This window comes from Pinus tabuliformis, chromosome 7, assembly GCF_031772625.1.
Source record: "Pinus tabuliformis cultivar Carrire ecotype Pingquan chromosome 7, CPIR1, whole genome shotgun sequence".
Lineage (NCBI taxonomy): Eukaryota > Viridiplantae > Streptophyta > Pinopsida > Pinales > Pinaceae > Pinus > Pinus tabuliformis.
In genome coordinates this window covers 1,671,280,343-1,671,352,431 of record NC_142293.1, presented here as the reverse complement: position 1 = coordinate 1,671,352,431, position 72,089 = coordinate 1,671,280,343, and positions in this window count along the sequence as shown.

Sequence of the window (72,089 nt, the reverse complement as noted above, 5' to 3'; positions counted from 1 at the left end):
AATATGATATAAAACCACTCGGTCAAAATCCCTTTACAATAGCATGAAAGTTACATAAATATTGGTTCGTCTTAACAACCAGATCGTAATACAAAGGCTGAAATTTATTAATCCTATATGTTCTGCGAGGAATTCTCCTTGAGAATCTCCACTACACTAACTAATCCTATCTATTTTGTGAGGTATTCTCCTCGATAATCTACACTACAATGAACTAATTAACACTTATTACATCATGATCTAACCCCATATTCTAGCTCTATGCTTAACTAGAAAAGCATGGAAATTGATGGCTAAAGGATCCCACTCCTTTGCTTGTAGATTTTTTTGTATTTTTGGAATAAGTTTGAAGTCTTCTTCCTCCAATTCTCATGCTCCTGCATCAGACTCCTGAGGACAAAATTCTTCATGGGCTCCTGTCCATGAGCTCTTCTACAGAACTGCCCAACTTCTATAGCATGTTTTCTGTTACCCAAGTAGCTTTAGCAATTGGTTGATCCTTCCATTTGACCAAATACTGAAGGTACTTCTGTCCTCTAGTTTTCTTCAACAGTTTCTTGTCCAAAATCCTTTCTGGTTGCAATTCCTTTGCTGTGGGTAACTGCTTTACCCATTCAATTTCTTGTGTCTCTTGGTATTCTTTTGTATCTTTGGCAATTTCATCTTCATACTTGTACAGATCAGCAACATTGAAAATTGGAGATATTCCAACATCAAGGGGTAATTCAATTTCATATGCTTTTGTAGAAAATTTCCTTAATACTCTGCATGGTCCAATTTTCTTTAACTTCAAGTTGTTATACTCCCTCTTTGGAAATATTTCCTTCCTTAGGTGTGCTAAAACCAAATCTCCAACTTCAAAGTTCACCTCTCTTCTTTTCATTTCTGCTCTGGATTTGTACTTGATGTTACTATCCTATAGTTGTTGTTTCACTTGTTCATGTATTGCTTGCGTTTGTGAAGAAAAATATTCTCCCTTTGCACTTCTCATCTCATATTTTCCCAAGTTTCTTAACTCAGATACTCCTCTTGGGTGCATTCCATAAACTATATGGAATGGACTCTGCCCTGTACTCCTGTTAGGTGAGTCATTATATGCATATTCAGCCTGTGCCAATACTTGATCCCATTGCTTTGGATTTTCTGCAGTAAGACTCCTTAAAAGATTACCCAAACTCCTGTTCACAACTTCAGTCTGTCCATCAGTGTGTGGATGATAGGCAGGACTGAAACTCAGTTTAGTTCCCAACTTTTTCCATAATGTCCTCTGAAAATGTCCAACAAATTTGGAATCCCTATCTGAAACAATACTCTTAGGTAACCCGTGCAATATTACAATCTCCTTGAAAAACAAATTAGCAATGTGAGTAGCATCACTGATTTTATAACATGGAATAAAATGTGCCATTTTTTAAAATCTTTCCACTACAACAAAAATTGAATCATTTCTTGTTTGAGCCTTTGGTAAGCCCAAAACAAAATCCATATTTACCATATCCCAAGACCTATCTGGAATTGGTAATGGAACATAGAAACCTGTGTTTTGGCTTTTTCCCTTTTCATATTGACATACTTTTCAAGTTTTCACATACTTTTCCACTTTAGATCTCATTTTCGGCCAGAAATAAAATCTGTTCAACTCTTCATAAGTCTTATCTATACCAAAATGTCCTACAAGTCCACCACTATGTTTCTCTTTGACTAAGTTCTCCCTCATAGAACAATTTGGTATGCACAACTGATTTCTCTTAAACAACAATCCATATTGTAAGAAATAATCCAACCATTTATTCCGATCCACCAAAACAACATTCTTACAAGCTTCAAATGCTTCTTTGAAATATAAATCTGTCTCATACAATTCTTTAAGAAAATCAAAACCCAACACTTGAATTTGACTCTCTAGAAGTAATGTATTTCTCCTACTTAAAGCATCTGCGACTTTTTTTGATTGGCCATTTATATGCTTCAAGACAAAATGAAAGCCTTGAAGATACTCTACCCATTTGGCATGTTTCTGGTTAAGCTTTAGCTGCTGCATAATATACTGCAATGCATGGTTATCTGAATAAAGTATGAACTCTTTTGACAATAGATAATGTCTCCACTTCTTTAATGACTGCACAACTGCATAAAACTCTTTATCATAAGAAGAATACTTCTTCTTTGGATCATTCAACTTAAATAAGCTATAGGTTTGTCTTCCTAACTTAAAACACCTCAAATAGCTTCTCCACTAGCATCATATTTCACTTGAAAAGGTTTACTAAAATCAGGTAGGACCAAAATAGGTTTTTCAGTGATCTTCTTCTTCAACAGCTAAAAATTATTTTCTGCTTCAACAGGCCATCTAAATGGTTGTTTATTCTTCTTTATGGTCTCAATAATAGGAGCATTGATCTTACTAAAATTCCTTATGAATTTCCTATAAAAACTAGCAAGACCATGAAAACTTCTTACCTCAAAGACGCTTTTAGGTGAAGGCCATTCCATGATTGCCTTGATCTTCTCTAGATCCATATTCAATCCTTTAGCAGAAACAACAAAACCCAAATACACTAATTCCTCTTTCATGAATGAACATTTCTTCAAATTCAACAATAATTTCTCTTATTGTAACCTTTGTAAGACATAATTCAGATGTCTGATGTGCTCCTCCTTAGACCTACTGTAAATTAATATATCGTCTAGATATATTATTACAAATTTACCAATAAACTATTTAAGAACATCATTCATGAGTCTCATAAACATACTTAGTGCATTTGACAACCAAAAGGCACTACTCTCCACTCATACAATCCTTAATTTGTCTTAAAAGCAGTTTTCCACTCATCCCCTTCTCTTATCCTTATTTGATGATACCCACTCTTAAGATCTAGTTTTGTAAAATACTTTGCTCCACTCAAACAATCCATCAAATCTTTAATTCTAGGTAAAGGAAAGATGTACCTAATTGTGATTTTAATGATGGCTCTTGAATCAGTACACATTCTCCAGCCTCCATCTTTCTTTGGACTCAACACTGTTGGTACTGCACAAGGACTCAAACTTTCTCTGATTAGTCTTTTGTCAACCAGTTCCTGAACCTGATTTTTAACCTCTTCATTTTCTGTGGGAGTCATTTTGTAAGCTAATTTGTTTGGTAGATTTTCTATAGGAATCAAATCTATATGATGGCTAATTCTTCTAATGGGTGGTAACTCATTAGGCAAATCATCAACAACGATATCACAATAGTTGTCCAACATTTCTTGAATTTCAATGGGTAAATCAGAAACTTTAGTAGAAGTCATTATTACCTTGGGCTTGCAAATTACAACAAAATTTACCTCATTCTCTTCAATCTATTGTAAGTATTCCTTTCCTCCTAGCAATAGAGTTTTTGGATCAATCTTCTTTCCTGATGCATCCTCTTCTCCCATAAGCAGCAATGTATGATTGATACCATCCTTACCAAACTTGTAGGTGTTTCTTTTCCCATCATGCATAGCTCCTTTGTCATATTGCCAAGGTCTTCCAAGCAATATGTGACACACATCCATGGGCATCACATCACATACAATTTTATCCTTATATTTTCCCAACTGCAACTCCACTTCACACTGTTCATTCACTAACAACTGATGTCCCTTTTGTAACCATGACACCTTGTAAGGTGTTGGATGTCTCATTGTCTTCAGCTTCAATTTCTCCACCACTTATGTAGAGACAAAATTATCAGTGTTGCCACTATCAATGATCATCTGACAACATTTCCCTTGAACCTTACACTCTGTTCTTAACAAAATCTTTCTTTGTGATAGTTCAACTATCTCCTTTGTTGGCTTGAGAAAAACTTTATTTACTACCAAAGATTCTCCTCTCTCTGGTACATTTTCTTCTTCTGTTACTATTGTTGCTTCTTCCACAGCTTGAGCAAAAATTGTATTCCTTTGACTTGTTCCTGCATTCTCTGGGCATTCAAAATCTCTGTGTCCCAGTTTGTTACACCTATAACATCTTAATTCTCTTCCTCTGCCTCTGCCTCCTCCTCCTCTAGAAAAACTCCCTCTACCACTTGTATCACCTCCTGTGGGTGCATGCTATTTTGAGTTGTTGCTAGCTCCATCTTTAGGTGTTGTAGATCTTCCTCTACCACCTTAGCTTCCTTTTCCTCGGAAAGTACCTCTTCCTCTAGCAAACTACTTCCTCATGAGTTTTTCTTCAGCTTTTAGTACAATCTGATAAGCTTATTCTATTGTTTTAGGAGACAGTATGCTTATCTCGTCTTGAATGTCCATCCTAAGACCATTCACATATCTAGCCACCTTCTCATTGATATCCTGAGTTTGTCCAACTCTTATACTTACCTTATAGAATTCCTCTGTATATTCCCTCACTGTCATAGACCTCTGTCTAAGATTCTGCATCTGTCTGAACAAGGTTTGTTGATAATTACTTGGTATAAACTTACCTCTTAGCTTTGCTACCATCCTATTCCAATTTCTGATTGGTTTCTTGTTAAGACTATTTCTTTCTACCTGCACTCCATCCCACCAAAGTGATGCATGCCCTTTTAGCTTCGTGATAGCAAACTTTACTTTCTTCTCATCATCTGTTTCTTCATAATTAAAGAATTTCTCCATGCCATTAATCCAGTCTATCAATTTGTCTGGATTCAATCCTTCTTCATATATTGAAACCCTAGTCTTTGGCCTAGCTGTGGATCTCAACTTTGATTGGAAGAACCTCATCTCAGGAGTAACTGCTATAGTTTCCTCCTCTCCTTCAGTTTCAACCTCAGGCTCACTAACATCTCCATCATCTATATTTCTCCCTGTTGCTAATTCTTCTAATCTAGCCTACATCTGTTGCATAGCTTCCATCACCTCAGCATTTGCAACTGGTCGACCTCTTCCACCACGTCCTTGTCCTCTTCTAACTTTGAAAGCCATATTAGGTTTCCTTCTCTTGCTTCTAAGATTCAATTCATTGTCAACAGGTTGCTCTGATACTACTAATGGTGGCTTGGGTGTAGGCTATATTGAAAAATGCTCTAATCTTGATACAATTTCCTTTAATTCTGGCCTAATCCCTTCATCTTCCTCAACTGGAGTATCAGCCATCTATTTCTAGACTGACTGTTTTATAAATTTTTCTTTTTTGGCCACTATCACTAATCCTTTTCCATTAATGAGCTCAACCCTTGTTATTGGGAACAATTTCATAACAGAGGCCCTTTTTAGCACTATCAGCGTTGTAATTCCATAGGAATTATGATATACACTATCGGCATTGTTGAAAATAGCAATAATGCAATTATACATAAAATACACTATTGGTGGGTTAAAATGCCCATAATGCAATTATACATGAAAATACACTATTGGCACTTCGCCATCAGCCTTTCCACGATGCCATAATACTATAGCATTATTGGCGATCGCAATCGACAGGTTCAACGCTCCCTTTACACATAACAATCCGATGCGATAACGCTTCGCAGACCCGATAGAATATAAGTTCTCCACTATAATATTTCGAATCTGGTTGTATCGCAATATCAGATTTCAGCGATTCAATAAGCTCGGTTCCTCTCCACTGAAGCGATGTGATGCAATAGTGCTTACGGACCCGATATGGATATAATCCGCGCTTTATAAGATTTCAAGTTCGGATTTCAAATTCGGACTATGTTTTTCGTTGTTTCTTAGTGTAAACAGGAATTTAGCTTGCGGGACTAAAACGATGCATAAATTGGAAACAAAGCACGCCAATATGAAGGAAAAACACTCAAACCGACTCTTATCAAAGTATTAACTGGAAAACTAGGCCGAATCACTGTTATAAAGACTTACAAGTAAGTGATGCGAAAAAACCAATGATATGCATAAATACCATATTTAATAGACAAACAAGTGTTCAGATGCATAGAAAGGGTTTCGGAGGTCACAATGCCTCTGGGACTAACCAATACACAGAGATATCCTCTTCTTCCTTAAGAAATATGAGATAAAACCACTCGGTCAAAATCCCTTTACAATAGCGTGAAAGTTACATAAATACTGGTTCGTCTTAACAACCAAATCCTAATACAGAGACTGAAATTTATTAATCCTAACTACGCTAACTAATCCTATTTGTTATGCGAGGTATTCTCCTTGATAATCTCCACTATGCTAACTAATCCTATCTTTTTTGCGAGGTATTCTCCTCAAGAATCTCCACTACAGTGAACTAATTAACACTTATTACATCATGATCTAACCCTATATTCTAGCTCTATGCTTAACTAGAAAAACGTGGAAATTGATGGCTAAAGAATCCCATTCCTTTGCTTGTAGATTTTTTGTATTTTTGGAATAAGTTTGAAGTCTTTTTCCTCCAACTCTCATGCTCCTGCATCACTAAGAGTGGAAACTACTTGTGGGGGACAAAAATTACTCTATGGGCCACCCATGCTCTATTGGCTTTTACACGATTCTTGTGACAACATGCCACCATTAGAAAGATTATTATTTCATACAAAATTCTTCTTCAACCCAACCAAGAATCATATTACTTTGAAGATACCCATACACATACACACACATTTGGAAGACATATGGTGCATGTGTGTGCGTGCATGCACACACACACACATATGGGAAAAGGAAAACCAAAAAGAGTTTGACAATAGCTTTACATATAGATTGATTAAAGGATAAGGTCCAACACATATGTATACTTACCTTATACTCAATTAACCATTATGATACTAAGAGTTACCATAACTTTGTGACTTTCCTAATTGACATGAACGACATGTTATGCGTAGAATTATATGCATTGGCAAACTAGTTTACAAGAAGATATTTTATAATCATAGAATTTAATTGAAGATGCCAAATATGGCATATGTGATTGTTTTTTTTTCATAAAGTATTGCACTCAACATATGTGGGCCTAGAAAGAAAACATAATCATGTTACAACAAGTATATGACATTTTATACAAAAGTAATAAAATAAGAAATGGCACGTTTAAAAAAACCCTAGAAGGTCCCTCCTTAAGAAAAAGACCATAAAGTAAAACTACCCAAAATCATACAAAATAACATTTGAATATTACACACCATACATAAATCCCAATATTTGGAAAAAAAAACTTTTTCCTTGAGATATATTTATGCATGGGGTCCCCAGAGTCATATATTTTGACTCATGATGCCTACAAACATTCTTGTTCATGAAATACGATTAGGGGTGAAAGATTGAATGGTAGGGATGCATCCAATATTTATATTTTCTTTAATCCACCATCCAATAATTTTGTTTTTAGATGATATATTTGTAATTCGTAAATAAGAGACATCTGCATGGTTATCCATACTCGTAAGTGTTCACCCTCGGTTATGGATGTCGATATGCTAGTTAATTTTTTATCAAAGAGGCAAAATATTGTAAGTTATGCATTTCATATAATAATTTATATTTATAAAATAGAACATAATACTAGATATCCCCTTGTGGCTCATATTTCACTATGCTTACAAAGAAAGAAAATAAATGAAAACATTGTATAGTATACAAATGCACTTAATAAATTATTTGTATGATCTATCTAATAATAATTAACTAAAAAACCATCTTAATAAATCCAAATAATTCACTTAGATATTTTCTTAGCCTTTAATTATCATGAAATTTGTGTATATCACTAAACTATTTGGAAGAAAACATTTAGATGAATTATCCACAAATGGTTTGTCATGGCATTTGGTCTCAATGGTGTATTTGTGATTTTCATATGGATATAAATATATTTGCTACACCACATCTTGGTATCTTTTGCATGGTATAACTAAATGAAATTTACCTAATTTGGAATAGGAAATCACATGATGACATGAGGTATGCATTATTAGTATTATATTTGTTTTCAAGAACAAAAACTCTGAACAAAGCTAAAGATGACATTTTTCTTGGTCATGAGATACCTTGGATTCCAATTGTCTATGATTTGATATAATCCATCCTATAAATATACTCATCAATAATAATTTTCTATCTTGCTTCATATTATCACTGATCTCTAAACTTTTGGACCCAACTCAAACTTAGAGTTATGCATCACTCTCAATTGTTTGACAAAATTCCTATAATTCCTTATAGCATTCCTTCTTGTTTTGTAATGAAATAGTGTATGTAATTATATGTACTAAAGAGTTAGGTATATTCAATATTAAATGCATAACCTATAAAAATAAAATAAAATATCCATGATATAATTACACGTGGTTCTTTTATTAAATAGAAAAAACTATTTTCAAAAGAAGACCTATAGTAACATTAACAACAACAACAAAAATAATTGGTCCAAATTGGCTAACCTTCTAGTCATTGCTTTAACATGGGAATAAATTTGTACAATGCATGTGTTATAACCATAGCCTATTCCTTTCGACGTCCTTATATTTTTAGGACCATCTTGTCTTATTTAAATAGAGATTAATGATTTAATCTCCTTCCTATTTTATTTATTATTAGTATGATCAAAGTATCAACTTGGTGTTATCTTTTATATGTCAAACATATTTTCCAAAGGAAATGAATAGTATGTTGTAAGGCTTTTCAAAATTTTGAAATGAAGGGTTGCTCAAAAATAAATAGTATTTATGCGCTAGTACAATCATTCATATTAACAAACATTTATATCATATTGCACCATGCCAATGTGAAGATAGTTTCATAATGTTGCAATGACTATTTAACATGTATATTCTTCTTCACATTAAAACTACTAGTTTGATGGTAATGTTTCATGTTGAATGTTTATAGACATAAATTTTTGATTCTCTTCTTCTCTCAATTCATTTGGGTATGAAAAATATTGTGGTACTAGGTGGAGGTAATAAGTTATATCTTTTACCAATGACCGAAGAACTAGTTGTGATTGTTATAGGATTTTAATGGTGTTTATGGTTCACATGGTTCTTATCTTGGAATGTTAAAAATTAGAGGCACACAAATGGTATTTGAATTGAATTAAACACTCCTTATTTTTAAAAGTGACATGAATGGAAACGATTCCATCGATTATTCAAGCACCAGTGTGTGGTCTTATTTAGCAAACTGTGTTTTTTTTTGTTTTACAAACATAAATTTTCCACAGGGCACCATGTCATATTCAACACCGGTGCTTGTATGGATAGTAAAGCACTGGTGAATTTGTAAATCCACTAAAACATCCACCCCCCACCTCCTCTAGTGACCTCCACTACAAACAAAATTCTAACCTATTTTTATGGGGGATTCCGCAAAAACCTGCACTAGAAGGTCTTTTCTTTGTAGTGAAATGCTGCCAAATCCATATCAATATCGCCAATATGTTCAATAGAAATTCCACCCTCCATAGACATATGCTACAATATCCTTAAGCCTTGCTTCATGTTTGCCTCTCCTAAACTAGCTTTTTATCATCACATTTTTTCTCAAATCTTGATACTTGTTTCGTGTCATTGATGGGGGATACATCAAGGCCATCCTGAGGCGGGTCGGTTCCTGTCAACATCAGAACATTATTTAGTAATTTGACTTAGAAAATCCCTTTATTTCCTTGGAGCTCTCATACCTCAATGGCAAGTTTCCTCGATTTTGGCAATAGGTTCTCATCATTGACGTTATACCAGAAGATTTTGTGTGGTGTTCAACTTCAACTCATTTATTGGCACGACATATATTATACTATAGTACCTTAATAACCATTATCATTATAGGTGGTTCATCTTGCATTTGTTAATGGCTTACATCATTTTTTGGTAATCAGATAGTGTCTACCATTTTCAACTCCAACACATTTATTCACATGGTTAGACTTGTACTATCAAGTGACAAGGCAGAAGACCTTGGATCTAGTTTCATCCATCCTACCTATGATTTAAGGATTCATACAAGATTACAAAGTATGATGACTATGATCATTCAAAAAACTATCCAAGAATGGGTCCACCATATGTCATATATGGAAATAATTTTTATTAATATACATGTACATGTAATTTGGATTCTATGTTAACTATGGGTATGCCTACCTTAAGAATGATATCATTATGATAACGTATTGTAACATATGATGATCTCATTCAATTTATTCTTGATCCAGACTTGTCACAAGGTAAAGCACTTTTGTCCTCAACCACCACTTCTAACTTTGTACTTAGGGGGTAATATATTATAGGTAATTTTATCACATCGAATCAAATGGCTTTGAAAATGGATCAATCATCATCCTTTAACACTTTACTTCCATCCTCTCCAAAGCCTAGAACATCCTCTCTCCAAAAATTCCAAGAATTCTGGGTTAAACAACTCAAAACCTTAATTTTTTCAGCCCATCACACTTTCCCTTTGAGCAATAGTGCAGTTGTTGTGTGTACAACTGCATTATTGTAGGTTCTACACACAACAACTGCACTGACTGACACATGTTTCCTTTGTTGCAAGTGCGATGGCCTCTAGGATTCGGTAAAAAATAAAAATAATTTGAATCTTCTTCTTTCCATAACCTTCTTGAGTAGTTTTAACTATTTACTGTTAGATCAAGATCTCAAAATCCTATACTTGAGGTCTTATCTCTTGTCCCTAGAGATTATCCTCCCTCGTATCTAGATCTAGGTCCTAGATTGGTAAATCCCAAACCACCTCATTTACCCTATAAATTTACTACCTCCCATGAAGTTTGGGTTAGTTTTTGGAGACTCTAAGTTATGCCCTCATGCTAGTGCTTTGTGCCTAAGGATCCATTATACATCCATGCACTTGAGTTTTGATTGAAGGCTTTCTTTGTGACAAGCGTAGGAAAATATAGTTGGGAGACATCTACCAGGTCAAGATATGTAATGGGTTGTATTTTCTCCTACATTCATTAATACACAAGTGTTTTTTTCCTTATACTTATGTCTCATTTATGCATATGCATTACAATTCCTTCTTGAATAATTGTTTAGAGATGTTAGTACATGTTATTTGTATGTTGTAGTGCTCTTGCTTGTTTTAGTTGTTTTGCAGGTTCAATTTATAGCATTTAGATTTGGAGCTGAAATACACAAGCAAGGAGAAGAGGAGAACTTGCATTGGATTCTAGGTATGTCTTTCCTCCATGTTATAATTTCTCTAAGGAAAGCATAAGTTCTTTTGTCTCTGTTGTTTCTATATCAAGACACTAGATCTAGGGAGTTTTTTTTTGTCCACTAAAAGGAATTATCTGTCAAACACTGGTAAAACATTAGTTACCCCACTCTAATGGTACTCACTCAAAAGGAGACATAAAAATATTTCACTCACACTCTTAGGCATAAATAAAATATTTTGATGTGCATGTGAAATAATGTTGACCATAATAAAATATTACAATGCCTGATGTGAAGAAATAATTGAAAGTATCAAAATTCAATTATTTCCTAATAAGAGTAATCAGAGGAAGATGTATAATTCTTTCAATTCTTCATATGAAATTAATATATAGCATTTAAAAATATATTGATAATAATAAAACTTATTAATATAGACAATATAATTCATTAAAAATACATTTCAGTGTCCATGTTAAATAAAATATTTCAATGTTAACTATGTACATATTATATATGGTTTAGAAAAATTATGCATATATGTGTGTGTGTGTGTGTGTTAGGTAATGTGAATCTTGAGATGACTAGCATGCCTAACTTTTGGCTTGAGTAGTCGCAATTCGAGGGCATGTAAGCCATCAAAATCACCCCAAGATTGCTCTCAACCTAGGCCACACAAGGTATTAGCATGGCTGGATTTTTTCCCACGAAGCTTTGAACCAATGACCTTTACACTACAAAGTTCCTTAACAAAATACATTTTCACCATCTACTCTATGCCTCGTGGAAAAATTATGTATATATTATATAAATCAATTGAAATAAATAAATTATTATGATTAAAATATTTGAAATAGTCTCACTATTCTACATCTTTTCCCTTTTCCAAGTATATATTTTTTTCAATTTTATTTGAAATCAGGGGTGGAAGGAGGGGGAGTGGTCCTTTATGGAATCAAATTTTTAGAGTATTCATGGGGCTTGGTGAATATGACAAATAATCAAAAAAAGTCTTATGGTTTACTTCAAGGCATTATTCATCAAAGAAATTCAATTCTCCTCTCTCATTATGTTGGGTGACTCCCTTTTAATAACTCAATATTTGGTCAAAGGATCTTCCCCTAGAGAAAAATTTCTATATAACTTCATAAATCAGATTAAGAAGGTATCAAAAGATATCTCAAAGATGAGTTTTAAGCACATTCTAAGGGATAATAACTAGGAAGCAGATCAATGTGCCAACCAACGTGTTTAAATTTTGGAGAGTTGATGGTTAATGATCAATTTAGACCATCCTCCATACCTTAGTCGATTAAGATTTTTTTTTTTGGTAAGTTAAGTAGTATTTCCTGAAATAATAACATTACATAGTTGGTTCTTTTGAAATCCTTATATGTCCCACTCTGCCATAATGGAAACCATAAGTTGAGACCTATAGAAAATAATGTCCATGAAACTACCAAGAATAAAACTAACCTCATCTAAATAGGAAAAATAATAATCAAGACATCCTACAAAAAACCACTACATAACATCTGGTTCAAGGGTTTGAAGATTTCACTATGGCAGGGTCATCACCGTCCACACTAGTAGGCTCTTGAAGCTTGAAATCACACTAGATATGTTTTTCCATATGAGCAAGATGGGCATCCAACATGTTCAAAATATATTGTATCTTCCATTGATTCATATGAATTTCGTTCAAGAAGGAGACGGTGTAATTTCTCTTTTCATGTTTTTCTTGAAGATCATAATGCAACAATATGTTAAGCTACTAGTGAAGAGTGACTAGCTATAGATATTGGTTCCTTCATCCCATGACATGACCAGGGCTAGGAATTTAGTGGGATACCTCATCAAACATGTTAACATCAAAATTAACGATATGTTCCTTAGTGACATGGGCTTCCCACTTTTTAATACCCTTATGTGTGATAGGGGGAGGCACTACGTGGAAGACTGTAATAACTCCTTAATTTGTGCCTCTGCACATGGCTTATAGGCTCACTCAGATCCCCTTAACCTAAGGGCCCTCTAGCTCAAAGGTGGGACATGCATCCACTTGACCAGAGAAATCCACAACAAAATCAAAAGAACACACACCCATGACCCCATGGGAAGCTAATAAATAAGACCTCATCCTCCTTAATAAAAACAATTTAGACAAACATAAATATTCCAAAATCGCTTTCCCTAGTCAACACTAGCCCTATCCAACTCACCACATTATCTAACAACCAAAAATAAATCTTCCACAAGTGAATAGTCCGTCCAATAGACAAGTTAAAAACTCAGTTCCTTGCCAAGTCCAAGTCCTCAAATATGCAATGAAAACAATCCCACTAGAGAGGAAAAATTTAATAAGGCTAGAATAGAACTCAATATAGGGACATGCAACAAACAAATTCATAAAGAGGTAGTTACTCGATATATGAAAATCAGCACTATAGAAGACCACAATATCAAGACCACTTGCTTGTTCCCTCCACCACTGAGCCCTGTCGAATTCTCAGAAGACATTCAATGAAGCTCACACCAGGCTTCCAATAACCAAATTCGACAATGTCTTCGATAAGAGCCTAGACGAAACCTAATACACCTAGAGCAAAAGAAACACAAAGAATTTTCAGGGAATAAGGAGGGAAATGATTTTGACTCCTTGTTGACAGTATACCCATGCTATCCCAAACAAAATATTTCCATGCCATCCACAAGAAATAGACACAGTTGATTTGCACGATATAACCACTTTCCCTCTCATTCCTCAACTTGATAAAATATCAAAGCCTTAAATAAACTCTTGTCACCTTAAATATCTCGAGTAGGGGAGTGTTAAGACTCAAAATCGCAAGTGTGGGAGGGAGTCGGTCATGTATGCAATAGTCATAGGTAGGGCATGCCACACCAACCTCCACCATTAATACCTACATATCAAAACAAGATGGAGGACCCTAATCCCGATGCCTCATTTTGATGAATAGATCACCCTCATCGAGGACTAATGGATTAAGAATGAATCCTATTTTCAAATGTACAAATTTGGGGGGATGGGATTTGTTAGTCAACGTGGATTCAAGGAAATATATTGCAATTGGGGATTATATTTTGTAGGCTATATGTATTGCAAGTTTTATTCAATTTTAGGTTTCTATTGGAAGGTACTTATCTCCAAAGATGTATATTCTTAGTATTGGTTTTATTCCTTTTCAAAGGATAATTTTGGTTCAGGAGTTTGTAGATGATCCTGAAGGTGGGAGAAAAAAATATTGTAACTCCCGATGTACCACTGTGATATTGGCACAAATTTGAAATTAATACAAATATTCTCATTACCATTAAAAAAATATATCGAAATCTAACAATGATTTGTTGGAATTTCAAGTTTAAATTGTATAGTCTACACAATCTAGGTGGCCAAGGGAAGGTGTTGAATCCATTTATACATTCAAAAATTCTATTTATACGTTGTAATCTTAACCACGGATCTATCAAGCATCAATAAAAATCAATTCTCTCAAAGTGAAAACGATTTTTGAAGTGTTTCCCTCTAAAAAAGAGGTTTACAACTCATGAGATTTTATCCCTAAGTGGCCAAGAGGATTTTAAGGTGTTGAATCCATTCATACATTCAAAAATGAAATCTATATAATGAAAACTTGCACATGGTTTATGTATGTAACCAATATAGATCCATCTTAACAACATATCTATCAAGCATCAAGAAAAATAAATTTCTCGAAGTGAAAACAAATTTTCAAGCTTTTCCCTCTAAAAAAGAGGTTTTCACCTCATGAGATTTGATCCCTAAGTGACCAAGGGGATTTTAAGGTGTTGAATCCATTTATACATTCACAAATGAAATTTATAAAATGAAAAATTATACATGGTTTATATATGTAACCAATATATATCCATGTTAACCACCAAGCTATCAAGCATAAAGAAAAATCTAATGTCTTGAAGTGGAAACAAGTTCAATTTTTTCCCTCTAAAAAAGAGGTTTTCACCTCATAATATTTGATCCCTCTTAGCGATTGCTACATCCATAATTAAGATGGATCTATACTAGTTGTGTTGAAAGGCACATTTACAACTTGGTATGAGGGACATATGTAATTCCTTTTGTACTCAACCTCAAGTTGACACATGTCAATTTAAAATAAATATCAATTTTTCTTTAAGTAGAAAAACAATGTCAGCAATAATAAAAAAGACAAAAATGAATATGATGTTTGGTTATTTTTAATTAAAATAATTATAAAACATCAATAATCCCACTCTCATTTTACTTGCTTAGTTCATTGTTGATTATGAAGGAGATGTATCAATAATCCTACTCTCACTATACTTGCTCAATTTGTTGTTGAGCATGAAGGAGATGTAAAAATATTCACTCCCAATATCAACCATAAATAAAATATTTTGATATCCATGTGAAGTAACATAATTTTATATAAACTTTAGAGCGAGATAAGGCAATTAAAAATAAAAGAAAATGTATTTTCACTTTCGAGAATATCAAGAAGATGTATACTTCTTATAATTTTTTAAAATATTTCAATATATGACTTACATAAATTATTTGAATATCCATGTTAACTAATTTATTTCAATATCAACTAATACATATATGTATATATAGAAAGAAATCAAACATCAAAAAACACAAAAATAATGTAACCATAAGAAAATATTTCAATGCCTAATGAGAAGAAATAATTGTAAAAAAATTCAATTATTTCATAATAAGAGTAATAAGTTGATGATGAATGATTCATTCATTTCTTAATATTAAATTAATATGTAACATTTAAAAAATATTATTAATATAATAAAATTCAATGTGTCATAAATAAAATATTTCAATATGTAGAGTTAAGTGATATTGACATGTATTTAAAAATATGTTAATAATAAAATAAACATTTTAATATAGATAATGTTATTCATAAATATATTATTTCAAACTCCTTCCTCTCACGGGATGTCGACGTCCATTACCTGCGCACATCCATTGGACAACGAATCCTTAATCCTTGGAAACCCTATCATTCAATCCACTTCACTTCCATCACTTGAGTCTATTTCTTTAAAGCTCAATTATTTTGTTTCTTCCTCTCCCCCTAATAATTATAAAATTAAATATTTTAATTCCATTCCTCCTTATAATAATGTTTCTTCTAATAATTATAATGTTAGTATTTATGATTATTTAGCCCACAGGCTCAAATTAAGCAAGCTATTGACAAATGTGGAAGAACGGCTAAGAAGAGCGATGAAAAACTAGGGTTAGGGTTTGGGAATAGGCATCCCCATGCGGACCTGCTCCTGGCCAAGTGCCGGGGACCCCGTACCCACCTGCAGAACCACACAACAAAACATTGACAAATAAAATAAGGGCATAAGTCACAGAGATCAGGCCAGGCTGTGCGGAAATGACTGAAGCAAGCGGGGGGGAGTGATCCCCTCCTACAAGGAGATCACAACAGGGGAATCAAGTCAAATCGGTGCAAATGGCGGACCTGGAAATCATGGCAAGGATGCGCCGGTGATGGGAGTAGTATGGCAGGTGCAAACAGGGAACAAATGTCTACCGAGGGTAAACAGAAAACCCAGGTTCGTAATGACGAACAAGAAATTAGAAGAGTACAGAGGATATATGAAAGACCACGCACTTATCTGCAAGTTTGTAGGAACATGGCCGTCTGAGAAAGATTTGATGAAATGGATACAATAGAAGTGGAAACCCAAAGGGCATATAGATCTTAAATTAGGGGCAAAGGGTTTTTTCACAGTAATATTCACAAATTTGGAGGATAAGGAGAGGATATTTGAAGAGGGACCATATTTCTTCAACAATGCAGGACTATTCATGAGGCAATGGGAAGAGTGTTACAACCCAGAAAAAGAAAGGATGTTAGCGGCACTAGTTTGGGTTCGACTATTTGGACTCCCGATAAAGTTTTGGGACCCAGAGATTTTAGAAGGAATTGGGAACTCAATAGGGACTTTTGTGAAGGTAGCAGAAACCACCAAGAGAGGCAGATATACATCATACGCCAGGATCTGTGTCCACATGAATATCACAGAACCACTACCGAACCACATTGAAATAGAATATCACGATGAAGTCTGGCAACAGCTAGTTGATTATTAACACATCCCATTCAGGTGCAGACGGTGCCATGAGTATGGCCATTTGTTTAAACATTGTCCAATGAATGAAAGTAACACTCAAATAAATCAGGGGGATGAAAAAAGAAGTACAAATCAGGAGAGGAAGATGAACGAAGGGAACAAAAGAGGGTTTACGGAAGTACATAGAAGAAAGAGACCCCAAAAAGGAAAGACCAAACTAAACCCTTCTTACCTAGAAGGCAATCAGAAAAGCCAGAACCAGTTCGAGGTCCTACGAGATCTAGAAATGGAAGCGGAAGGAGAAGAAGAGGAAGAAGAAATAAGAGAAGTCCAGAAAGAAAACAGGAAGGAAAACAAGGAAACAAATAACATAGAACTGGAAAAAGAGGGAGAGAAGGGAGATCGGGAACAAGAACAGATTCAAATGGAAATAGATCCGCAGCAGGAACAAGAAGGAGAGGAAGAATAGATCATGAGGAAACTTCTACAGGAATGGAAGCATTTGGATGAACGGTTTATACCAGATGACCAGAAACAACTCTATAAAGACATGTTCCAAAGATACAAGGAAAAACGAGGAAGATGGACAGCAAAGCAACCAGAGCAACTTGGATCACAAGGAGATCAGAACACAGAAACAGGAACCACAGGGAAAGGTGGAAGGAAAAGAGGAAGGAGACCTATGAGTGAGACCATTCAAATGGTAGGAGATATGCTGGTGAATTCAGGGAAAGTTGTACCATTGTCGGAGGTCTTCCAACAACCCCCAAAACTATTGAAATGATTATTACAACCTGGAATATCATAGGGCTGAATAGTAAGGGAAAACAAAGATATTTGAAAGAGAGACTCAAAAGGGATAAGCCAAATATAATGTTAATCCAAGAAAAAAAATTACGGGAAAGCAAACTAAGAGAAGCGTTGAAAAATTTCAAGCCGCATTATGAGATCATTGGTCAAGATGCAACAGGTAGTGCAGGAGGAGTAGCAATCCTTTGGAACCCAGAGGTAGTCCAATTTGAAGATTGGACCAGCATACCACACATCCTCTTAGGGAGATTTAGAATTTTAGGCTCTCAAGAATGGATTCTCTTATCAAATGTATACGGGCCCCATATACAGAGTGAACATAGGGTTTTCCTTCAGAACCTGGCAGTCATGCAATCCCTTTATCCAGCTTCACCTTGGATAGTGGGAGGAGACTTCAATATGATAAAATATTTAAACGAAAAAAAGAATGGGCTCAGAAGAATAGAGATAGACACAGAAGCCTTTGGAGATTGGATAGCAACTCAAAGGCTTATAGACATACATAAAACAAACGGAATATATACATGGAATAACAGGAGGGGAGGCAGCCACCAGATTGCCTCCAGACTAGATAGATTCCTACTGTCAGAACAGATCATAAATTGGGACATTTTCATTGAAGCTCTGATTCTTCCTAGAATGGGATCGGATCATTGGCCGATTAAAGCTGAACTGGACATAAAATCCAACCCTAAGAGAAAGCCCTTCAGATTCGAAGCCTTTTGGCTCAGGGATAAAATTTTTATGAAGAAAGTAGAAGAATGGTGGAAACAAAGCAGTCAGAGAGGAAGAAACAAAATGCAAAAATTTCAGATGAAACTAAAAGAACTGAAAGGAAACATGAAGAAATGGAATAAGGAAGAATTCAGACATATACTCAAAGATCGGCAGCTACTAGAGCAGAAGATGAAGCAAATCCAACAAGAAATAATAAATACAGGTAGAAGTGATGACCTGGCTAAAGAGGAAGGGATCCTGATAGGGAAACTAGAAGAGAGGCAAAACAAGAAGAAATCTTATGGAGGCAAAAATCTAAGGTAAACTGGTTAAGAGAAGGGGAACATAATACAAAGTTCTTCCACCAAGCAATGATCCAAAGAGGGCAAAGAAATAGAATTTTCTCTATTAAAAATGAAGCAGGGACAAGAGTTACACATCATAAGGAAATAGAACAAACCTTGGTGAAGTATTTCAAGGATCTCCTCATGGAACCCAATGTCGACTGATGAGGAGCTATTGAAAGAATCTGTAATGAGATTCCGAGCAGGATCACTAGAGAACAAAACCTAGCCTTGATGAGGGCAGCCACTCTGGAAGAAGTAGAAGAGATAGTGAAAGGAATGAAAAAGAATAAAGCCCCAGGCCCCGATGGATTCACGGCGGAATTCTATCAAGCAGGATGGGACTTCTTGGGCCAAGACATACTGGACGTAGTGGAAGAATCAAGAAGGAACCAAAAGGTAAGTACAAGCCTAAACTCAACCCTCTTATCTCTAATTCCTAAAGATACTAAGTCAGAAGTCCCTCAGGGCTTTAGACCTATTGCCCTCTGTAATGTGATATATAAGATTATAGCTACCTTAATGGCTAAAAGACTCAAGCCTCTCTTATCTAGCATTATCTCCCCGGAGCAAACAGGCTTTGTTGAAGGTAGGCAAATCTTGGATGGGCTGGTGGTCTCCCAAGAAGTGGTGCACTCTCTAAAAGTTAAAAAGGAAGTAGGTATGATGATCAAACTTGACCTCTCAAAAGCTTATGACCGTTTGAATTGGAAGTACCTGAAAGAAGTTTTAAGAGCTTTTGGCTTCTGTAATAGATGGATTGAATGGATCTCAGCCATGATCTCGTCAACCAATTTCTCTATCCTGGTGAATGGAACCCCCTCCTAGCCTTTTAAAGCGTCCAGAGGTCTCCGACAGGGGGATCCTTTGTCTCCTTTCCTGTTCATCATAGTTGTAGAAGGCCTAGGAAGATACATCAAAAAATAAGTTAGAGAAAAGAATCTCAAAGGAATCCAAATTTGGGGTAATAACCTTCCTATTACCCATCAGCAATTTGTTGACGACATCATGTTGTTTTGTAATGTGTCCCTCAGAGAAGCTCATCGAATCAAAGCAATTTTAGACCTTTTTATGACAGCTTCTGGTACCCAAATTAACAATGACAAATCCTGCACGTATTTTTTCAACACTGCTGGAAATATCAGAAATTTCTTGACTAGAACTTTGGGATTCCGCTCAGGGGAACTCCCAACCAGATATCTTGGAACACCGCTAGCCCTAAACCCCTTGAGGATGTCAAACTAGCAATAAACCCTTGAGAAAATTTCTAGAAAACCAGCAAATTGGTCTTTCAGAACTGTGAATTTCACGGGTAGAGCAGTCTTAGTTAAAGCAGTACTCCAATCAATACCAATATATCAACTATCGGCAATGGTGACCCCAAAAGGAGCATGCACAAAGATGACAGAGATATTCAAAAAATTTATATGGGGAGGTAAGAAAGATCAAAGGAAATGGTCCTTGGTATCTTGGAAGGATTTAGTGAAAAGCAAGATGGAAGGAGGATTAGGCCTTAGAGATCCCTATGTTTTGAACCAGGCAATGGGTGCTAAGTTGTGGTGGCATTGGTTGAATGGAGGAAACGACCTATGGAAAAGAATATGGACAAAAAAATATAATATGCCTACAAAACCAGAGGAAATATTAAGAATAAGGGATATACCGAAAGGGTCGACAATATGGAATCTAGCCAGTCTCGATAAAGAAATGATAACTAGACATGCTTTTTAGGAAATCAGGGATGGCAGCTCAGCAAGATTTTGGGAGGAGGCCTGGAAGCAAAGAGAAAGAATGAATGGACTGCAAGCCCTAATGGACATAGGCCAAAAAGCAGCTGAGAAATGAATGAATTTAGTCAGATACTTCTGGAAGATGGAGAGCCAAGATGAAGTATGGAGAATCTGGAAGAGTCCAAAAGAATGGATGGATCAAATAGTTGGAGAGCAAAAAGAGTTATATCAAAAGGAAATGCAGACAAGGAGAATACCCATAAGATCTGGACTGGACATTCTGAGATGGGGACACACAATAAAAGGAAATTTTTCAATTAAATAAGCTTATCATATTTTAAACACCAGAGAACTAGAGGATATGACAAGTACCTGGAAACAAATATGGAATAGCAATTGGTGGCCGAAAGTGGCCCATTTCATATGGCTGGTTATTAAAGGTTGTATTCTGACCTGGGACCAACTCCAGAGGCATACATAGCCCCCCCAGATGTTCTCTCTGTAAACAAGAACAGGAAACACAAGAACACCTCCTTAACTCATGCACAGAAGCTCAGCAACAGTGGGAAGAGATTAGAAGGCTTTTCGGAAAAACACATGGAGATCAACAGAGCATTGAAAACACTATTAAAATTTTGGGAGGTGGACAATTTACGAGTCCGGTGGTGAGACGAGCTTGGAGCCTGGTGGTAGGGATGAATATGTGGATGATCTGGAAAGAAAGAAACAGAAGAATCTTCCAAAACAAAGAAATGACAAAAGACCAAATCTGGGAAAAAACCTTGAGCCATATTCGTGAAACTATACTAGCGGATACTTGGAATGGAGAAGATTGGGAAGTGACGCAGGAAGAAGAGAAGATTCTAAAGAAACTAAACATGCATCAAGGGATGGTGGCCCCTCAGTTGTGGAAAAAGACCAGGACGAGATATAACGGCACCCTGCATTTCTCCCATCCATCGGCAGGATTCATAAAGATAAACTTCGACGGAGCCTCGAAAGGAAACCTAGGCCTAGTAGGGATAGGAGGTCTATTCAGGGACAATCAAGGAAGAATGAAATGGATCTACATAGACAATGGAGGCATTATGAGTAACAATGAGGTGGAACTGATGGCAGTACGTCAAGGTTTAAAGATAGAAATCAGAAACGAATATAATAACCTGGAAGTGGAAGGTGATTCCCTAATGGTTATACAAGTACTCAAAAAACTTAACAATGGGACCTCATGGGACAAAGTTATGCAGAACTGGAGAACAGCCAACCTAATCCAAGAATTGGAAATTATTCTAAGAATATTTTAATATATGATCATCAAGCATGTTAGAAGAGAGGCTAACAGAGCAGTAAATTTCCTTGCGAACTGGGGATGCCAGGAACAAGGGAGGAAAATGGATAGTATATGGACGATGCATTCAAAAGACTTAGGATTTGAACAGCTAAGCATGATTCTCAATCAAGATAATCATGAAGACACGATTCAAAGGTAGTAGAGACAGATGGCTCCTGATCGGGATGAGGAATAAGGTAGGTGAGGGTGGCAGGAGTGATCATTATAAGGGAAGAACAACTAGACGTGACCACAGGAATGAGACCGCCCCTCCAGCCAAAACAATGAGCAATCGGCCAGCACAAGTTTCAAGAAATCGGAGTGGGGAAGGTGGAAGGCAAATGATTAGCAATAGTGGCGGTGGTAATGGCAGAACGAGAAGGGTGGTGAAGAGATAGTATATGAAGGTGGCGGAGGGTAAAGGAAAGGGTATTCCAGGCGGGACGAAGGAGGAGCTGAATGCGGCGCAGCCAGGAGGAGCCATCAGGGAGGTTTGCGTTCTCGGGTATGTGCAACTTGCAACCTCTGTTTCCTTATTATCTATCACAGTAAGTAGAATGGATATGTTCAATTAATGTGAAGTCCCTGATGAAGAAAAGGGCCTGAGTGAGCTCGGCCGCCCCTCTGCAATACATTGTGAGGGTCAACTGGGACCATCTCAGGTGGGGAATCCTGATGAAAAGGGAAATTGTAGCCGGGAGCACAGTCTGGGGAATAATTTGGAAAACCATGACAAGAATTAAATTGTAAGAGCAGAGGGGAGGTCTAATAGTGGGGACTCGAAGATTATGCCCTTAGTCCACTATCTGATCCGCATGACAGAGGGCCTTATACATCTCTTGTACCTGAAGAATGGAGATCAGTGCCAGATTCAAAAAAACGAAGGTGATTGTAGTAGAAGCAGAGGCACAACCAAAGGGAAATTGGTAAGGGAAGACGATGATAAGAAACTCAAAAAACTGACACCTGTGATTGATGAATGTCTATAGGAGAGGGTAGAAAAAAGGATGGCGCACCCAGGTCGTGGAAGAGGACGCGGAGATAGAGGCCGTCCAAGGCAAGGTAACCCGGGAGGTAGGCCAATATAAGCCTTAGGTAATCAGCGTAGAGGAATAAGGTCCACCCTGACAGCGGTTCAGGAAGTGGAAAGAGCTTACCAGGAAGGCACGGATGAGGACATCTGTCATATCATCCAAAATATGGAATCCAGTGTGTTGGAGGGACAGTCAAAATCAAAGACAAAAGAATGGGCAGAAATGGTTAGAGATCCAGGAAATACGAGGGGAAGACTGACCCTGTACAGGCAGTCTCTGCATATTTAATGGGTACTAAAACGCCTCCTGGCAAAGGCATTGGAACAAGTAGTGAAGGAAATGGCAGAAATCACCAACGGTATGCCAAATTTGCAGAAGGAAATGAAGAACTTCCAGGGCATCATGATTAGACAGGACAACAAACTAGAGGAGATGTCTCAGTTGTTGTCTCGAATGGTTACCTCTCACCCTAGCCAGGAGGAACAAATGGATATCCCCATGGATATGGACCAGAATACAGGAACCAGAAAGGAATGATTTTCTTGAGGCTCTGATGTGTTTTTTGAACTTCTCCTTTTTTACAGTTTTATGCAAATTAGTAGCTTAATAGGTAGTTTCAGTTGTATAGTGCATATAGCCAGTATGGAAAGACTTGTCAAATTTTGTTTTTGGAATGCTTATAGCAAACTAAGGTGGCCAACAAACCTGGTTTCCTTGCGGGGCAAGTTGAGGCCACCAAAACATTGTATCTGGTCTCCTTATTTATCATAAATAGAAAAGAATGGTACTACCTCCACTTACAAAAAAAAAAATGTTAGTATTTATAATACATCTAATCCATCTAATTCTTCAATATCCCCTACGCTAAATAAAGGTTTTGTTCATTTGAATATAAATAATCAAATTAATAGTGATCAAATCAATAATCCTCCCCTTAAATCCATTTGTCCATCAAATACTTTGGCTAACCCTAACACTTGTCCCAGTCCCCTGATACATTTTCCTTTCCAAACCCTCTTTTCTTGTTAATGTATCATCATATGATCATTATTTTTCTTCTCATCATCTCCTGGAGAAAGGGTTTATCGTTGTATCCTAATGCTCTACTGAATTAGTTTTCCAAAGCCTTCCCACTCATGCTGCTAAATAAATTCAGCAAGAAGTTGGCATAACTCTTCATTGTTGTAAACCGTCTAACCCTAATTTATCCATATGAAGTCCAATATGTTAAGCATATTAATAATAACCTCGACATTCTTATCCTAGAGGCCAATAAAGGAAATTCTAAAATCATTATGAACACCACCAACCATGAATCTAAATTGTTTGATCTTCTTTCTTCTTCTTCCTACAAAATCCTTCCCAAAAAACCCATTAATTCCATAACTCAATTTGTCACAAAAGTTATAAAATCCTCCTCTATAGACGATTCCATTAAAAAATGTCTTATTATACATACCCCCCAAACTCGTAAAATCTATGGACAACAAAAAATACACAATCCTGTCATCCCCCTTGGACCTATTGTTAGTACCATCAAAGCTCCTACCCATGCTCTTGGGCTATGTGTAATACCACTGGTCAAAAATCCATGTAAAAGTTAATAAAGGAAAAATAATAACCATGGTTGATGGGACACTTATTCCAAGTTGAATGTTGGGAAAAAACATAGTGATGGGGATCATTGGTGATTGATTAAGGGCTAAGGAAATTGGAAAAGGCAATGGTAAAGGATTTGGAAAGGCAAAGTGGAATTTATTGGCATTTATTTATGAAAATAATGGAGATTAGGAGAAAAGGGAAGTGAAATATCACAATTTTCATGTGAGGAGGTAAATGAAGGAAAATAATGGAAAATGAAGAAAATAGAGGCCTCATTAATAAAAAGGCTTTTGAGGATCAGTTCATAGACTTTTGTCAGTTCAGTTTTGGAGCTATGTCTCTATTCTCTCTCTCTCTCATACTCTTTGACACTTAGAGTTTTCTTGGAGCACTCTTGGAGAAGTGTGGCATACTTGGAGTTTTGAAGCAAGAAGGCAAAGGAAGAGTAGGAAAGCACAAGAGCACATCAGTATCAGCAACTACATCGGGTTTTTCTTGCAGGTACCAAGTTGCATGTATGTTTTCCTCCCTAGTTTTGGCATGCATGGCATATGCATGTGGTTTATTGGTCATGATTTGTCATCAACGTGGAGAATTTCCTGGATTGATAGCGGATTTTCCTAGCCTTTCCATTTCCTGGATAGCCATGGTGTTGTGGATTGATTTATTGGTTTTTCTAGTTGGTTCTCATGTTTCATTTAGCTTGGGTTGAGTTACTAGTTCTTGGAAGCCTAGGTTGGACAAACGCTCTAGAAACCCAGTAACAGCTTGTGTTGAGTTACTAGTCCTAGAAGCCTTGGTTGGAAAAACACTCAGGAAGCCCTTGGTGGGTTGAGTTACTAGTCCTGGAAGCCTTGGTCAGAAAAACACTCTGGAATCCCAGTGACAGTTGTGGGTTGAGTTACTAGTCTTGGAAGCCTCAATTGGAACAAACGCTCTAGATCCCTGGAAGGCTTGGGTAGAGACCAATCTAGTGATGGTTGTGATGTCCGACCGTGAGGTGGAATCACTGTTTGATGGGTTAAGGTGGTTTGGCCTCTAGAATCCTTGGATGGTTTTGATTGATTTGTTTTATGAGATCCCACATTCGTGCTTGGGATATGGCACAAGGATGACTAGTTGAAGGGAGATTTGTCTCAACCATGTCTATGGTCAGGTGGTTCGTGGTAGTCTCTAACTTGGTTTTGCTTTGCATTATTAATATGAGGTTATTTATCCTCATTGATTCATGAGTATTATATTGGTTTATATGTGGTTGATATGGTTGTTCTTTCCTTGGTATTTCTATTGCTATTATGTTGGTTATGAGCATGTATTATGGCAGTGACTATGTATGGCTCTCATCATGTTTTTACTTGTAAATGAATAAACAATGTATCTATGGCCTAATGGATGAAACTGCAGCTAATGTGTTGAGGCATCAATTCTTCTTAGTGATTCTCAGATGAGTATGAGACCCCTATGCTTATATCTATTGTTTAAACTTGTAGATTACATAATTGTGACATGTTTGACAAAATTCTTGTCATGGCTAGTAGGGGTCCAGTCAAGTCCTTGTTCAAGTACTTGCATCTGTATCATCATTTTGTTGTTATATTTAAGTTATTAAAGTGTCATTCAATTATGGGGCAGCGACTTGGGCTCTCGGCCTGAAAAAGTGGCACAAATATCGGAGTCGCGGGCACAGGTTTGAGGAGAAAAGTATCCAGATGCATGCATTCCCATGTTATGGGAGCATCTGGAGCCTCCTAAACGCATGGTTGTCCATATCAAGGGAGAGTTCAGGAATTTAATGGTATAAATTCTCAGTGTGACCCAGGGGTTGGTTACCTAAGTGGTTGGGATGGCTCCTGGGGGTTTTTTGCTGATGTGGAAAGTTTGTATGATGTGTTCTATCAGTTCCACTTCCTTAACTGACACATAGGGATTTGAATCATATCATAGTAACTTCTTATCACATGTATATCCTGGTTGGTCAGTTGCTTGGGTAGATGTGGGAGGAGGGGGTTACAGAGTGGTATCAGAGCATGGTTCACCCCTCAGACTGGATGGGTTGTGTGTTGGTCATGCATTCATGTCAGGTGCATATGTGTTTCGCTTGTTGTAAGACCATTTGTTTGTTGCATTTGTATGGTATGGGTTATGGTTGCAGTGAGGTCGCCATGGGAAGTTGATGTTGTTGTTGTGGAGTGTGTCGTCATGAGTGTATGGTTGAATATGCATTATTTATGCACATTAGTATTCAATGTGGTCAAGTGTATAGTAATGTGGTGGTTTTTGTCATGCATGAGGTCATGGTATGTGTAGTTGATCTGGTAATGCATTGATGACTAGACTCTAGCTAGAATGATGGTTATATGCTTATATGCTTATGTTTATATTTCTATATGTTTTCATGATTATGTTATACATGTATTACGTTGATTTTTGATCCTGCAAAAGAGGTATCCTCCCTGAATTATGCTAAGGTGCATTGGTTTATTGTAATTTGGTTTCGCTGACATGATATACCTTGCAGGAATAATATCAAAGATTACTAGCAAGATGGTAGAATAAAGTTCCCGAGAATCTCCCTATGGATCATAAGAGCAGTGTGGTGTTGGGCACTCTTCTGATTTGGAAGACAAGTTGAGAAGCTTAAAGGTATAAATAAGGAGTTGTAAGGTAGATAATGACATAATCATATGGGCACAAGAGAAACAAGCAGAGGTAAATGTAGTTATACTTCAGAGTTTGTCAGAATTGCAACAACAAGGACCCCTTCAGATCAGCCATGAGCAGGAATAGAAAGCTAATGGGGCATATGGAAATAGGTCTCCTAGTGGGTATAGTTCATGTAGATATGTTACAATCAGAGATGTCAGGTTCTTGGATACTCTGAACAGGAAAGGTGATGGACACAAGTACTATTCTAGTTCTGGTTCTGACAGGCATTATGATCATCATCGTTATTATCCTTACAAGAGGAGTGACAGTAGATATTTGTTGGACAAGTTTAAGAAAGGAAATCCACCTACATTTGATGGAGAGATGAATAAATCACATTATGTCGAGGCATGGTTTCTTGGTATGAGGAAGTTCTTCAGGTTGCATGATTACTCAGAGAACATGAAAGCTAGAATAGCTACATTTAGTCTCCAAGGTAAAACATATATTTGGTGGGAAGATGTGAAGAATTTTAGAATTATTCATGAGGAGGAATTGACTTGGAATGATTTCGAGAGATTATTCAAGAAGAATTACCTTTCAGAGAGATAATTTGATGATAGGGTAAAATAATTCTATGAGATAAAGATGGTATTGATGACAGATGAGGAGTACACTAGCAGGTTATTGGAGATACTGAGGTGTGTGCCTTACATAAAGGAGGAGAAAGCAAATATCCATAGATTCATTAGAGGATTACTGATTGCATTCAAAGATAGGATTGAGTTCGATGAACCTAGATCATTGGAGGAAGCCATCTGAAAGCTAAAGCATTGGTATGATCAATCGATGCATAGATCTGAGACTAAGCCAGACTAGAAAGGTAATGCAAATAACAAAGTAAAATGGGACAAGAAGCGAGCAGGACCTCAGGGTATAGGAAATAAATAGAACACAATGCCATCTAATAAGTTAAATTCATTTAACAGGGGATAGAGACTTCGATCTAAGGAGCAAAACAAGGATGCAGGCTAGAAGCCGATAGAGTGTTGGACTTGTGGAAAAGATCATCACATGAGAGATTGTCCATAACATCAAGGTGGTAGAGCACAAATCTAAAGTGCTCAGGAGGCACAGATAATGGGAGATGTTGGGCGGAGTATTCCTAGGATCTATGCAACACTAGATAATAGACAGGAAAACCATCAGGAATCTGTCATTGAGATGGACGGTAAGCTTTGTGATCAAGTTGATTCTATTTTGATTAACCTTAGATATAACTACAGATATGTTAATCCTAACCTGGTGGATAATTGTGGTTTGAATAAAGAAGTGCATGTTGAGTCTTGGTTAGTGCAGTTGGCTACAGGTACAAAGAAGCGAGTTCATCATTCAGTAAGAGCTCGTGCATTTGATTTGAATGGTATGCCTACCTTAGCACATTTGAATGTATTACCATTGGGATCATATAGTATGTTGTTTGGCATGGATTGGTTGTACATTCATAGAACCAAGGTGGATTGTTATGACAAATCCATTGAGTGCTTGGATGACAATGGGGAATAAAGAATCTTGTAGGGTAAGAAGAAAGCAACATCAACTAGAATGGTGATAGCTATGCAGGATAAGCGTAGTCATCGGAAAGGGTGTTTGTTATTTGAAATGCACATTTATAGTGACAAAGGTAAGGAAGTTGAGGATGCAGATGTTTTGAGCAGGTACCCAGTTATACAATAGTTTCAGGATGTATTTCCTATAGATATTTCAGAGTTATCACCTCACAGGGAAGTAGAATTTTAAATTGAGTTGGTGAGGGGTAGGTTGAGCATCAAAGGTACCCTATAGGATGAGCACTCTAGAGTTGGTAGAGTTGAAGCTCTAGTTGAAGGAAATGTTGGACAAGTGATACATTAGGCCAAGTGTATCACCATGGGGCGCACTAGTATTGTTTGTGAAGAAGAAGGATGGTGTACATTGATTACATGCAGTTGAACAAAGTGACCATCAAGAACAGATATCCATTTCCAAGGATTGACAACTTGTTTGATCAACTGAAGGGAGCAGCAGTGTTCTTGAAGATTGATCTAAGATCCGGATATCATCAAGTACACATTAAAGAAGAGGACATCTACAAGAAAGATTTCCAAACCAGGTATGGGAATTATGAGTTTGTTGTAGTTACATTTGGTTTAACTAATGCTCCATCTACATTTATGTTCTTCATGAATAGTGTGTTGCGTCTGTATTTAGACAAGTTTGTTATTGTGTTCATTGATTATATATTGGTATATTCTAAAAATGAAGAAGAACATGTTGAGAATTTAGTAACAGTGTTGATATTTTTGAGAGAGCATCAGTTGTATACTAAGCTCAAAAAGTGTAGTTTCTTTCATACTGAGGTACACTACTTGGGACATGTACTTTCCAAGCATGGCTTAGCAGTGGACCCAGAAAAGGTAAGATTTATAATGGAGTGGGAAGTTCCCAAGAATGTGGATGAGGTGAGATACTTCATGGGGTTGGCAGGGCATTACAGGAGGTTCATTAGGAACTTCTTACAAATTTCTTATCCTATCACATAATTGTAGAGGAAAGGTAATAATTTTGAAGGGACAAAGGAATGTGTAGCCAATTTTGAGCAGCTCAAGCAGTTGTTGACACATGCACCAATGTTGCAGATCTGGACAAAGAGTTTGTAGTATTTTCTTATGCTTGCAAGAGAGGATTAGTGGATTCCTTATGCAGGATGGATAGGTGGTATGTTATAAGTCATAGAAATTGAATGAACATGAGCAGAACTATTCAACACATGATCTGAGACCATACATGCATTGAAGATTTGAAAGCATTATCTTCTTGGCAGGAGGTTTGTGTTGATGAGTGATCACATTGGTTTTAGGTATCTATTTGACAAACCAAATCTGAATGGTAGCCAGGCTTGGTCGTTGGCCACGATTAGTGAGTATTTTGAGATCAGGTATATCAAAGGTAAAGAGAACAGGGTGACAGATGCTCTTAGCATGCAGATACAAGTAAATCACATAGAATCTATGAGCTCCTATGGGACATATTTACAGGATAAGATCTTGTAGGTAGGTCAACTAGATGATAGGTATATGGAGATTGTGCACAGGATGCAGCAGAGTACAGGCGGTATAGGTACAGGTACATGTACAAATGTCGGTGCACAGGATGTGGACTATTGTCTCATGACAAATGGATTGGTTAGGTTTGGAGACAATATATATGTGTGAAATAGCAGTGATCTCAAGAAGGTGATCTTGAGGGAGTTTCATGCAAAACCATATTCACGTCATCCAAGATATTAGAAGACATTGATAGTAGTGAAGAAATTCTATTATTGGCAGAATTTGAAGAGAGATGTAGCAGAGTTTGTGGTTAGGTGATTGGATTTTTAGCAAGTGAAGGTACAGTGTAAGCATCTAGCTAGATTGCTACAACTGATTTTGATTCCATAGTGGAAATGGGAGGTCATTTCCATGGAATTTATCATAGGTTTTCCGAGGAGAGTGGGACAGCGTGATTCCATCATGGTAGTGGTGGAAAGGTTGAAAAAGGTGGCTCACTTCATTCTAGTGAAGTCCACATTCTCGGCAAGTGATGTAGAACAAGTCTTTATCAGGGATGTGGTCAGATTGCATGGAGTTCCAAAGAATATTGTGTCAGACAGGGATGTGAAGGTCACTTCCAAGTTTTGGAAGGAGTTGTTTACGGGTTGGGGCATAGAGTTGGCCTTCAGTACAACTTATCATTTGTAAACATATGGACAGACAAAGAGGGTCAATAGGATATTGGAGGATGTGTTGAGGATGTATGCGATGCATCAACAGAGGAAGTGGGAAGAGTACCTTCCACTGGTATATTTATCTTATAATAATGATCACCAGGAATCCTTGAGCATGAGTCTGTTTGAGGTATTGTATGGGCGGAGTTGCAATACTCCCATCAGTTGGATCGATCCGATGAATAGGGTGGTTTTTGGACCAGACATGTTGGCAGACATGGAGCGGGAAATGCAGGTAATTAAGAAGAACTTGAAATCAACATAGGATAGGCAGAAGATCTATGTAGATAATAATAGGCTGGTCAAGGAGTTCCAAGTTGGGGAACAGGTGTACTTGTGGTTCAAACTGAAGAAGACCTCCTTGCAAATTAGATCATGTGCCAAGTTGACACCCCAGTTTTGCTTAAGAAGTATGTTAAATAATTTGATCATGTGATTGACTAATCTTTATTGTAGGTGGAGCTAGAAGGAGAATTCCAACCAAAACCGTAGTGTATTTTGTAGAGAAAGAAGCTCATGCTCCGGAACCGAGCAATCGAATAGGTTAAAGTGTAATGGAAGCACTTTTGACCCGATGAAGCTACATGGGAGATGGTGGATCATATGTGGTCTATGTATCCTTCCTTATTCGTTGGTTAAGTAGATGTTTTGGTCTATGTATTTGGTATATGTTTTGGTGATGTTTGGTACATTTACATATGTATATGGATTTAAATATTTCCATGAGCTATGTTATAAAACTCTAATAAGAAATATGGGTGTTGTTTGTCAAATTAACTGTCTTAAATTGTTACATAAATTATCGACTGCAGTTGGTAAACTTGTGAAGTGCAAATGCACTATATATGCTAGAAGCCTTCAAATTATTAATGTGTATGATTAAGTTATTGAAAATTATTTCTAAGGATGTTTTGTGTTCCTATTTTACTGTTTAAAGAAAATGAAATTAACATATTCAATCTCAATTACATTCGTGCTCACTTCTTTCTAATGAAATCAAAAATTCTCTTTATGCTTGTAAAATGAAACTAAAGAAAATGTACATTTCCTTATTGAATTAAGAAAAACTTAACTAATCTATTGCAACACAAATTTAATCTCTAAAGCAGAAGTATTCATCTAATGTTCTAACAATCCTTTACATAAAAACAAAATGAAATTGACCTCTGGTTAAAATAAAAACCATACATCTTCTCATTATCAATCATGCTTTGAAATAAAATTCTTTTGAAATGAGATGCTCTAAACAAAACTACAAAGGAATCACTCATGCTTTAAAATGAAATACTTTGAACAAAACTGTAAGGAAATCACTCATGTTCTGAAACGAAACACTCTGAAATGAAATTGTAAGGCAATCACTCATGTTCTGAAATGAAACACTCTGAAATGAAATTGTAAAGAAATCTATGAAAGGTGTTTATGCTAAAATTATCATCATTAGTGAAATATTTCTATTTCTATTTAATTAAAATCAATGTTGCAAAAAGATTATAGAGCATATAAATAACTGAAATAAATGATAGAAAGGAAATATAGAAAATGCAGAAACTTCATTATTTGCGGGGCCCTCCATAAACAAACGGTCATGAAACTCTAATCACACAGTCAAATATGCATTAAGCTTCATTCTTCATTAATAGGAAAATAATTTTTTAAAACATCAATGTCGCATACATCAAATTCAACCTTTGTTCATGTTTTGTTGCACAGTATTTATAAAATCCCATGTCAAATAACTGTTCGAGGCTTTTACGCATACCATTAGATAACAAAATTCTAAAATTAGCTTTTGACAGGTATCAAAATACCTTTTTCTCACAATTTTTCTATTTGGCAAAGAAAATAGTGAATCATAAGATTTTCAAACTATCGCTTGCCTGTTCAACAAGAAGTTGACTTTCACCCTTTAACCACACAATCAAACAATCATTTTATGATATGGTTCAAATGAATAGGAGGGAATCGTTGAAGGGATCAATATCCACCTATCCATATCTTTTTCTTCTTAGATGGCACCTCGGATCCTGGTAAACCTTGGAGTTGGCTACAGAAACATAGATTAGCTGTAGAATTGCATGAATTCGGTAGCTAATACAAACATTAATTCAATAATAAGGCACATTTTTAAATATGAAATATATGACAATTAAATACCTTACCATGCCAAAAATATTGTAGTTTGGTGCCTTTTGAGTTGATGATGATGGTCAAAGAGAGGAAAAATTGGTAAGGGAGAGCGTCAAAATGAAGCATTCATGAGGCTCTACATTCCCCCACATGGAGGCCATTTCATGTCCTCATGCAAAAATTTAGAATTGGACTATTTCATTTCCTTTGAGACTTGAGCTAGTACATCCAAGTTATCTTCTACACCCTCTTTTTAGCCACTGCCATTCTTGGCCTTTTCATCAAGATTTTATACTTCAGATTTATCACCTTTCCTCTAAGAACCTTATTATTTTTCTTTAACTGTTTGTTTTTATTATACCACAGGACCAAATGCAAAAGAATATTATTATTCTTAGTTCTTTGAATCTCATTCTATCTTTAAGGCCTCGTGCTCCTGCTGTATGTGTTTATTTAGCATCTCCAGCTCAAATGTTTCAAAATATTTATGACTAGAGGTTCTTGTGGGCTATTTGACTAAGTTTTTTTTTTCTTGATTTGAAAATGATGCTTTTCTTGTGGCCTTTTTCTCCTAAGATTCAATGTAATCGTATATTTCTTGTTGTGCTGGATCTATTTCTAGCGCTTTTCGGCTTGGGATATGAATAGGTGAGATGACAGTAGGTGATGGAACTTTCATCTTCTCTTCTTCCTCCAAATTAACAACATTTGTAGACTATTGAGATGGTTTTTGTTTAATCATGTCACTTCTCCTTTCATTTTATGGAAGAGGGTATTTAGTTTTAGCTCTTTTCTTCTCTGCTTTAGCTTCCTCTATTTTCTTGGATGTGATTTCTTCCTTTTTATTGGATTTCTTTCTTCTAATAGATTGCCTTTTAATTCTTCCTAAAATTTCTACAATAGGAGTCTCATCTTCTGATTTTTCTTGTAGTTTTTGTTGAGGTAAGTTTTTAACAGGATTCTCAGATATTCTCTTCCTTCCTCTTTTTTCTTTGTTGCTACTAGGTGGCTCTTGATCCTCCTCCTTAAAATGATTTCTAGCTTGGAAGTTATCCCAATTATATCTTAGGCTTTCAAGATGAAATTCAATGAGTATTTTTATAAGGTCGTGGTGATACATGGTGCTTTCTATGAATTTGATCCTTTTCTAAACATTCCTAGACATTTTCCTTAAGCTATTTAATAGAAAATAAGGAAGATTGATTTCATTCTCTTCGATAAAATGCATTATCAAATGAATGTGGTAAAATAATATACAACCAAATCTTCCTTCATAGGTGACAAATTTTTGAATTACTAGTAACAAATTTCTCCATTTACCATTAAGTGATGTACTGGGAATTCCTTTCTTAGAAATAGTGGTATCCATATCTGGGTTTTTCAAGAAACTCTTCCATTTTTCTCCTTCAATGCCCCTGTTCTTAAACCATCTCTCCTTGATTCTTGATAGTCTGGTGGCTTCATAAATAAGAGATTTTGTCACTACAAATTTGATGTCTCCAATTTCAACCTCTACGCCAACAAAAGCTCTAGAAAATGTTTTGTTACTTCCTTGTTAAAACCATAAAAAATTTCCACGAACTCTAGCCATTGTGCTTTCTGCAACATTTCTTTCACCTATGGATATCCTTCCATAAATTTTCTACCATTTGGTTCTATTCTCATTATGACGCCCATGGTTGAGGAGTTTCACCTCAGATTCGTTTCTTGACAAGGTATGAGTAAGGATTTTGGGATAATGGCTTTTGGTGAGAATATAAACAAGAGCAAGAGGAAAAATAAGTGAATTTTAGTGACCGTTAGGGTATGAATGAATATGAGTTAGGTGATCTCAACAATGAGTGCGGAATTCGAGATTGGAGTGGTTTAAAACGATGAGGGAAGAATAGCGCTTTACTGATTTTTTATTTGATATGACAAGATATTTTCATCTCACTTTCGATAACGATGGTTTTTGAACCAATGGTATATCATCCATATAATTCATATACTAATGTTTTGACCCTTTTTATTAAATTAAATATTTGCACACATTTTGAATTGATGATTCTAACATTTGATTTCTCCTTTTTGCATTGTCTTTAGGTGCTTCCAAGGGTGGATTTGATCATTTCTTCAATTGCTCCAATTAGTGGTTCCTGTCAAAGATAAGTTTCAAAATTATGTCAAAGTTGCAGAATCTCATTAATTTTGTAGCTAACTATTTTAAAAAGAAGAAGGGGGATAAAAAGAAAATAGGAATGGGAAAGAAAATTTAGGATGCCAAAATTACTTGTTTTTCACCTTGAATTTTCTGTATAAACATGCCAACAATGTTGGTTTTCATGTCTATACAAATTTTATTATACTTTTGTTTTCTTATATATATATATATATATAGATAAGAAAACAAAAGTATAATAAAATTTGTATATATATTATAAAATAACAAAGCTTGTGACTCAAGTTGGAGGATAAGGAAAATCCTTCTTAACCAACTGAAAATCAATGTTTTCTTGCATATATTTAATAAACTCTTCCTTTGTCATTGGCTTATGATAAAATTCTTAATCTATGACCATTAAAAAGGAAGTTGATTATTTCTTCATCAATAGTTCTGATCCTAACTGCACTATTATCAAAAATTGTTTCAATCTCACATGGCCCAAGCCAATGAGTTTGAAATTTCCCTTGAAAATCTTTGAATTTTGAATCAAAAAGTAATATCCAATCTCCTGGATGGAAATTTCTTTCTTTGATATATTTTTCATGTCATCTAGATCTCTATTGTTGAACTAGATTGGTTCTTTGGATTGCATCTTGTCTTATCTCATCAAGTTCATTTAGCTACTCCATTCTTTGCTTTTGTGCTTCTGAAATATCAAGACCCAATTTAACTGTTGTCCTGAAATTTTATACTTGAAACTCAATAGGAAAAAGGACTTTTTCCCATAAACAAGTTCATAGGGAGTATGCCATGTAGTGTTTCTCCATGTCGTGCGGTATGCCCATAAAGCTTCTAGAAGCTTTTCTACCCTGTCTCTTCTATGCAGATGCACAATTTTGGTGATAATTGTTTCAATTACTTTATTAGTGGACTCCAATTGTCCATTTGCTTGAGGATGATATGGAGTGGACTTCAGATGTTTGATTTTGTACTCCTCCATTATCTTTTGTACCAACTTGGATGTGAATTGAGTACCTTGATCTGTTACAATTTCCCTTGGGACACCAAAATGAGTAGAGATATCCTCGAAAAGAAATGAAACTACAACATTTTCAGTAGTAAAAGGAAGTGCTTTAGATTCTACCCATTTTGTAACATAATCAATGCAAGTAAGAATGTAACTTTTATGTCTCAATAGTGGATTGATTGGACCAACAAAATCTAGAGCCCATTCTTCAAAAGGCTCAATAAGTACCTGAGGTTGTAGAGGAATTTCATCAGAGGGAACATGTTTCCATATTCTTTGAAAACTATCACATATCTTAACATACTCCTTGGCATCCTTAAAATGGAAGGCCGATAGTATCCTAAGAGAAGGAATTTATAGGAATTTATTTTGTTAGCGAATTGTCCTCCACATGGCTCATCATGACAAGCTTTCAATATCTTTGGTACTTCATATTCTCTAACACACCTTCAAATGATCAGATCTGACCCTGTTTTATACAATTCTTCATTTATTCATGAATAAGATGCACTAATTTGAATTACCTTCCTTTTTTCTCGAGGAGATAAATATGATGGTAACTTCCTTGTAGCCAAATAATTAGAATTGTCTGAAAACCAAGGTGATTTAGTAGACACTGCAAAAAGATGTTCATCAGGGAAATTTTCTTCGATAGGTGCATCATTATTATCATTTTGAATCATAGACAAAAAGTCAACAACTGTATTTTGTTTCCTAGGTCGATCCAAAATAGTGATGTTAAAATCTTGCAACAACAACAACCATCTTGTGATTCTGCCATTACTGACATGTTTATTCATTAATTACCTAATTGCAGAATGATTTGTATGTACAAAATTTTCGTATCCAGTAATGTAATGTCTAAATTTATTGATGGCATGGACAACAGCTAAAAACTTATTTTCTGTTACAGTGTAATTTAACTCTGCAGGAGTCAAATTTTTTCTAGTGTAATAAATGGCATAAGGAGTTAAATCATTTTGTCTTAGTATAGCTCCTAAAGTTGTGTCTGAAGCATCAGTTGAAATGTGAAAAGGTAGTTTCCAGTTTGGTCCTCAAAGAATGGGTTCTTCAAATATTTTCTCCTTCAATGTTTCAAAGGCCTTTTGGCAATCAGAATTCCAATTGAATTCACAATCTTTTGTGAGTAGTTTGAAAAGTGGGGATGAAAGTTTTGTAAATTTTTCTATGAATCTTCTATAGTAACCAGTGAAACGAAGAAAACGTTTAACATCTTGTTGACAATTTGGAATTGATAATTTAGAAATAACTTCTACTTTAGATGTGTCCACTCTAATTCCATTTCCTGAAATATGGTGTCCTGAAACAATTCCCTTAGTAAACATCATAAAAAAATTCTCATGGCTTAATAAGAGATTTGCCTCTTTACATCTAATGAGAACTTTTTCCAAATTTTTAAGAGCTTCTTCAAAATAGTTTCCATAAACTATAAAATCGTCCATATATACTTACACACAATCATGAATTAGATCATAAAAATACCTAATACTGCTCTTTGGAATGTTGCAGGTGCATTGCATAATCTAAAAGGAAGTAATCGGTAAGCATAAGTTCCCCATGAGAAGTTAAAGGTAGTTTTATCTTGGTCTTTTGGGGCTACTTGGATTTGATTATACCCACTAAAACCATCCAAGAATGAAAAATATTTCTTTCCTACCAATGTATCTAAAACTTGATCTATAAGATGAAATGGAAAAGATATTTTAAAGTGGCTTTATTCAATTCCCTTTAGTCAATGCATACTCTCCATTTTCCATTCTTCTTAGGAACAATTACTAAGGGTTAAACCCACTAATTGTTTGATATTGGATAGATGAAATTTACATTCAACAATTTTTGTAGTCCTCTTTAACAATTTCCCTTAGATTTGGATTCATTCTTCTTTGAGCTTGTCGAATTGTTTTGGCATTTTCTTCAGTGTAAATATGATGTATACAAGTACTAGGATCAATTCCCTTCATGTCAGTATATTCCCATGCATAAGCAGAGGAATTTTCGTGTAACATCTTTATTAGTTCTTTCTTTTGAAATTCTTCCAAATTATTATGGATATTCAAAGTTTTTCCTAGAAAGATCTCAATTGTGGAATTGCCAAATTTTTCTATATAATGCAAGGATAGTTGACGAGAAGATAAATATTCAATTTTGAATTTTTCTTGAAAACCATGACTAGATTCACAATATGATGAAGATTCATTATTTTCCATTAAATTTAAAATTTGATCTTCCTCATCTATTTGTGAAGTAGAAAAGATTGGTCTTATACTAATGTCATCACCTAACCATTCTTCATTTTCAACTTCTATCGTTGTTCTTGCAGGTGGATACAATGTGAATTTCTTTGTTGAATTTCCATCAGAGATAAACATGTCACCAGATCTACAACTTATGAAAGCATCAGTTGTAGCCAACCATGGTCTTCCTAAAATCAATGGATGTCCTCCTAAGTTATTCTTGGGTGTTAAAATCATGAAATCAACAAGATATTCCCAAGAATATAAGGATACATATATATATTCTAATACACCATCAGCTTTGATTATAGATTTTTCTTATAATTGTAATAATGTAGGTGTATATTTAAGATTAGGAAGTTTTAGTTGATTCATAGTTTGCTTACTCATGATTTTTATAGCTTCTCCTAGATCAATCAATGTATTTGGGATATCTACACCATTGATGTGTGTCTTCACAATGGGACTTCCTAGATCAAGATATTTTTGAATTGTTGTTTTTACCCATCATGATATCTGCAATTTTCCTAACTAGTTGTATTCTTCTGACTTCTTTTCTTTTTCTTCCTATTTTCTTTATGCTCAACTCTCTAATTATCTTTGCAAAAACTAGTATTTCCTTAATGGATTGTAGCAAAGGAATTTTTATGCAAACATTCTTTAGTTCATCTAACATATCATAATCAAGCAATTAAATCTGCTTTTCTACTCCAACGATTTTCAATCCCTCAGGAAAAAGTGGTTTTGAAACAGATACTGAAGGTTGCTCCTTAATAGGAGTTACTTTATTTGGATGTGTTGGAGTAACTTATTTTTGAGTTTCTTCTTTCCCATTAAGAGACTTCTCTTCTTCAGAGATATATTCACTTTCCTTAATAACAACTGATAGGGACTTTCTCTCCAATCCTCTACCAGATCTAAGTTCGACATTGTTTAGATCTAGTGGAGTTATTAGGTAAGTTTGGAAATTTTGTCCTTCCATATTGTAAATAGGTTGTGAGTTTTTATTATTATTTAGATTTGGAAGTGGTTGGGTAGGCAATTGGTTTGGTATTTGAGGAAATGGTAATGAAAGTTTTTGATTCAAATTATGGAGTTGAGTTTGTTGAAAAGGCTGAGGATAATATTGTGGAGGAAAAATAAGATACAATTGTTGAAATTGTGGATATTGAGGATATTGAGGGTATTTTTCCGTAAGTATTATTCCATCATTGTGACCAAGGTTATGGCCAAGATTTCCAAGGTATTGGATCATTCCAATTACTTTGAAATGGTTGTGAAAATGGTTGGTGGGTGTTAAAACCTTGAGTTTTATTTCGTTGTGAATTTTGTCATGGTCTCTTAGTAATAAAACAAAGAGGATCTACCTGATTCAGTACTACTTATTCTTGATAAACATATTTAAGACCTGGTATTGAGGGACATTCTTTTGTATCGTGATTTTTGCACTTATAACATAAGTTTCTACACTCCTTAGATCAGGAGGACATTCTCTCAAGGCATGTTTCTTTCTGCACTTAGGACAAAAAATGGATAATGTAGCATTTTCAGATTTTTTCTTGTTTTGTATTTTAAGGGTGTCAATTTTTTCACTAAGACTCCCTAAAATATATGTTTTAAAAATATCAAGAAAATTACCTAATTCCACTCTAATTATTGTCCCCACTGTGGATTTACTAGTCCTTGATACAAGAGGATCTCTTGGATTTTTCCTAGTTCTTGCTTTGCCTCTTGAAATGTGTATCCATAACTCACAAATTTCTCCAGGTGACAACTGAGAAATGTATCCCTTACCCATTTTATTTGTTAGTTTCAGTCTTTGCAGCCTTCCTCTAATGATCAAACATGCTCTTACAAAGTGATTTTAAGGTGTCAAGGTCAAATTTTGTCATTTCAGTGAGTCTTCAAGCAAAATTTGGTCACTAGGTATTAGGTCTAGGGTTTCATTAGGGTTTCATCAAAAAGGTCTCCAAAATGTCCAATAACAGTCAGCAGGCACATGAGGAGGTTCCAGTACCAATAAAGTTCATAATAAGTTTCTCAGCAATGTATTTTTCCTCAAAACTCTGTTTTGAGGAAAAACAGAGTATTCTAGGTTTTTATTGTATTAATTCATGTATTTTCAGTTCTCTTGAATGTAAATCAGCTCAGAGGAAACCCTGGTCACCTTTCCAAGCTTCAACTGCTCCATCACCTGCAAGGCAAACAAAAAATCAAAGCGTTCAGTTCATCACATGCAAAAATAAAGCAAATTGCCCAAAAACAGAGTTTGAAAAGCAAGTCAAATGCAAACATTACAAAGTGGGTTGTTGATAAGTGAAAACTTAAAATCTCTTGTATATAACTCATTGGTCATGTTCAAAGAGCTCATTTGCATTCAAAGAAGACATATTAAGCAAGAGAAGGTCGTGTTGGAGAAAGGAAGCAAGTTTGAAGAAAAACTGTGCAAATCCAATGGCGCGGCGCACACAGCCAAAGAGCCCAAAAACTGCCCAAAATCGCTCTCATCGCCCCAAATCGCATGAATTGGTCTTGATACAAGTAGGTAGAGCCTCCATCTCTGTTTTTATCCAAGTTTGGTGTATATGTCATGGTGATTGATGAATGGTGAGTATTTAAAAAATCAAACCCTACTTTTTCAACATTTTCAAAGGAGATTGCTACTAGGGTTTTGTATTTAACTGTTTTGCTACCAAGTCTATCATCCCTCCATCACTCCCTTATCCCATTTTTCCATTGATTTCATTATTCCCTAAGTTCCCCTACCCCCTAAATTCACTAATCCCCTATCCCAAGTTCCCTTTCCCAAAATCCCAAGTGTAAATTCCCAAACCCTAATGGCTGTCCCAAGAGCTTCATGTCACCATTCGGCTGAGTGTACCATCATTCAGAGGGTTGTCATCATCATGTCAGGTTCTAATGGGTCATTTTACACCTTGTTCATACTTCAGTTGTGCCTAGGTAAGGTTCATTTCCCTCTCCTAGGGTTTTGAAAGTAATTTCTCTTGGATGGTCAAATCGTCAGCAAAATTTGTATCCTGATGTTCATACACCTTCCCCTATCCTTAATGTACCTTATTAAACACTTCCCATCACTGATATCCCTCAAATTCCTCATTTTCGCACAAACCCTAGTTTCTTGCTACAACTTGACAATTTTCTGGGCTAGGCCTGTGTTTTGCCCTTTTGGACCCCCTTCCCTTAGTCAATATTTGCAATTACACTTTCCCCTGCTTACTAACATCCCTCCCTACTTCCAATAATTTTCCCAAGAATTTAGAAGCCCCTTATCCCCTTCATTTCGCTTCATTTCGACAAATCCCCTATTCCACACATTAGGATAGGTTTTACTCCAATGATGTTTCTCAGCAATAAAAGATGTATTTGGGAAAACAGAGAGAGGATTTTGTCCAAAATAATCCAAGGAATAAAAACCTCCTTCACTTTTTACACAGGTGTTATGGTTTTAGAGAAATATCAAAAAAACAACTGCCTCAGGAGAATTGATGCACCTCTGAAGTGACCTTGGGAAAATCAAGTTTTCTCCTAGCTTGGTTGGCCAAATGACTTTCTTGATGAGTCAAAGGATATGTAGACAAACATATCTTTCCAAGGAGCTATCATGAGCTCAATTTGGGGTTGAGAAAGTCCTTCAAAAGTTGACTGCAACAGCAATCTGCCTCTAGGCAGCCTCATTTTCCACATTTTGACCAGTCTTGAGAGATTTGACTTTTGACAGGGAAAATGAACTCCAAATTGAAAAATTAAAGTTGGGTTGGAAATTATACTCAATAATATTTCCAACGAGCTATTGTGCACCCAATTTGGACACCAGGAAGACCCTCAAAACTGGTCTGCAAAACGGCGCTACGCACAGAAATTTTTAACACAGGGTTTTCTGCCCTATGCGCCGCGCCACGTGGCGCTCGCTTTTGCTAGAGGGTTCCAAATCACAAAATATTTGCGTTTCTGGATTTTTCATGAAAATTGATGCTTTCCCACTTAAGTCCAAGAAGTTTTTGCAGGTTTTGAGCCCTCAAAAGGTCAAAAAGCACTCAAAAAATGACCTCACTGGCCCTATTTTGACACACAGGAAGCAGTGTTGGGAGAATGGACTTTTGGAGGGGAAAATGGAGGTCAAATTTAAAAATTCCACTTGGGTTGGAAATTATACAGGCATACCTTTCCAGCAATCACATGTGGAGCTCATTTCGACATCGGGAAGGCCTCCAAAAGTGGGTCAAAACAGGTGCTACGCATAGAGAATCAGGCGCGGCACATAGAGGAAAAATTGTCAGTTTGACCAAGTTTTGCTCTGTTTTTCGCCCAGCTTTGCCTAGTTTGACTTTTTCACCTTCTTAATGTCAATTTTGTGATGTAATTTAATGTACATTGATGGATCATGATGTAAATATGTCAAATTTTCACTTATGGAGGTAGATTCATCCATGAAAAGGTAGTTTGCAACTGAATGAATCAGTTCCCTAGTTTATAGAGGCAAGTTGTTCCACTACCTAATTTGTAGTTCTCAGTTTAGAATCAATTGGATCAGCTCCTAAACTCATGAGCTTGACCCCTATAGGCTAGGATGAGTTGTTGTTTGCCTATATCTTATGTTTTTTCAGTCATTAGCATGGTTGGACTCTTGAGAAAGCCTTGAGCTTCATTGTATACTGATATTTTCATTTTGGCTAAGGAATTGAGACCAGGATTTGCAACACTCTTTGGAATTCATGTGGAAATTTTTATTGGTACAATGCTTCTCTTTGTAATTGTGAATTTTTTTATGTATGCCATCATCTATCTTATTTCTTCTGAACTAAACAAACAAGAGTGTAAGTAGAATTCATTGAAATTGCAATGCTCTGCTTCAAGTTTGCTTTAGTTGTTTGATGTTTTCAGCTGTTTTGGGAGGATTCATGATTGCCCTTGCCCTTTTCAACACCTTACCTGTATTTTCCCTCCATCTCATTAAAATTTAAGTGCCAAAATGATCGACTACCTTGCCCCATCGAGATCTCTACAGAACTGAGCCTCAATCCCTGCACCCCAAAATTTGCTTTCCCCTTGATTCCAACAAAAACCCCAAAAAATCAAATCAAAGTCTTGTACTTCATACCTAGCCTAAAATCAATTTTTATTTCTGTCATCTCAAGCCCCATAAATTATCTTTCGCTGAGATTGACCCGGAGAGAGCCCTCTCCTGTCCTCGTAGGGCTAGCTACGAGGCTGAGCGTGGTTTGATGTTGGCCCTAGATCCTACCTTTTCAGCCTGAGGTAAATCTAGGCTCTAACAATATTGAGAATATCAATCCACTAATATTTAATGGATTTTAATAAGAGAGCTTTCAAAATTTCCTCATGTAGATTATTCATTTTTCCCCTTTTAACATTATAAGCAAATCTTTCAATGAAGTCTTCAAGATTTTCATTTTCTCTCTGTACCATTTTAAAGAATTCATCCTTAATATTATGGGGCATATAGTAGTCCTTATATTTCTTTAAGAATGTAGTTTTCAATTGTTCTCGTGTCCTTATGGAATTTATTCCTAAACCCATAAACCATTTTAATGCTACAACTTTAAGGGTTGTAGGGAATAATTTCAACTTTTGAGCATCATGCAAATAATCATATGATCTACAAAAGACTTCAAATTAAAATAGAAATGTTTCAGGATCTTCACTCCTTATTCCATGAGAGTTTGGAAGGATAGAGCGTGAGATATTTTTCATTGTCACAGTCGTATCTTCATCGAGGATAGGAAATCCAAAGGTCTAGATTTACATCTTCTCCTCCCCCTCTCCCTCTCCCTCTTCCTCTTCCTCCACCTCTTCCACCTCCTCTATCTCCTCCTCTTCCTCCTCCAATCCTAGGTTTTTCACCATTCACATTATGTACCTCTCCTTCTCCTTCTCCATCCATTGTATATTCTTCAGAACTAATATAGGGTTCTTGTTCCAAAATTGGGTTTTTCTGCTTCCTCTAGTTCCTATGGTTCTTCTATCAATGATTTGTTAGAATAGGTTTCTTGTTCCTCTTCTTCAGTCGGAACTTCCATCTCTTGAGCTAGAAGTTGTTCTCTTATTGAAGATAGGAAAATTACTCATGTTGTTGGAGATATGGGATCTTCTTCTTCTATTATGGCTTCTATTGATGAAGTTGGTGAATCTCTAGGTGGAATTTTGGATCTTAATACCTCAAGGAGTTTGCGTTTTCCTACTATGGATGGAATTCGAGTTTGTGTGGGTGATGTGGCACTACGAGGTCGTGGTGGGGTGAGTGATGTTGTTGGAATTAAACTCTTAACTCTACCTACAAATATTCCTCTAGAATCTCTTTCCTATGCATATCATGTTTTTGTTTTTAATTATGAAAAGATAAAGACTTCCATTTACACTTCCCTGGAAACAACACTAAAATGTTTTTCAATTTAATTGTCTTAAATTGTTACATAAATTATTGACCGGAGTTGGTAAAATTGTGAAGTGCAAGTGCACTATATATGCTAGAAGCCTTCAAATTATTAATGTGTATGATTGACTTATTGAAATTTATTTCTAAGGATGTTTTTTGTTCCTATTTTACTCTTTAAACAAAATTAAATTAACATATTCAATCGCAATTACATTATTGCTCACTCCTTTCTAATGAAATCAAAAAATGCTCTTTACACTTGTAAAATGAAACTAAAGCGAATTTACGCTGTCTTATTGAATTAAGAAAAACTTAACTAATCTATTGCAACACAAATTTAATCTCTAAAAGTAGAAGTATTCATCTAATGTTCTAACAATCCTTTGCAGAAAAACTAAATTGAAATTGACCTCTAGTTTAAATGAAAACCATACATCTTCTCATTATCAGTCACTTGTGCTTTGAAATAAAATGCTTTTGAAATGAAACTCTATAAACAAAACTACAAAGGAATCACTCATGCTTTAAAATGAAACACTTTGAAACAAAATTGTAAAGAAATCATTCATGTTCTGAAATGAAATTGTAAGGAAATCACTCATGTTCTAAAATGAAACACTCTGAAATGAAATTGTAAATAAATCTATGAAATGATTTTGAAATGAAAGTTGTAAATAAATCTATGAAAGGTGTTTATGATAAAATTATCATCATTAGTGAAATCTTGCTATTTCTATTTAATTAAAATCAATACTACAAAATGATTATAGAGCATGTAAATAATTGAAATAAATGATAAAAAGGAAATATAGAAATGCAGAACCTTCACTGTTTGTAGGGGCCCTCCACAAACAGACAGTCACGAAAATCTAATCACACAGTCAACTATGCATCAAGTTTCATTCTTCATTAATAGGAAAATAGACTTTTTAAAATATCACTGTCACATACATCAAATTCAACCTCTATTCATGTTTTCCTACACGTTATTTGTAAAAGCCCGTGTCAAATAATTGTTAGAGGCTTTTACGCCTACCATTAACTAAAAAACTTCTAAAATTACTTCTAACAGGTATCCAAATATTGTTTGCTCATAATTTTCTATTAGGCAAATAAAATCATGAAGCATAAAATTTTTGGACTCTCACTCGCATGTTCAGCAACACGTTGACTTTCACCCTTTGACCACGCAATCGAACAATCCTTTGATGATCTGGTTCGGATGGATAGGAGGGAATTGTTGAAGGGATCAATCTCCACATTTCCATATCTTTTTCTTCTTAGTTGGCACCTTGGATCCTGGTAAATCTTGGAGTTGGCTACAGAAACATAGATTAGTTGCAAAATTGCATGAATTCGGTAGCTAATACAAACATTAATTCAATAATAAGGAACATTATTAAATATGAAAGATAAGACAATTAAATACCTTACCATGCCAAAAACCTTGTAGTTTGATGCCTTTTGAGTTGATGATGATGGTCAAAGAGAGGAGAAATTTGTAAGAGATAGTGTCAAAATGAAGCATTCATGAGGATCTACAGGTTTCATGTCATTATGATGCTATACTTGTTATGTTGTCATGTTGGTTTGCTTCTTAGCAAGATGATGATTGTAAACACCACAACGAGCTAAGTTATAAAGCTCCATGGGTAGTATGTTTTTCTTACATCAATATTGTTGGTTGTAGGTGTTGTTTAACATCGAGGATGGTGTTACCCCAAGGGGGGGTTTTTGTAAAAGCCCTAGTAAAAAATCCATGTAAAACTTAATAAAGGAAAAATAGTAACCACAGTTGATGGGACACTTATTCCAAGCTGAATGTTGGGCAAAAATATAGTGATGGGGATCACTGGTGATTGATTAATGGCTAAGGAAATTGGAAGAGGCAATGGAAAAGGCTTTGGAAAGGCAATGTGGCATTTATTTATGAAAATAATGGAAATTAGGAGAAAAGAGAGGTGAAAGGTCACAGGTTGCATGTGAAGAGGAAAATGAAGAAAATAGAGGCGTTATTACTAAAAATGATTATGAGGATTAGTTCACAAACTTTTTTCAGTTCAGTTTTGGAGCTCTCTCTCTCTCTCTCTCTCTCTCTCTCTCACGCATACTCTTGGACACAGAGTTTTCTTGGAGCGCTCTTGGAGGAGTGTGGAATACTTGGAGTTTTGTAGCAAGAAGTAAAAGTAAGAGCAGGAAAGTGTGACAGGACATTGGGATCAGCAGCTACAGGGGGTTTTTCTTGTAGGTACCAAGTTGCAATTATGTTTTTCTCACTATTCTTGGCATGCATGGCATATACATGTGGTTTATTGGTCATGATTTATCATTAGCATGGAGGAATTGCTTGGACTGATTGTGGATTTTCCTAGCCTTGCCATTTCCTAGATAGCCATGGTGTTGTGGGTTCATTTCTTTGTTTTTCTGGTTGGTTCTCATGTTTCCTTTAGCTTGGGTTGAGCTACTAGTTCTTGGAAGCCTAGGTTGGACAAACCCTTTGGAAGCCCTATAACAACTTGGGTTGAGTTACTAGCCCAGGAATCCTTTGTTGGAAAAACTCTCTCGAAGCCCTTTGTGGGTTGAGTTACTAGTTCTGGAAGCCCTGGTTGGACAAATTCTTTGGAAGCCCGGCCACAAAAATGGGTTGAGTTGCTAGTCCTGGAAGCCTTGGTTGGAACAAATGCTCTGGAGCCCTAGAAGGCTTTGATAGAGACCAATTTGGTGATGGTTGTGATGTTTGACTATGAGGTGGAATCATTGTTTGATGGGTTGAGGTGGTTTGGCCTCTGGAAGCCTTGCATTTTTTTGATTGATATGTTTTATGAGATCCCACATTCATTCTTGGAATATGACATGGGGGTGACTGGCTAAAGGGAGATTTGGCTCAGCCATCTCTATGGTCAGGTGGTTCGTGGAAGTCCTGAACCTAGTTAGCCTTTGCATTATTAATATCAGTTGATGATATGGTTGTTGTTTCCTTGGTATTTATGTTGCTATTATGGTTGTTATGAACATGTATGATGGCAGTGGCTATGTATGGCTCTCATCATGTTTCTAATTGTAAATGAATGAAAAATGTATCTATGGTCTGATTATGTTGAGGCATCAATGTTACTTAGTGATTCTCAGATAAGTATGACCCCCCTATGCTCAGATATTTTGTTTGAACTTATAGATTACATAATTGTGACATGTTTGGCGAAATTCCTGTCATGGGTAGTAGTGGTCAATTAAAGTCCTTTTTCAAGTAATTGCATTTGTATCATTATTTTATTTTATCTTTCAGTTCTAAAAGTTTCATTGAGTTCTTGGCAATGAACTAGGCTCTGGGCCTAAAAAAGTGGCACAAATCTCAGAGTCATGGGAACAGGTATGAGGATAAAATTCCCTGGACTCATGCATACCCATGTTGTGGGAGCGTCTAGAGCCTCCTGGAAACATGATTATCCATATCAAGGGAGTGTACAGGGGTTTAATTGTCTAAAAACTCAGTGGGACCTAGGGGTTGGTTACCTGAGTGGTTGGGATGGTTCCTTGGGGTTATGTTGTTGATGTGGAAAGTTTGTGTGATGTGTTATGTCGGTTCCACTTCCTCAACTGACACATAGTGAGTCGAATCATATCATAGTAACTTTTCCTCACATGTTTACCCCAGTTGGATGGTCACTTGGGTAGATGTTGGAGGAGGCGGTTACACTACTTTTATGAAAACACCTTTAAAATTTTGTGGGATTTTCCTCCTCTTACATTAAAGATTTTGTTGATTTCATTCTCAAAACAAAATACATCCATGTTGATGAACAAAAAAATTATTTATCTTTGACATAATGTCTTTGTTCACAAAAATATTGATTCCTGAAGCTATAAATCTAATCCCACAGCTTGCTGATGTTGAAACTCTTAACCTTTTTCAAATCCACCTCTCATTGATCTAGGAGGATCTTGTCAGATGAGTTGCACAGGTTCAGTTTCATCACCAGCATTCAGTGTCCAGTGTCTTCAGCTTTGAGAGTGATTTTTATGGTTCAGGTTGTCCAATAATGTAGATGGTTTTCATGGTGTGTAGCGAATATGGTTTGGTACCTGGTTGTCGACATGTGGTTGTCATCAGTTCTGCCAGGATATGGTTGTTGATGTGGGTTGGTCATCCGCCTTGCAAAGTTTGTTCGTCGACATGGGTTTCTCATCCATCTTGCAGGATTTGGTTTTCGACATGGGTTTCTCGTCAATTCCACCAGGATTGATCGTCGACATGTGGTTGTCATCAGTTCCACCAGGATTTGGTTGTCGACATGCCTTCAATGTCAGTTTTGCTAGGGTTTGGGTTTCCAAAAATGATCCATGGTTTTCATCATATGGGTTTAATGTCACATTGTGACAAATGATTGTAAAAAGAGTTGTTTTATGAACAAAGTGATGTAAAGTCCTAATGACTAAAACTAAGCCCTAAAAACCTATGGTAAAAAAACATGTGATTCAAGACTTAACACCTAAAACCCTAAACTAAAAAGCCATGTATTAAAAATGAATTAAAAGCCATAACCCTAAGTCCTACACCTCTCGAGCCGATTACAAAACCACAAAACATTACAAATTATAATAAAACAATCATAAACTGTGGGCCTAACCACACGGCGAATTAACCACAGCGGGGCCATGTGAGAAGTTTTGGTGCAGTTAACTCACAATCGGGGGTTTAGACTGCGTCGGAACCGCGGGTGTGTGAACAAAAGGTGCAGACTGCGTAGTCAAAAGGTGGTCTCCATCATTAGGGTTAACTGTTGTCGGAACCGCCACAATCGGGTCACATGGTCACACTGTAAGCCAAGACCACCGGGATGATGACTACGGAGGTTGCAGCCTGTGGTTAGACCACGGCAATCTCATGCTGGTTGTCTCCCCTTCGCCTGGTTAGCAAATTGTTGACAGTTTGCGCCTATCCTAAAGTTCTAAAGTGGGTTTTATTGTTCAGTTTTTGGTTAAACTAATTAAATCAAGTGGTGAATGTCACTATATGACATTAAAGCTTAACCAAAACCCCAATTTAACCCCAAAAGTAAGCTTATTCATGCATTAACTTATCCTGAGAGATTTCAAATGCAGATAGGAGGTTATAAAGGTAGTTTTTCTCATTGAAGAGAAGGAGAGTGGTTTTTGAGTTTTGTATGCAGATTCTGGAGGATATATGTGGTTTTGTTTTCAGTGTAACAGGAGCATCAGGAGTCAGAATTGGAAACCGAGACAGGTGTTGGAAATATAATTCAGAGTGATTTCTTGTGACAGTGACTAGAAGTGCCTACATGCATGATTAGTCTAGTAAATTTTCTTTGTAATCAACCTCCTCGAATTCAATCCTAATAAAGCGGACCCAGAAATGTAGTCCATCAGGGACGAACTCCATAATCAATCTTGTTGTGTGGTATCACTCTGCTTTTTTTATTTTTTCACTTCTGTTTGCATCTTTCTTATGTTTCAATTATGTCGTAAAGTCTTTCTTCTCAAGCAGTTCTCGTGATAAAAGTACATTCAGTTAACATTCAATTCAATAATGGCATAATTAATTCTCCTTTAGTTAAACATATGATCATTTCATATCATATAATTTGGTATCAGAGTAGGTTTCGTTTGTATAATTTTTCCATTGAATGTTAACCAGGTCAAAGTCACAATGTGGAGAAGGAATCCTCGAGGAGATTGATCTAGAGATTGGAAAGTGAATAGTCATTCATAAGTCGACCATGATAGGATCTGATGCAGGTGGAACGCCAAAAACTAAGATGAGTAATGAACATTTTCAGTAAGCATTTTTTAGTATCTAGCAGAGGTTGGGAGAAATTTATGAAGATAAGAAGGCGAGAGATGCAGCTTCTTCTTCAAAGACATCAAAGAAGGACAAAGGTAAAGGCAAGGCTGATAAACCTCATTCACCTCCATCACCTCCATCATCATCTTCTTCTTCTTCTTCTTCTTCTTCTAGTTCAGAATATGAAACAAAAAAGAATCCTAAGAAAACATCTCTTTTAAAACTTGATGTAAATTTTGAGTTACCTATTTATGATGGTGAAATGAATCCTGAAAAGCTAGATAACTGGATTAAACAGTTAGAAGTGTATTACCGTATTCAGAACATTTTTGGTGATAAAACGAAAATTTAGTTAGTTACACTTAGAATGGGGGGAAAAACTTTACTCTGGTGGGAAAGTAAAACTCAAATAGATGTAAAGCAGAAAGGAAAAGTCATCTCTTCATGGTCTATGTTTTTAAAATCTCTTAGGAAACAATTCTATCCTTTAGGATACATGCAGCAAGTTGTTATTGGTTGGCAACACTTAAGGCAAGGTAAAGGGCAGAGTGTTCTGGAGTTCAGAAAGAAAGCATTGGTGCTTGGTATTTCATTGGATACATGTGAAACTTTATTAAAATACATCGACAGTTTACATTCATATTTACAGCATACATTATTGATGTTTAATCCTGATGATTTTGATGAAGTGTGTGTTCAAGCCATACATATTGAATCAGGTGGAATACCATTCAAGTTTTCACCGCAATCATCCAAAGAGTTGGAAATCAAGGATTCCAATTACAGTAAAGGGAAGAACAATTCGAAGAGAAAGAAATCAGTGATAGCTCAAAAGGAAAGACCTACTTGTTCTCTGTTAGGACCCTATACTACTAGTGTAACCCCTTATTGTTATTAGTATAACCCAGTTATTATATTGATGTACCCATGTAGTGCCCATATTGTTACAATTGTGCCCCATAGAAGCCCACTATTGTTATTATTGTGCCCTTACATTATTATTGTTATGTCAGCTCTGACTACGTTATACCCCCTTAGACTCCTATATATAGAAAGGAGGTCTTTTCATTTGTATCATCCAATAATTGTTCATTTATGTAATGTAAAGGAGGTTGCCCCCTCGAAGAGGCTGAATTTTAAGACGTTGATCTATCTTTTCTATCTTTTCTTGAGCTGGTTTCATAACATTTGGTATCAGAGCTTTGGATTCTAGGGTTTCGCTGCTCCAAACAGGTCATTGTGGCATTTTCGCTATAACTTTTTTATGTGACGTTTCAGAAGTCGCAAAAAAAAACCCATTTGAGAAGAAATCACGCTGAACCTTGGGTCCAAATTTCAGAGCTTTTCGAGCAATATTTTCGGAGATATGATCTGAGGAAGTTGGTCTTTTTGTAGACTCCTGAATTACATTCCAAACAAGTGACCTGGGGAAAATAGTCATAACTTTCTCTCTGAGCATCAGATTGAAATTTTGTAAGAAGTTATAGAAAGAGGATGGACTGTAGTTTCTTGTATGCATTTTTCAGATCCAAAGGTTGAAACAGTGACTCGTGGCACGTCGTACAAGTTCGCTCTACTGAACTAGTCTATAATCAGGTCATATTGGGAGATTGTGCATAATCCTTCTTGGAGAATCCAATTTGGATCAGACTGGTGGCATTGGAAAGAGGACACAGAGGGCTACTACAGGTCACAATTTCAGAACTTAAAGATCCGAAAGTACAGAGTTACAGTCGTTTCAAGGTCGAGCTCCTAAAATCAAGAAAAAGCAAGATGAGGAAGTTTGATGGCAAGGATTCGGTAAATTGGATACGTCAGATGGAGCAATATTTTGATATACATGGTGTACAACTGTTACAAAAGGTATGTATTGCATCTTCATATTTAGAACCAGATCAATTTTTATGGTACAAAGGGCTTTGTTCACGTAAACAACTTGTTACGTGGTCAATTTTCACGGAGGAAATAATAGCACATTATGAGGATACAAAGAGCAACACCTTCTTTAAAGCAACACCACAACAATTGGAAAGAGTAAAAGGGCTTTGTGACATAGTGGAAAGCAAAATTATGGAAACCAGGAAGCATACCCCTAACAACTATAAAGATGGAAGTGTTGTTTCTCCTAGCCTTCCACAACCTACAAGGGTTACACCACAACAATTGGAAGAAAAAAGAGAAAAAGGGCTTTGTTACAATTGTGATAGCAAATGCACTAAAGGTCATAAATGTGCTGAGAAGAAATTGTTTTACATTGAATATGAAGAGGAGGAAGAAAAGGATCAAGAAACAACAAAAGAAGAAGATATACGCCAGGACCCCACCGCAGAGAAAGAAGAAATGAATCAGACCATATCTTGTAAAGCATTGGCAAGAATTACCACTCCTCAAACTCTCAAGATAGGAAATATCAAGAAGAAAAAGGTGCAAGAAGTGAAAGATCACATCGAGAAAAAAAAAATGAATCCAACCATATCTTGTAATTCATTGTTCGAAAGTACCACTCCTCAAACTATCAAGATAGAAGGACAAATAAAGAAGAAAAATGTTCAAGAAGTGAAAGATCACATCGAGCATCAAGAAATGAATCCGACCATATCTTGTAAAGGATTGGAAGAAATTACCACTCCTCAAGCTCTAGAGATAGAAGGACATATCAAGAAGAAAAAGTTTCAAGCAGTGAAAGATCACATCGAGCATCAACAACAAGTTCTCCAACTTTTAAAGGATAACGCCACTTCAGTGCAAAATCAAACGAAACAAAAGGTAGATCAACATCGTAGTGAAAAATGTTTTGATGTAGGTGATTGGGTATTTTTACTGCTACATCTCAAGCAAGCTATTTATGGGAAGGAAATGTTGGCAATACTACATGCACTTAAAAAATGGCGACCTTACCAAATGGGAAGACTCTTCAAGGATGAGGATGTGGAAGCATTGTTTTGTGCTATTTATATTATCCAACCAGATTGGATAAACAAAGCAAGAGATGAATGGAAGAAGGATGAAGAAGTATGGCCAATTATTCAAAAGTTGCAAAAGATCCCAATTCAAACAATATTTCCAGAAATTAAAGAGGAAGGAAAAATCATATTGGCACCTGGAGCAGTCACAGAACAAGAACCTGACAGCTATGAAATCGATCAATTTCAGAGTATCTCATCAAGTGGAAGAACTTACCCATTGAATATTGCACATGGGAGGACAAAAATTTTATACAGAAGCATCAAGAACTACTCAAGCGTTGAGGACAATGCTTTTTCAAGGAGAGGGGCATGTTAGGCCCCTATACTACTAGTGTAACCCCTTATTGTTATTAGTATAACCCAGTTATTATATTGATGTACCCATGTAGTGCCCATATTGTTACTATTGTGCCCCATAGAAGCCCACTATTGTTATTATTGTGCCCTTACATTATTATTATTATGTCAGCTCTGATTATGTTATGACCCCTTAGACTCCTATATATAGAAAGGAGGTCTTTTCATTTGTATCATCCAAGAATTGTTCATTTATGTAATGTAAAGGAGGTTGCCCCCTCGAAGAGGCTGAATTCTAAGACGTTGATCTATCTTTTCTATCTTTTCTTGAGCTGGTTTCATAACATTCTCATTGCTAGAGAATTAGTCATGATGAATCTAAGTGTTGGAAACTTCATCCAGAAATTAAGCCCAAAAAGTTCCTTAAAGAGAAGGATGAAAAGAAAGCAATTGCAGTAGTCTAGCAAGATCTAGGTTCTGATTCAGGTGATGAAAGGAGGATAACTTCCATAGTTTCGACAGGTAAACCTCTAACACTGGTTCAAGTTCGAATACTATTTCATCTTCATCAAACATAAATCCTTCAAATGAGGATAAATGAGTTGAATTATTTAACAAAAGGAAAACTTCTAAGCACACAAAGATATATACAATGTTTGACAGTGGATCATAAGCCAATTTAATATTTGAATATTTAGTAAAGAATTTGGTTTTAAAGACACGGAATCATCCAAGACCTTACCCATTAGGATGGATAAATAAATCAACTCTGAAAAAAGTCACAAAGCAATGTTGATTAAGATTTTCCATTACAACTAATTACATTGATGAAGTGGAATTAGATGTGGTTCCATTAGACATATGTGGAGTTGTCTTAGGAAGTCCTTATCTTTATGATCGTGATGCAGTATTTTATAGAAGAGAGAATAAATATCACCTTAAGAAATATGGGGTTTAATTTATTGTCAGGGCACCTCAAAGTAAAAATCACTTGAATTTAGTTGTTGCTAATCAGATGAAGTGATTAATAAGTTCAAATAAGAGATTTGTAATCATGTGTGTAAAGGAACAACATAAGAATCAACGGGATGTTTGTTCAGGTTATGAGTCTCATCTTAAAGATAGTTTGATCAAAGAGGTAGAAACTTTTCCAATTCTATTTAAAGAAACTAAACATCTCACTCATAACCAAGGAATACAACATGAATTACAGTTGATGTCCAAATCTCCTTTTCTTAATGTCAGAATGAGTCATTTCAGTCCAAGTTTGGAAGATATCAGTTACAGGTATGCAGGTCAGTATTAGGGAAAGTCATTGTTAAATTTCTCTTGTATTGTGCCACCATTTCGTGTTTCAAACATTTTGGAAGCCTCTTTTCAAGTGGAGAGGAAGCCCTTTTGTTTTCATATCAAAGCCTTTTCTAAAGCAGTGTCAAAGTATCCAATACATCTAAGGGAAACTTATGCATCAGGGAAAAGTGCTAACCAATGGAAACATCATTTAATGAATAAGGAAACAATGATTCAAACAAATCAATAGCCATTTCAATACTTTCAAAAACAAACTAAGTTGCAGCAGTTTTCACATTACAGTTTGAAGGGTTTATTGCAACAAGTTCACTTAGTAATCAGGAATCAGGAAAGTATATCAAGTTGAATAGTTGATATTATGTCAAGAATATATTTGATTGTCTCTGTCATTCCACAATACGGATTGTTAATACATGTCAATAGTATTGAACGATATCCTATAGACACTATTCTCAAAGATGCGTATGAATCACTAATTCATGGTACTTCGTGGAAAGAAGACAATTACCATGTTCATAACAGGTTGTTTGACCATCTTCGCAAGTTGTACATACTACAAATGGATGGAATAGGTCACCGATTCAAAATGTGCCATGATCAGCATCATTAGGCTCATCACTTTCAGGTGATTGATAGAATGTATTGGTACATCTTTCAGACAAGGTGGAGAGTGAGGGAGCTCTACCCTCATTTGTTATTTGTCTAGTCAAACTTTTGTGGTCCAAAAGCTTTCAAGTGGAGAGGATTGATCCAAGAGGATCTTGTCAAGTCAGTTGCACAGGTTTAGTTTCGTCATCAGCATTTAGTTTCCAGTGTCTTCAGCTTCGACAGTGATGCTTATGGTTCAGGTTGTCTAGTAATGTAGATGGTTTTCATGGTGTTCGACGAATATGGTTTGGTACCTAGTTGTCAAAATGTGTTTGTCATTGGTTCCGCCAGGATATGGTTGTCGACGTGGGTTGGTCATCTGCCTTGCAGAGTTTGTTCGTCGACATGGGTTTGTTGTCTGTCTCGCAGGATCTGGTTGTTGACATATGGTTGTCGTCATTTTCGCTAGGATTGGTCGCCAACATGTGGTTTTCATCAGTTCTGCCAAGATTTGGTTGTCAACACGTCTTCAATGTCAGTTCCACCGGGGTTTGGATTTCCAAAAATGATCCATGGTTTTCGTCATATGGGTTTAATGTCACATTGTGACAAATGATTGTAAAAATGGTATTTTTAAGAACAAACTGATGTAAAGTCCTAATGTCTAAAACCTAGCCCTAAAAATCTATGGTAAAATAACATGTGATTCAAGACTTAACACCTAAAACCCTAAACTAAAAAACCATGTATTAAAAATGAATTAAAAGGCATAACCCTAAGTCCTAAACCTCTCAGGCCAATTACAAAACCACAAAACATTACAAATTATAATAAAATAGTCATAAACCGTGGGCCTACCCACATGGGGAATTGACCACAGCGGGGACATGTGAGCAGTTTTGGTGCATTTAACTCATAGTCGAGGGTTTATACCACGTCAGAACCATGGGCGTGTGAACACAAAGTGCAGACTGTGCAGTCAGAAGGTGGTCTCCACCATTATGGTTAACTATTGTCAAAATCACCACAATCAGGTCACATTGCCGCACCGTAAGTCGAGACCGCCGGGATGATGACCATGGAGGTGGCAACCTGTGGTTAGAGCGTGACAGTCACATGGTGGTTGTCTCCCCTCCACCCGGTTAGAAAACCGTTGGCAGTTTTGCGCCTATCCTAAATTTCTAAAGTGGGTTTTATTATTCAGTTTTTGGTTAAACTAATTAAATCAAGTGGTGAATGTCACTATATGATATTAAATCTTAACCACAACCCTAATTTAACCCCAAAAGTAAGCTTATTCATGCCTAAACGTATCCTGAGAGAGTTCAAATGCATCTAGGAGGTTATAAAGGTATTTTTTCTCATTGAAGAGAAGGAGAGTGGTTTTTGAGTTTTATATGCAGATTCTGGAGGATATAGGCGGTTTTGTTTTCAGTGTAACAGGAGCATCAAGAGTCATAATTGGAAACTGAGACAAGTGTTGGAAAGATAATTTAGAGAGCTTTCTTGTGAAGGTGATCAGAAGTGCCTGCATGCATGATTAGTTTGGTAAATTTTCTATGTAATCGACCTCCTCAGATTCAATCCTAATAAAGTGGTCGTCCATCTTGAAAGCGAACCCGGAGACGTATTCCATCAAGGACGAACTCCGTAATCGACCTTGTTGTCTGGTATCACTGTGTTTTTGCTATTTTTTCACTTCTATTTGCATCTTTCTTATGTTTCAATTCTATCGTAAAGTCTTCCTTCTCAAGCGGTTCTCACTATAAAAGCACTTTTAGTTAACATTCAGTTCAATAATGGCATAATCAATTCTACTTCAGTTAAACATATGATCATTTCATATCACTCATCCACCTTGTTTTATTTCAAAGGTACCATCTATGAGCAAACCAAAGGTACTGCAATGAGTTCGATCATATCTACTATAGTGGTTAGCATCTTCATGGAATATTTTGAAACCAGAGCCTTCAACTTTTGCCATCAAAATCCTAAGTGTTGGTTCCAATTTGTAGATGACACTTTTTTCATCTAGAAACATGGCCTACTTGTACTTAATTTCTTTTTCTCCCATCATAATAACACTTCTCATCACATTCAATTCACCATGAAAATTGAATCTATCGAATCCATTCCTTTATTGGATGTCCTTATTTCCCACCTTCTTGATGGCTCTCTAACCCATCAAGTTTATAGAAGGAAGACCCATATTGGTCATTCACTTCACTCTCATTCCCACCATCACCCATCCCAAAATTCAGTTGTTCTAAAAATCTTATCTCGTAAGCCCTTAAAATTATTTCTCCCCAGTTCCTTTACTCAAAGAAATCCCACCTAATCCAAGCTTTTAGGGCCAATTTCTACACCTCCTCTCAGATCAATAGTGTTTAATACCTCCTCTAACCCTAATTGTCACCACTCTAATTCTTTTCCTCCCATTGGATAGGCCTCTTTATCTCTTACATAAAAGGAACCACTGATCTCATGGCTAAGATCTTGTAAAAAAGGATCATTGAAACCATATTTGAATCTCATAAAACTATGAAGTAGATGTTCCAGTCAGTCAAAGATAAAATAGACCCCATGCTAGGTTCAAGAATTTACCAAATTCCTTGTTCTTATGGGAAGTAGTATATTGTCTAAGAAGAATGTCCCTTCAAAACCCGCCTCAGATAACATGTAGCTAATACCAGCCATCGTTGACTATCAAATTTTTCCATTGTTGAATACTCTTTTAATTCCAAACACCTTATTTTCTTTTATCAATCTAAAATCCTTGTTTCTATCCCTTTTTAATAGCTCTTGAATCATTCATGAAGCTTTGGAGATCGAGAAACATCCAACAAATATAATAGGCAAGATGATTGTAAGCTAAGCCAACCTTAGAATTTTGTCATCCATCATCTCGATCATTTATTTTTTTCCTCCCCTCTTCCCCCCTTCTTTCAATCTTCTTATTCCTTGTCTTTTTTGGCCTCTTTCTCTTTCTTTTCACATTCTTTCCTTATCTCTTCCTTTAAACCCACCCCCCTTCCTTATTTCAGTTGTCCCTCCCAAATATTTAATATTTAACAATCTAGTTCTCTTATTTAACCCCCTCCTCCCTCGCCCCATTTTTATATACAATAATCAAAGCTCCTTACAGCTTCATTTCAAACTAGATTCCCTTTCCTTCTCTCACAACTTTTATTCATTCGACACCCCCCCCCCCCCCCCTTCCACTCTTATATCCAATATAATTTCTTCTATGGTTTATTACTTATATAATATAAGTTATGGTTTCTCTCCCTTTTGTTAATATTCTTGAGCCTTTTTCTCATTTAATATTAAACCTTACCACCCTTTTTGTCCCTTATATTTTATTGATTATATATCTCCTTTTTTTTTTCAAATATCTTACTTGGTCCCTTAACCCAATTAATTTATTTTCTTTAGTGATTACCTTGATTAATTTACTATTGCCTCCTCAACAACTATTTTTTTTCCTTCCCTATTTAATGACCCCTCAACACTCTTTTGATATCATTATGCTTTCTGGTCCTTGATGATGGGTGGAGTGTCCACACAAAACATTAAACAGATTAAAATTCCTATACACAGTTTTCTTCCGAGAAATTTCTCTACAAAATATTTGAATGTCAACCATGTATATATTATATATGTGTAGTCTAACTTATAGATGAAATGGCCTTTCTCACAACATTTTTTTTGGTTAATTTTAATCAAAATTTGACGAAGATTTTTAAAAACTTGAGTGTAAGTTGTTTAAGCTATAGAATTTGAGTACCATGGGGGTTTTTCATGGTGCTAAATCCATTTATGCATTCAAAAATATTTTAAACAACAAAAAATCACATTATTGCTTGAAATTGTATCATTAGATTCGAATGAAAAAGTTATTTCGTCTATAAATTAGACTACGCCTATTATATATGGTTAAAAAAATGTATATATTATATAAAGTAATTAAAAAAAAATCTTTATACAATTAAAAAATTTCAAGTAGTCTCACTATTCTATATCTTGGCCTGTTTTCAAGTATATTTTTTTGGTCCATTTTGTCTGAAATCCAAAATATATTTGTTGGAACTACAATTTTAAGTTGTGTATTCTACAAAATCTAAGTGACCAAGGGGATTCTAAGATGTTGAATGCATTTATACATTCAAAAATACAATTTAAAAAATGAAAACTTACACACACGCGCATAGTATAAATTCATTTTAATCACGAACCTTGCAAGTGTTGAGAGGGATCAAATCTCTCGAGGTGTAAATTTATCGAGGTTTAATTTTTTTTGTCACAATATCAATCTTCCCAACCTTCTAAGTTGTTTAAACTATGGTGATCTTGTAATTCTTCTCCCAATTCCTTTTGAGGATATGAATACAATTTTAAAGAAATCCAAGTAATCTCTTACATTTCTTAACGTCTAATATACTAATTCTGGTATTAATTGATGTTAATCATCATCGTCATCATCAACAACATCAATATCAATAGAGATTTTATGCTCGAATATATAACCTAGAAATATAGTTATTTTCTGAACCATCCTCTAGACTACCTATTTATGGATTGGCTAAACTACTCTTCTAGATATAGATTGGCTAACCTACTCCTCTAGACTACCATCCTTTTTCTTCCTAACCAATATAACTTTTAATATCCCTTGTTGATTTTTGACTTAATTCCTTGCTTGGCATAACCATTGTAATATTTTACAAAGCATTTCTTTCTCGAGTTGTGTGCAATAATGATGAAGATGGTCTCCATATCCTTTGTTATACTATGTATTACACTAAGAGGAGCAAGGGCTGGGGGTAAATTAGTGCAATGGCCAATTTTCGTCATTTTAAAGTTTAAATCAAAACTGCAAACATAATCATGAATCATTAAAGAACATCATGACATCATCATAAGAGAACACTAGATGTAACTGGAAACCCTTGCGGGTAAAACCACAAAATATTTTTATCTTGTTCATTTTTTATGACATAGATTTTCAACCACCGAACCCAAAAAATAAATTTGTATGCACCAACCACCAAAATGTGCAGGCACCGACTTGAGTGGTCACCAGCTTGATTGAGGCACCAAGCTCTATGATATGAAAGAATCAACTTGAAATAGGCTTCAACATGATTTAGGTACCAACCTCAATGGAGGCACCCACCTCCTTATTCAAATTTTTGTGGACCACATTTCACAATATTTCAGATTGGAGCCACAAGTTCAAATCATAACCATATCAACCTATTTGTTAATCATCAATCTTTTACAACTTTTCCATCTCACAAACATGTTCATAAGTTCATATTGATAATAACCATGGCCCATGTTCTTAGAAACCATTTTTATATCCCCTCCTTCAAATTAGAAAATCATTCCAAACATAACCCATTTCTCAAAAGTCAATTTTCCTTCAAATTAACCCACAAAAATGATGAAGAATAATTGTTCTACAAATTTCACCTTTTTGGTGTGTTGCCTACAAATTGCACTTTTCTAGCAACTGTTATACAAAATGCACACCTCCACTCTACTTAATTGTTCGAAAAAATTACACTTTTTGGGAAAAAAATAAAAAAAAAAATGTTCCTACCTCAATGAGCTCAAACCCATGACCTCCCGAGTTGCCTGAAAACAATTCACTGATTAGATATTATAAAACTCATTTTTTAACTTTGTAGAACATATTTATTTCATTGTTTCTAATCATACCAAGTCATGCCAATCAAGTTTCCCGAACGAGGATATACATTACGCCACAAAGCCAATCAGATATGGATACAAAAAGACATGTCATGCACCAGTTTTATTCATATGTGAGACCCACATCAAATTTCCATGGTGTCTAAACTAGACTTGTAGTGACAATCATAGTTATCTAACTCAAACTGCCATGAATCAATCAAAGAGAGCAATTCAAACTTCCACGAACCAATCACAGAGAGCCAACTCAAATTTCCATGATCCAATCACATATATCCAATTCAAACCACCATGAACTAACTCAAACTGTCATGAATTAATCATAGAGATCCAATTTAAATTGCCATGGACCAAACATGGAGAGACAATTCAAAATACCATGAACAAATCACAAAGAGCCACAAATTAATCTCAAAGAGCCATGAATCAATCACATAGAGCCAATTCAAAATGTTACAAACCAATCATAGAGAGCCAATTCAAACTACCACGAAACAATCATAGAGAGTCAATTCAAACCACCATGAAGCACTCATAGAGAGCCAATTAAAACTGCCACAAACCAATTCAAACTACCACTAACCAATCACAGAGAGCTAATTCAAACTGCCACAAACCAATCATGGAGAGCTAATTCAAACCACCATGAACCAATCACAGAGAGCCAATTTAAACTGTTGTGAGTCAAACACATAGAGCTAACTCAAAATGTGACGTAAGCCAAACTAAAAATTGTGTTCCAATAAAAAAGAGCCAGTTCAAAATGCCACAAACCAATCACATTGCAATGAGACCCAAACCACAAGGACTATCTCATACCCTTTACCTATAGGATAGTATTCCTTATTCAAACAATGAAGGAAAAACCTTCACATGTTGTTCCATTCTCATCTAAAATCCATCTAACCTCAAGCCATATGACCTTCATTTATATATAAGCAGGGGTCTAATTTGGCATGGGGGGCGATGTTCGAGAAAATTCATGGGACCATGCCATATGACCTAGACCTAGGGTTCAATGGTCACCCTCATGTTGACATCATCATGATGTCATGTGGCACTCCCTGAGTAGTGCCACGTGTCACAAAAATATATCCCTATTGGTAACATAAAATTGTCATTTTAGCATGCCACATGGAATCATGATGTGATGCCACATCATCATTTCTTACCATGTCATCATTCCTACATCATCATCCTTTAACCACTCATAAGTTGCCCCATTTCACTTGTCCAATGATCTACCACCTCAGCGTCCATGTTAGGGGTGCCGCATCACTATCACCTATGCTAGGGGGTCCATGTGGCATCCAAACACATGGTTAGAGTGACACTTTCCATGTGTCACTGCTTCATTGGATGAAGTGCAGGGCACATCCTTCATTAAACTCCACACAACTTAAAGCTTCATCCATCGTTCATGTGATTATCAATAGCCAAATATGCCTAGAGTTTCTCAAACATTGTCTGGGTTAAATAATGTACAAGTTCACGTGCCATTAGCCATCGATTGTCCCTTAAATGATGGATCCAATCCAAATATGCACATTGTTTAACAATTTTGTGCTTTTCATTACAGATTGACGTTTTTGACCCTTTTTCTATTGCCAACTTCAAAATATTGTATCTTCTTATTTAGGAAGATTTTGACCAAGTATGATATATTGTTAGAAATATCTTGGAGAGGACTATCTAACCATTCCATCCATAGACTTATTTGAGCATCATAACTTCAACAAAAAATTGATAAACTTCGAGCCACTTTGACATCATTTTATGTGAGCTTGTCAAGACATCAAACTATCATATTGCTTCATTTGACTTATCTTTTGACATCAATGATACTACTGCTTCCTTTGATTTACCATTTGACATCAATGACACTAGTTATTGTCAATGACAATGCTATGTCCAATATCCTTGTGCTTGACATTTCACCGTCCATGCACATCATATCAACTTTTGTAATGCAACACTCTTCATGCAAGTTTTTTGCATTTTTATGCCACTTTTGTATTGCATGTGATCCCCTTCTAGGTGCCTATATTGTACACGCCTAATCTCCTGTGAATTCAATCTCTATACATATAAAATGCCATCTGAATTCCCTTTCAACTCTTACTCGACCATGTGCACTATTCCTTCCTTATATGCTTTCGCATCAACTAATGTCTATCATTAGAAATTTTAACCTTACAATATTATATTCCACATATGGATATGATTAAAAGGTACCTACTATATCAACTAGAACATGGAGATTGCTATATAATGGTCTTAATGAATGATGATGGGGGAAGTTTGTCTAACTTTAGGAGTATTCCTATGAAGGGTAGACATGAAACCATTATTTATATTTCTATGTCTGTGTGCATTTTGAACCTAGATTTTGGACTATGTTGTTTTCCCCTTATATATAGTAGATATTTGGCATACAAAACCTAAATTTGGGATGTAAGGAACATATATGTGCGAATTATTTTTCATATAAAATTATTAAATTAAAATCATGATGAAAAACATGTGTATAATCATGTGTAGGCACATGAAATTTTGAATCATCATTAGTTATGATCACTAGAGATTTAGAATTACCCTAGGAATTATCTTTAGGACTTATCATTGGGGATTTATAATTTCCTTGGAATTTTCATTAGGAATTATCATTGGAGGATTTTACTTATCCTTAGAAAATAAGAGAGCCAATAAACGCAAGGGTTATGAGATCCTTTAAATACATAAGTAGAGATAGATAAATGTATTTTAGAATGAGCATATAATTGATTGGGTGATTGAGATAGTATAACTTTAATAGCTTTGCTATGAGAGTGAGTCTCACCATTTTGAGTATTTTGGATTGAGATCCCATACCACATAGAGTTGATTGGGAGAACCATAAGAGAGGCAGGTGTGGCTACTTTTGTAGAACACTCATCGACTTTAAGTGTCATACAAAGGACATAAATCCAAGCAATTGTTGACAGAATTTATTGACTTCTTTAAATAACTCAATTGTAACACATGAAGCAGTTTAAAATATGCAATAGGTCAATGAGAGATTTTGGCTTCTCTTTTATTTTTATTTTTTTAACTATAACGGATATGGATTTTTATTAAATCTGGTGGAAAAGGAGAGGGGCTTTGCCAAAGCAGCCCTGTTTACATTCTGCTTGCACTTCTAAAACAGTTGCTAAATCTAAACCATTATGGAGGAGTTTCTACAAATCTGTCATCATTGATGTACAGCCACCCTCTGTCCAGAGCGCTCCCTTTGTTTGCCAACAAGTCCGCTTCGCTATTTGAAGTTCTGAGAATATGGTAGAATTTGTAAGATGCAAAGAATGAGAGGACTCTTTTCAGTCTTTCAAGAGTTCTGTTGAGACCTGCATTTCTGAATAGCTTTCCAGCGGTCAGTTTCTTTATGAGGATCTCCGAGTCTCCGAAAATCTGGATATCCTTGATACCTTTTTCTCTAGCAATTTGACAAGCTTTAAGGAGGCTGAGCAGTTCTGCTTGATTGTTGGTCTTCACGCCGAGACCCCAGTAGAAAGAATCCCTGGAACGCCCTTCAGGAGAGAAAATGATCCCGCCGGCACCCGAGGGACCGGGGTTTCCTTTAGAAGCCCCGTCAAAGAAGATTGTATGCAAGTTTTGAGCTCTCCACCAAATCTGAAATGTTTCGTCTGCGTCTCTCTTCTTCCAGGTTGGGAGTTCTAGTTTAGGGGAAAGGAGGATTTTCCTATTTTGCAGTTCAAGCTTTCCAATCCATCGCTTCTCTATCTGCTGGAGAGATGCATCCTCTTTAAAATACTGTTGCTGCACCGATTCTAGAAGAAGGGATCTAGCCTTAGCTGCAACTTGCAAAGGAGTTAGATGGTATTCCTTGAAGACCTTCTGATTGCGGGCCAACCAGATCTTCCAACAGACATACTTGGGCAAAGCATTCCAGATTTTATACCAAATCGTTTTTTGAGGGATATGTCGAGAGTACCGATGGTTCCAGTCAGCGAAGAGGTCTGGAACTGATATCTGGGCAGGGGAGCTTATGTGAAGATCTTGAAGCGTAAAATCCCATACTTCCTTTGCGAACTGGCAGTCGATGAAGAGGTGTTGAGCTGTCTCGGCATTGCTCCTGCAGAGGGCGCACCAGTGAGGACCAGCGAAGCTTCTTTTTACTAGATTGTCACCTGTTAGTATTTTATTGTGAATCAATGTCCAGGCAAAGAAGTTAACTTTCGGTAGAGCTGCGGGATCCCAAATGCTTTTCCAAAACGCCGGACTGTGATTGTTATTTCCGGGTGTCTGGCTCGCTTTATAACCTTCCGCTGCTGTGTAATCGCCAGAAAGGCCCCAGCCCCAACGATCTTGTATCGATTTATGAATCGGGGCGGCCTCTTCGATCAGGTCCATAAAGATATTCAGTTGCTGTTGAAAATGGGCTGGAGGTGCAGGGATTGCCCAACCTGCCCAGTCGCCTCTCTGATCCCAAGCGGCTATGTCGAATAATCTTGTCTTCCCAGCTGTGATTAACCAGTCCCTTAACCCTGCGATTTCTTCATTTTCGATTAGTGGATTTCGCCCCATTATCCTGTCCTGCCAAAGATTAATTCTCTTGCCATTCCCTGGGATTCTATAGATATTTCTTTTGAAGGTTTTGCTGCTTCTATAGCAGAGCTTCCACAACAACGTGCTGTTAGCTGTGTAGTCCAGGTGAAGGTTTCTCAAATCAATTCTGTTTGTGTATTTTGAGCGCAGGATGATACTTACAGGATGACTTGGCTCTTTAAACATTTTCCACAGGATCTTGCTTCCTAAGGCAAGATTGACCAGAGATGGATCTCGGATTTGCAATCCTCCTTCATCGATGGGTTTCTTGACTGTTTCCCAATTTACAAGGTGGAGTTTCTTATCGTTGCCCCTGCCTCCTTGCCAGAGGAAGTTTCTAAGAAGAGAGGAGATTTGTTCCATGATATTTCTGGGAGCAAGCAGAAAGGCTGCTTGATAAATTATTAATGAAGAGAGCTGTGATTTGATTAAGATGACCTTACCTCCTTTTGTCAACCAGTGTCCTCCCCATTTCGAGATCTTGGATTTGAATTTGCAGATTATGTCAGTCCAGAGCGATCTCTTATTTATTCCTGAGATTATGGGTAGGCCGAGATATCTGATTCTTTCCCATTGTGAGTGCCCTTTGAATCCAAGAGTGTTGGCTATATTGTTGAGCTCCTGTTGATCTATATTCCAGCTGTATACTTCGCTTTTGCTTTCGTTTACCAGTGCTCCTGAGACTTTGCAGTAGTTCCTTATGACCGTGCCGAAGGCTTTTGCAATTCTGATTGAGGCGCCCCCCAGAAGGATCGAGTCATCTGCAAATAGTGCATGGTTCAGGGGCCTTGTGCTGTTGGAGGTTTTGAGGCCCGGAATGGATCCTGACAGTCTTTCAGCTTCAAGTTTTCGAGTTAAAGCTTCAGCCAAAATGATGTAAAGGTAGGGAGAGAGCGGGCATCCTTGCCTGATGCCTCTCTTGGCTTTAAAGAAGTTTGTCGGTCTGCCGTTTATGAGAGGAGCTATCCAAGGATTGTTCATGCAGGCTTTTAGAAGGTTGACAAACTGAATGGAGAAGCCAAAGGAAAGCAAGACTTTACTGAGAAATGCTCTATTGACTCTGTCGAACGCATTCGCCATATCTAACTTTATTAGCATGCCTTTCTCTTTTCTCAGCTTGCTTGAGTGAATGGTCTCCTGGACTTGAATGACGTTGTCCAGGATGTGTCTACCTTTCACAAAGCCTCCTTGGGAAATAGAGATGATTCTAGGGAGCAAGGGCTTCATTCTGTTGGCCAACAGCTTTGCCAAGATCTTATAGGAAGCATTACATAATGAAATTGGCCTGAATCTGGCAAAAGTTTCCGGATTAGAGTCTTTGGGAATCAGGGCTAAGTAGGTTGAGTTTGTGCTGCCGCCTACTTTAGCTTTAGACATGAAACCCCTTACCATCTTTTGAAGATCATTTTTTATGATGTCCCAGCAAACTTTGTAGAAATGAATGGTGAATCCGTCCGGCCCGGGGGCCTTGTCGGAGTCCATGGACCAGATAGTTTTGATTATTTCTTCCTCTGTAACAGGTTTGCATAAATCTGCGTTGTCCTCTTGAGAGATTAAGGAGGGGATGTGATTAAGAAATTCTGCTTCCTCCGTTTCTTCTCCTTGATCATCCGGGCTGTAGAGGTTCTGAAAGTGTTGATCTGCAGCTTCTTTGACTTGCTGATTGCCCTTGCAGATTTGGCCCGTCATAGTCTTTATTTCTGCTATATGATTCCTTGACAATCTAGCCCTGAACTGCCGATGGAAGAAAGAGGTATTGCGGTCCCCTCCTTTTAGCCACAGGCTCCTAGACTTTAATCTCCAGTATTCTTCCTCGTTTCTAAAAGACTGGTAGGCTGCTCTCTGTGCTTTGATTTCCTTGTCCAATAGGTTTTCATTAATGCTTTCACGCTCCATGTCATTTTGAAGGGAATGCAAAGCCTGGACTGCTGCAACTCTAAGAGAGGAGGGGTTGAGCGTTGGTTTCTTGATCCATTCTTTCAAAGCTTTTTTGGTGAGCTTCAGTTTTTGCTCCCAGACAAAGCTTGGGGAACCTGAAATAGGGGTGTTCCAGGATGCTTTCACCGTATCCATAAAGCCTTCTCTTTCAATCCATTGAGGAGAGAAACGGAATGGGATGGGACCCAAGTCCTCTTCGTCTTCTAAACAGAGCTGAATTGGCTTGTGGTCCGAGGACAATTTGGGCAGAATTCTTGTTGTTATGATTTTCTTGTCCATGAGGAGGGATTGTACTAAAAAACGGTCAAGCCGAGCAGAGATATGATCTATTCCAGTTCTGTTATTTGACCAGGTGAATAGACCTTGGATTGGATTGAAGTCTTGAAGGTCCCAGAGCTGAGCAAGCTCCTCCACAACGCCTACCATGGGGTCTTTGGAGTCAGAACCTCCTCTTTTTTCTTTGGCTTTCAAAACAATGTTGAGATCTCCAGCGAGAATGATATTATTGGGAGTTTCCTGATCAAGGAATTCTGCCAAGGATTTCCAGCAGTCTCTTTTTTCTGTATAGTTTACAGGTACATATAGATTAACTAGAGAGATAGATAACTTACTTGGAATGTGGGTAATTTCTGTATATATCCAATGCAAGGTCTGATAAGTGCTGATCAGTTGGAATTGTTCTTCGTTCCAGAGCGTTGCCAGACCTCCCGAGGATCCCCGGGCGTTGACAGCTATGCCTGAGTTTTTCTTCCATTTTGTTTTACTGGTTTCTAGCAGGGCTTGTCCTGTTATCTTAGTCTCTTGGAGCATGAGGACATCAGTAGGTTCCGATTTTAAAAGGTCCTGAACTGCTTCTATTTTTGCGGGGCTCCCCAGTCCTCTGCAATTCCAAGAGACTAACTTCATTATTTACCTATGCTTGGGGTGGAGCCGCCCTTGGAAGACCTGGGCCTATTACTTCTCCCGATTGTCATTTCTATCGTGGATTGGCTCCCTTGAGTTTTGAGCCTTTCTGCTTCTTCTTCTCTTTTTTCCTTACGGGATCTCCTTCCGGGTCTTTTTGATGGCCTCTCAAAGAGTTCTTCCTCTGAGGACTCAGAGCTTTCAGCTGGCTTTTTCTTCGCAATTTCGGCATACGTGGGGCTTGAGGGGCTGCCTTGGGTGACTTCGATGTGAATGTCTCCCCTTCCCTCTTTTTCCGGAGGGGTTTCCTCAAGGTTCTCTTTTGCCTGGTCTTTGATCGGTGGATCTGGATGTGCCTCCTCGGCTCCTTTTGCGTTTTCTCCTGTTTCCTGAGTTAGGGTGACGTTGTTCCTGTCTCTTGTTGCTGCGCTTTTTCCTGTGTCTTTCTTTGCATGGGCTGTTCTCTGGACTAGGGTCCATTGCTCTCCATTCTGTTTTTCAGCCTGCTCCTCTGCTTTCTTCTTACAATTCTTGGCGAAGTGTCCGTAGCCGTGACAGTGTCTGCATTTAAAAGGAAGCTGTTCGTAATCAAGCTCTTGGATGTGCGTCCATCCTGCCACCGTGAGCTTGATCGCTTCAGGCAATCCTTCTTCAAGGTCCACTTCGACGCAGATGCGCGCGCAAGAGTATTGATCTCTTCTTACTGCCTGATCTATATACTTGCCTAATGCATTACCAAAAACGAAATACCCTTTGCCCACGAAGTAACTCTTCACTCCGTTTTTTATCAGAGGTTGCCAATTTCTTTGGGTCCAATCCTCCACGGATTTGGGAGAGGGCCATAGGCCTGTAAACTGGCCTATGAGGCCCTTTTCTGCCAAGTTCAGAGCAGCTTTGCAGGTGTCCTCCTCTGGCAGGGCAACAGAGGGAATCGAGTCCATTCTTTTGATGAATTTTTGCTGGGTCGCTGAAGGAGTCCGATTTGATCCATTCGTTATCAAATTTCTGAACGCAGTGACTTCGGGGGGCGGATCCCCAGGGGGGGCAGAACTCTCAGGGGCCTCCATCTGGCTGCAGAGGGAGGGGCGAGGCTGTGCGCAGAGGCGCTACAGCCTTAACGACGCCGCAGACACTCAGGATCCTGGATGCAGAGGGATGGGCCGCACGCAGCAGATGGCAGACGAAGGATAGAAGCAGAGGGGGGGCGAGGCTGTGCGCAGAGGCGCAGTAGCCTGGGCAATGCCGCAGTCACTCAGAACCCTAGATGCAGGGTCGGGCCGCGCGCTGCAGGTAGCTGATCTATCCCTAACTATTTCCATGGCTTCTCTTTTATTTTTAACAGTAATGTTCACAAGTAAATAAAATGCCTCTATATAATAATATGCACATTGAATATATGAAAGATTTACTTTTAAGAAATTGTAAACTTCATAGAGGAAAATGAAAGTGAAAATAATAATAATATCTTATATAGATAATCAAGAGGGGGATTATTCTCAAAAAGAGAGTTATACCATTATGAAATGTATTGAGAGTACATAATTTTTTCAACTTGTCCAATATAAGAACACTCTTATTCTAAATGTTAGCCATGAGTAAATTTCAATGTATTTTGTTATCACCCCAATGGGAGCAAATATTGTGTCAAATGTATACGGTATGACCCCAAGGGGGCATATTGGGTTAAATGTATATGGTTTGATGCCAAGGGGGGCAATATATGGGGTAAAATTTACATTTAATTTATAAATGTATATGTTATAGGGTTAGCCTAATGATGAATGGTAGATGAACGTTGAGTTCAAAGGGCCATGCACAAGTCCATTGTGATGTGATTCTCTAACCACTTTCAAGATATTATCTTTTAGCAAATCATAATAATGTGCACATTGAATATATGAAAGATTTACTTTTAAGAAATTGTAAAATTCATAGAGGAAAATGAAAGTGAAAAAATAATAATATCTTATATAGATAATCAAGAGGGGGATTATTCCCAAAAAGAGAGTTATACCATTATGAAATGTATTGAGAGTACATAATTTTTTCAATTTGTCCAATATAAGAACACTCTTATTCTAAATGTTAGCCATGAGTAAATTTCAATGTATTTTGTTATCACCCCAACTGGAGCAAATATTGTGTCAAATGTATACGGTATGACCCCAAGGGGGCATATTGGGTTAAATATATATGGTTTGATGCCAAGGGGGCAATATATGGGGTAAAATTTACATTTAATCTATAAATGTATATGTTATAGGGTTAGCCTAATGATGAAGGGTAGATGAACGTTGAGTTCAAAGAGCCATGCACAAGTCCATTGTGATGTGATTCTCTAACCACTTTCAAGATATTATCTTTTAGCAAATCATAAAAAGCCAAATAAAATTCAACAATGAATCTTTCTAGGCCAGGACTCATCCCCTTCTACATAGAAGATAAAGCACTTAGCAATTCAAATTCTTAGACTTTTGCCTCCAAAACTTTGTTCATATCTTGTGAAAACAATTGTGGGAATATGTATAGATCTTCCAATCTTTTGACGATTGGACATCCTTGAGGAGTAGTGAAAACCTCCTAAAGTGGTTTTCTCCAGCTTCTTCTTTTTCCTTGAAAATGTAAATCATATTCCCATCCTGATTTTAAATTTCCTAAATCAAATTCATATGTTTCTGAAAGTTAGCATAATGGTGAAAAAATCAATGTTATTGACACTCTCAGTGATCCATACAACTCTAC